This window comes from Nothoprocta perdicaria, unplaced genomic scaffold (genome assembly GCF_003342845.1).
Source record: "Nothoprocta perdicaria isolate Ctin4 unplaced genomic scaffold, notPer1 scaffold_214, whole genome shotgun sequence".
NCBI lineage: Eukaryota > Metazoa > Chordata > Aves > Tinamiformes > Tinamidae > Nothoprocta > Nothoprocta perdicaria.
Genome location: NW_020455360.1, coordinates 549,695 through 621,783, shown reverse-complemented (window position 1 = coordinate 621,783; position 72,089 = coordinate 549,695). Strand labels below are relative to the sequence as shown.

Here is a 72,089-nt window from a genome sequence, read left to right as displayed (position 1 = left end):
TTTTTAGGAACTCATAATGCAGTAAAAAACAATTGTTGAACACAGTTGTTAAGTAGAATCTAATCTAAACAAGCAACAAAGTGTATTTTTGAAATAATCATGTAATTGAAGTGATCTTATTTTGTGGGAAGAGCTTATGTGGACATTAATTAAGACTGTTCAGATAGCAAAGATAGAAACAAATATTTGTTCACTGMATTCTCTTAATCTGTCCATGCTCATTAAGACTTGTAGTTATCTTTTGGAGATGCTGMCGCATTTCGTGGATGCTTGGAATAGGTAGCTGTTAGAGGCACAGAACAATAAGTTTCTTCAGGGGAGGCATGGGGAGTAATGCACAGGGGGTCTTTTAAAGATAAATCTAACAAGTCTTTTGTTCAGATTTTTCTTCCCAGCTTTCAGTCCTGCAATACAGCTCGCGTGTATTTCTTTTAAAGAACTGAACCCATCGCCTACCTTCACTGCAGTTTTGTCTGTCAGGGAGACCTTGATCTGYCCAGAAGTCCACTAGCAGTTCTCACGAACAARTAATAATAATAAAAAAAAATCCCTTAACGCTGCAGTAGCCCAAAGCAGTAAAATGTATGGATTTTCCCGTGCGGCTCACTCTAACCTATGGTTGCCCCAGCACAGAGCAGTAACCTGTTATTTCCATCACAGCGGAGGTATTTGGCATGATACTTACACATACATACATACAGTTCATGTTTCACAGGCCCAACTCAGCAAAGGACCTGAACACACTGTTAACTTAGTGATGTAAGTGGGACTAGGATATGGCTAATCCTAAACATGTGATTTAAATCCTTTCCTGAACTCATGCCCTCCTTAACAGACCCAGAATATGAAGATAAAGAAGCACAGAACTTCAAGCAATTGGAGACTTAGAAATAGTATCCTGCAGTGTACATATATGACAATTTTAATATACATACTGTAATCTTTGAAGCAAGGTATTRTTATTAATCTCAGTTCAGATGACAAAGACCTAGGCCCAGACTGTATTTGTTGAAAATGGGCTATACTTTGGATAGATACCTAAAATTCTTTCAAAGTAACCTAACAGAGCAAAATCGTGACATTTTCAATTCCATATTACTTCCTGTATCAAGTCTGAGAATTTTTTAATCTTTCAAACACCCCCCATGATAAGGCAATATATATTTGAGCAAGTGTAGAATTCTGTGGGCATGTATTACAATGATGTCTTAAAATAAGCCATAGAGTATGGAAAATGTTGGGTAGATGCACAAATGATCCTTGGAGTCGCAAGTGCCAAGTTAGTTTTCAAATGGAAAAAAATTAGCGTAATGTTTAGCAACAATTTGTACTATATATTTTCCTTCTGATTTATCAATATATTTTTCTAATGAGTCAGAGTCCAGTTTATTCTTTTTAGGACTCCAATTTGTTATASATATTTGAACTTTTAATAAGAGAGAAAAACATTTACATACAAATACCTGACTGCCTAACAAGTTACTTACCAATCTTCTTAAAAATGTTGTCAGCAACATTTCTTCTAAATGTTATTTTTAACCCCAAATTGCAACACATTATCAGAATTCAAACACAGAATGGAATCACACATACACACATGCATCCCCTTGGATTGCTTTTAGGAAGTATTTGCCCTTCTCTGCTGGACAACACGCTCCCAGCTTCTCTCCTGCTGCCACTGCTTCACGTACGTTGGGCAACGTACAAGTGTGTGGGAGGGAACCAAACGGACCACACAGCAGCCCCATAGTCTTCCTCAAGTCCTCCTGTCCTCTGCAGTCCGTTTATAGCTTGCGAACTTCCCTTGGAGTTTTCTGCAGGATTAGTGTGTTTAATCATCTAATTAAAAGGCTCAATGTGCCCCAGGGGCAACACCAGAGCTGGAGGGATACATACCTGTCAAGGAGATGAAGGAAAGGAGACATGAAAGCTCCTCTTGGCTTTCATATYCAGTTGTTTAGGCAGTTAGAAGGAACACAACCTAATTCAATCTGGTAAAGACAGAAATTTAGGTTATATATCCTATTTATATACTATTTTATATAAAATCTCCTATAGTATAGTATATTAACTTATTAGTAACTCCTAATCTCTGCTCTAAGAGCTATTATACAGTACACAGTTTCGTGGCACATCATGAAAAAGGCAAGGTAAATGTAAAAGGATTATTTGCTCTAATAAAAAAAGATCTTTTGATCAGTTTCTTGGCTACAGCCTATAATTTTTATGATGCAATTCATATAATTGCATTACATGAATGTTTTGCATTCAACTATAAATTGCAGTGCTGGTAATTCCGGWGAATACGCACGAGATTGTGCGTGATTGTGCCCCAGTCCATAGCTGGCCTCGGTGTGTGTGCTTGTTACAACCTCACCCACACTGCACTATATCATCCTGCAAACTGGAAGCTTTAGCAGTGCACTGGAATCCAGATCTTGGCTGCTGAAAACACGCACTCCCAGGAGGATTTATGTATTGAGGAGAAAACAAACGAACCCTCCAGGACTTGAATTCTGCTTTGAATCACGTTGGTTTGTTCCTTAGTGCCACATGCTATTGTAGCTGTGCGCGGCTGTGTACACAAAGGAAGCCAAGTTGCGTCTCCGTGAGACGGCCGAGAGCAGGACAGCCTTTGGGTGGGGACCTGCTGCTGCAGGCTCAAATCGCAGGAGCTGCCATTTCAGACCTCCTCCTATAGACAGGACGCAAAGAACTGGAGAAGCCCTTTAAGGTCCCATGAAAAACAGAACCGTCTGCTTGTACAGTAAGTAAAGCATTTACATTTTTGAACTGGGCATCTACAGAAAGTTTCTTTTCTACTATTAAAGGCTGGAGTAGACGATTTTTTTCTAGTAAAGCAGATTAATTTTATTTTATCATTTGACGGTTGAAAGCCTTTTAACTGAGAAAGAACTTTCAGAAGGATGGTACAGGGAGAATAAAGACTTCATCCCTTTTTAAAGGTAAAAGAAGCAAAGGCTTCTTTTACTGCTCTGCATTTCTCCATTTCTTCCAATAYAGGACAGTTTGTCTAAGTATTTGAGAGTTCATTTTTAAGAACAGCATGTACATTTTTAAATACAATTAAGAAATAAAAAGACAAATATTGACAAGCAAGAAGCTGCTCAGTGTTCGGTCACTCATTTGCTTCAGTAAGCCTTGGCTACACAACTGAATGCCACACATAAAGAAAAATACAGTGATGGTAGATAGTTATAGAGTTGACCTGCCCACAGAATCAGTTTCTGTTTATCTTTGTCCACTGAGGATTGATTTCTGTCCAGAGGTCCTACTCCGTTTTTCAAAAATAAGCGTCCAAGTCAAGACCTTGCTGAGTTCTGTTCAGCTCCTTGGAAAGGCTAGATTACTAATTTCATCTGATGTCCAGAGATAAGAAACATTGAAGTGAAACACGCACTGTCTCCAAGAAATTCTACACAGGAAACTCTTATTTGCAAAAATGCAACAATTCTGCCATCAAGATCCTACCCAAGTGTATAATTATGGCACTCTGAGGACTGGTTCGTTACATGCACTGATTTTCAAGGCTCAAAAGAGGATTTAATTAGCTAGCCAGAGAGATAATGCAGGTTTCCTAAAGCAAGAGATGCTACAATTCTGAATAGCCATGGCACAGTTTTTCAAGTTTTTCATGGTTCAAATATGTCGCAGTGTGAATATTTTTAATCTGTAGCAATGCTTTTAAAGGTTCATTGAACTTGGCAGTACCCTTGAATGTTTGCTGTTAGCTGTGAATTAATGAAACTTGGATGTAACGAAACAGGATACTGCTGCATAAGTACAACAAGCGCCTTAACAGCAAGGCTGAGAGATACTCRCATACCTCTTTAATCAGAACAGAGGTGGGGGAGGAAATCAATAGGAGTAACAGAGACATACTGAATTTAAATGTTCGTCTTTAGGTGCCGTTTTAGAAGAATAGCCTCTGACACCAAGAAAAAAAGTTGTGGCCAGAATAATATGCGAACAGGTAATTTCTTTCAAGTCTTTTTGCTCAGGGCATGAGCGTGTGTGTGCACAATTCACTAAAATTGCAGTGATTGCCACGGGTGTCACTGGGAACTTCCAAACTAGTTCTCACCAGCCAATGCTGCTGGCTCTCAGCAGAAAGTTTGCTTTGGTCAGTCCTAAAATCTGGGCTTTTGGGACCGATCAGCATACAGTCCAAAGTTGCTTGTAAGTCAGGAAGCACAAAGCAGCCCCTTGATCTTCAGTCAACATTCCCCCTCTCCTCCTTTTGTTTTAGCAGACTTCAAGCCTTCAAGCTTAGGCAGTCTATAGGATTTTAGCCCCTGGACAAGGCTAGACAGTTGAGTCAACACCTGGGGTTGTAACACTGGGGGTTAAGGTTTGCTTGCCGCCCCCCCCCCCCCTTTTTAAAAAAAATAAAATAAAAAGGACATGTGGGTTACAAAAGTTTAACTGGGAACAGACAAGAGAGTATAGGGACAGTGCTCTGTGCATATCCTCAGAAAAAAATACTTGAAAAATCAAGGTATTTAGAAGCTGCTGTTACCTCTGCCAATTCTGACTATTCATAGTGTGAAGTTACTAGGAAAAATCTTATTTAATTCCTCAGGTTCTCCCTGCTGCCAGCAATAAAATAAAATTTCATCTCTCAAATAGAGGGATATATAAAAATATACATGATGTAAAACAGCATTTCTATAGAGGCATTAATTGAAAGGTTTTTTTTAATCACCAATTGTCACTTGACTTGAAACTTTTCTATCTTTACTATACTACTCAGCATAGTATACATGTGACTTTCTAGTCTAAAAATGCAAATGTATGTTTAAAATGATTTGTTAACTCATGAAAAAAAGTAATACATTCTCTCCAAATCAAATACAGATTTCCCTATCAAACAGGCCTAATAGAATCAAAATAAGAACAGAGATAGCAAGTCTGGTTGCGTGAGCTTCTCTCGGCAGCAGATTAGAGCACCTCATAAGCTCATAAGCTTTACTCAGAGGAATCAAGCTTCCCTGATGCTGATACAGTTCAGATTTTCCTTGTCCTGTACCCCTTCTGATATTCTTCAGCATCAAGGATAAATTTAAAAGGATAAACTATTGCTTCCATACACCCCTGCCTATAAACAGAGTTATATCATTCACATTTGGTCTAGGCTACTGTAYTTAAGTAAAGCAGGTATGGATTACATTAATAATGTTGATTTTCAGCAAAACCCACCACTAATTAGTAATTAATAATTTTCTTCTAGTGTTACAACCACTTYAATTTTATTKCATTAAGTCTGTATGTCTACTCTGYACTGGGTCACTCTTGTACTTTCAGCAAGTAGCAGCAAGTACTGCTATTTTGTTCATATTGGAAATATATTGCTGCTTACACAAAATGATTTTAAGAGACTTAATAGYGAACTTGTGGTAAATGATTTGCCAGCAGGCAAGCACATAAAGCTTTAGAGTTAAAATAAATTTTCATTTAACTTTTTACAGGGTAGGGCCAAACAGTTCTTGGTTGGGCCACATCCTGTGCCACTGCATCAAGGTCAAATGTGAGCAGACTTTCCAGGAACAGGATGCACATCTATTGCATGGGGTTAGGAGTAGCCAGTCTTTCCAAGTACCCTTAAATGTCACCCCTATTTCACGCACAGACCTACAGGACTCATCTTACAACCACGCTTCTTCACATTACCTTTAAGAATACAGGGGAATATCAACTTTGTTTCTTGAAGAAGAGATAAAAAACTGAAATTCTTCATTGCTTTTAAACACTATTTTGTGCAGAACACATCTTCTAAAAAATAGCGAGACAGCTGAATTCTTATTTTCAGAACTTCTGGAAGAAATAACAGCAAAAACAACACTTAAGGTGAGAGGTAACAAGTAATTCTCAAACTTGTGATGTCAGAAGACTGTTCTAGTTTTGTTTTGACCGAGGTAGTGATTTAATAGGATTGAACACATATATAAAAAATATATATTTAAAAAGATCTCAGTTACTGACATACTAAACTTATCATGCATATATGCAGCCCAACTTTCAAATCCAAACTGCTTTTTAAGACAGTGAAACTTTGCATTTAGATATGCTATTTAAGCATAAAATGGCCAATGGCTTTATGAATGCCAACATCAGTATTCTAGACTAGATGTTTTATTAGAAAACTTTACTGGATTTAACATTAACAATTCATAGTAGCAGCATATTGGGGAAAAAAATGTTGGAAAWTACACTGTAACAGGCAGTTTTCTGTATCAGTGACACTTAACAGGTAGGGTTCTCAGTTGATTGGGACAAAACTGGTGGTGTCCACTTAGGCAATTACCCCATTCTTGATACAGAATGCTCTGGCCCACAGCTGGGAATATCGTGGGATTATCTCTACTAACCCTGAATCTCTCACAGAAACTAGYTCCGCTAAAGACAGTTTGTGCCACAGGAACAGCACAAACCAGACTTCATAAAGGGAAGCAAGCACGTGAATCTCTGTGCTCAGTATGGTCTGTGGTCAGGAAAGAAATAATAGTGGAGAATTCAAAAGTTCCTCTAACTGCAAAAGGAATTGCTTACATTTATTCATATAATCTTGGTGCTCGACATCTGGTATGGTGATACATTTACAATGGCATTTAAACCAATTTTGTAAGACAGACAACGCTGTATGCTGTTGGCCTGGAAGGCAAGACTGATTCCTTATTTGTTCGTAGCTTCAGATAGCACCCCTTCCTCCTTTCTCCTCTCTCCTCCCAGAAAGTGTAATTTAAGATTTCTGTTTATTGATGAAAGCATGCAAGTCTGTTTTATTCTGTGCTTTGGTTTTATTTTGTAGATCATGAAGAACTCTGTGGCACCAGTTATGGATCTTTTTGTCTAAATGGAGGGATTTGTTATATGATCCCTACTGTATCCAGTCCATTCTGCAGGTCAGCAAAGCTAGAACTTGTGTTCAAATACTCAACATCAGCTGTTTAAAGACTACTTTGCCATTATGCTTAAGAAATTACTGTTAGAATATATGAAAAAATACAGATTATCTGTGGCTGTCCCAAATCCATTAATTCACGCTAAGTTTATTAACCTAGCTYGCATAGAGATGGCAATATTAGAAAAACAAACATGTACATTTGATCAAAAGTAGCTGCTTGACAGAGGTAACCATAGTCTGTTACGTATTCATTCACGATGATATCTATATTTAGACATTATTGCCTCCCTCATTACAGTACAGAAAGGCACAAAATACCCTTCACCTCATGGAGAGCAGACTGTAGCAAAGGATTTCAGGAAGGCAAAGAACATTTTTCTTTCAGATGAATTATACTGCAAATTTTTTTCTAACACAAAAATGCTGTGACCTGAACAAAATGAGGAGGCACCAAAAGGAATATAATCTTTTCTGGTGGCAGCTGAGGAGATGACACACAAATCAAGACTTACTGTGTCCTCTGAATCTCACAAAACACTTGGAGGGCAACTTGAAAGTGACAGTCAAATCTTCTTACTAAAAAGATATGAAGGCAGCCTATGCAGATAGTTCTCATATCATTAGGTCAAGGGACCATTTTCCCTTTTGGAGCTCATGCAGCACACTGTGGATAAAGACATACTTCCTATCTTTTGATAGGCTGAGAGGGGATACAGAGAAGGCTGAGAGGGGATCTGATTAACATGTATAAGTTGATGAAGGGAGAATGCAGGGAAGAAGGGGACAAGCTCTTCTCATTGGTGGCCAGCGATAGGACAAGGGGAAATGGGCATAAGCTGAAACACAGGAAGTTCCATCTCCAGGTGAGGAGGAACTTCTTYACTGTGAGGGTGACMGAGCAGKGGAACAGGCTGCCCAGGGAGGCTGTGGAGTCTCCTTCTCTGGAGGCCTTCCAAACCCGCCTGGATGCCACCCTGTGCCACATGCTSTAGGTGTGCCTGCTTGAGCGGGAAGGTTGGACTAGATGATCTCTGGAGGTCCCTTCCAACCTTGAATATTCTGTGATTCTATGATTTTGCATGTGTGTCCCTTTCATATATAAATACAATCCTATCTTATTATTCTATTATTTACAAAGACAAAAGAAGATTCCTAATTAAGTTCTGATTTTTATTTATTTTTTTCATTCACTGGTTAGGAATTATTGTTCATCAAGAGAAGTTATGGTTAATATAATAAGTGTACTTAGTATASTAAAAGGCATTCAGAGATATATTAGAGAACATTTAAGGATACCACCTTCTATTCTCTTGGAAACTTCTGTTCCCTTTTTTAATTTTCTTATAGTATCTTTCAACCTGGAGCTGTAACTTATGGTAATAGGGTGAAACAATTGAATAAGACAACAAAGTCTCTTAAGAAACTCCCCATTCTATAGATGTTGCTTTTGCTTTTTTTGTGACAGCTCAGTTTAGACATGCAAGGTCAAGCGTGTAAGCCCCTGCAGCTTGTGAGGGCAGTAAAAAACTATTTTGTGATAAATGCCCATTTAAAGACATGCACAGCACATCGCCATCATAAGTGTGTTGTTGGATGTCATACAAAGAACTATATCCAGAGAAGAGGACAAAACTTAAGAGGTCAATCAAATGATTTGTTCTAACTGCTAGACCTCACACTTGTACCACAGGTACAAACACTTACCTCTGAGACCTCAGACATTTCACATGAAGTAAAATAAAGACTACACACATGCGCAGAGTAAAACTGCTAAAAAGCACAGGGTATTTTTAAGCAGGAGTTCCTTCTTCATCTTGAAATGTTTGCTATATTAAAAAAGAATGTTAAAATAGCTTCAGTTTTACCTTCCACATTACTCATGCTAATACTGATTGAGAAAGGGTACTTGATGTATTTGATAAAATAGGTGTAARTATAAAATGAGAAATATTGTGAACAAGGTAATAAGCATAGATGACTTCTCTTTTAAAGGGCTCTGAATGAAGTCACTTCTAATTCAGGTGCTAGAGGATTTTATGATCTGCGGAACCAGAAAAGTAACATTTTAAGAGCATATCTGCTCAAGTAATCTTACAGCATATAAATTACCAAGTATTTTTCCTATGTGCCTAATGTTTGATTATGAAGTTATATGGATTTAAATAGAAGCATTCTATTTAAGAATGTCCTCATTCTAAGCATGTCCCTTAATCAGTCAGAGAAGAAGGCTAATTATAGATGAGAAAGGTTTTGTTTACACACAGATATCTTAGTAATCAGCAGTGATGTGAATAGAAATAACAGAAAAAAAATGCATCATTATTCAGCAGAATTAAGAAAAACATTTGCTGCTTTAAAACTTCCTTAAAACCGGCATCATCACCACATACTTGCTCAAAGTTTTTAATAGGGGTTACTGCTGGATCCCACCAAAAGCCTCTAAGTGTTGCTCAAATGATCACCTTCAGCCAAGAGAAAAATTGGGTCAGAATTTTTAAGAATCAAAGGCTGAATCACTGGAATTACAGCAGTGAAATGGGACAAAAATAGACTGGTAAAGCTGTTAAAATATAAAACATAACATATGCTTAGAAATGTTGTGCTAAACATAGTGCAGAGTAGCCAGTRCATCACTGTTATATGTAATTTAAGAAATAGAGAAATTGCATAATTCTTTAGGAACATATCTTTTTTGTAGCAYGCTACCCTGTTAAGGGCCAGCTGTTTACTTTTGCACATTTCAGTTACATTTAGCCTTCAGAACTGGGTCTATGATACAGATTTAATAGAAACAGAGTATTTGTTGACCATTCCTGCAGATTAGCTTTTTAGCAGATTTTAAATACAGCTGAGGCGTGTTAAAGCATGAAGCTGCTCAGCTGCCACCTTCCCTTATTCCTGTTCTAATACTGAGTTAATGTCCCCAGCAGCGGAAGGTGCACCTGTCACCACATCCAAGGTGGACGCAGGAACCTTCAAACGTACTAGATAAATAAACATGCAGCAGAGCAGAGAAAGATGTAAAATCAGCTGCCTCAGGTGTATCACAAAACATGAGGCTGAAAGACCTTTGCCTCAGCATCTGATGTACAGCTGTCTCCTAATCATTAATTACTGGAGTGCAGAATTAAGTTAAGATTTTGTCGTCTGAGGGGGAAGCTCTCATCTTTCTGTTTTCGTCTTACATAACAGATTTTTGAGAGCTTGCTTTATGTATTTCAGGGAAGATATGGGTGGTTTTTCTGTGAGCACTAAACATTTCAAAGCTGAACACAGATAATGCTTGCTTTAAAATGTGCTGTCAGCACTGATTTTACAAGCCATGAACCTATTTTAAGGTTGCCTGTTAGAGAAACTGATAAAAAGTCTGAGAAATAGATGTTGGGTATAAAACCATATGATTTCTTAAATTTGATACCAGAAATAAAGTTCAAAATTTGAATAAATAGAAAAAATCCAGCAGCATTAGAACAAGCAGCCAGCAAGTAGTAACCCAGTATATCTACGTGCAAATGAAGCCTAAGCATCTCACAGCTCAAGAAAATCAGAAGGGTTATTTCAGTCAGTGGCTCTTTGCATTAGAAAGGATCCAAGCTCTTGCTTTTGCAGTGCAAAAGGGGATCCCTAAGAGAGAGGCTGAAGGGATAATAGGAGAAGGCGGCAATCTGGTACCCTAGCTCCCTGTAGGGCCTTATTGATGGGGAAGTAGTGGCAGACAGAGCCTGGTCTTACTGTTAGGATTCGTTCCTTGATCAACAATGACACTCTTTACTCTGACAGGATTGATAGCCCTTCCCCGTGATAAGGAGCCTGCTTCTCAAGAAGGATGTCCTCCTGTGTTGGGCAAGATTTGGTGAGGGGTATCCTGATACAGCCAGTGCACCCAGAGTGGTTGGAGAGTCCCTTCAGTGAGGGAAGAAAGCTGAACAGACACCTCTGTGCTGTAGAACTTCAGAAGTACTTCATTCTAGCAAGTTTTATACAGCCAGCCTTCTAAAGAGGACCTTTCAACCTGTAGACACCAGCGCTTGGCACGATCGCTAGTTCAGGTAGAGCCACACAAACACACTTGCTGAGGCAGGAACACGCAGAAGTTAATGGAGAAGGCCCTTCCTTTTGAGGAAGGGATGATATTCTGCAACGAGCAGCAGCTTCGGGTTGTATTCTGGTTAAGTATTGCAAGAGAAGATTACCAGACTTAGAAATCTTCTGCACAAAATTCCTATGTAGAGTTAAAGGGAATTTCTACTTCCCTCGACTTTGCTTCTACTTTAATTCAGTAATTCTCCCACCTTTCTTATACTAATCCTATAAATCCTATGCAAATCCCTTCTCTCTCTCCCCCCAGTCCTTGTCTGTCTGTTTCTCTGCAATGAATCCTTCCTTTCTCTTTTTCCAATGGCTTTTCCAGAGATGGATATACACTCGAAGTCTTGCAGATACACACAATGCAAGCAGCTAGTGCAGGACTCTGCCTTCATCTGGGCTGCTCCTCTTTCTCCACCTCAAACTCTGCTTGTCTGGTACCCCAGGCTCTTGGGAAAGTATCTGGTTAGTATTTGTCAGTTCTAGCCTTAGCTTGACAGGCACAAACAGAAGTAAGAATGCATACCTAAAAATACAGCCATAAATATCAACTTTAAGATTTATTTAATAAGGCATAAAGATAGAAAGTACAATGTTATCTATTTATGTGTTTGAGAGGTATTTATGAGCTTTACAAGGACAAATAACAGCACTACCAGATATTATAGCAAGTCATGCCACATAAATACAGAGCTAAGGGAGTTCTAGGGTGAAAGTAACCCATTCCCTCAACTTCACTCTAGCATTACCACAAGTAAGAGTTGCATTTTGCTCACTATGCATGTGAATGCAAATTTCAAGTAACAGTTTTGAAAGTTATTCAGACACAAAACTTCTTAAAAAGCCACTTGAGGCTTCCAATAAGAACTGCCATTGCGTTTTACGAATTTAAAACCTTAGATAATATTTTCCATATTTACAGGATGTCTGGATAGTGACTGGATTCAGCCAGCCAGCCTTTAAGAGCCTTCTACACCCTGCAGATCAGGGCAATTTTTAAGCTCTCAGACATGTGACCTGAGCTGAAGTGGCAATCAGATAACCCTCAGGGTGTTTCTTTTTCTCCCTCGACTAGAGTTCTGTATTTATATGCCATCTTTATCCACCTAGAAGCATCCAGGTTTTTTCCTGACTCAAAATCTAAAAATCTCTTATTATATAACACTAAGACATAAGACTCCATGTGCACATTTGAATCACATCTAGCTCCAATCTTAAAGTCTTATCAGATCATATTTTCTTGTGGCACCACTTCAGTCTGAAAGAAAACGCAATCTTTTCTTCTTACCCAAATCAGATAAGCAGTGGATCATTTGCACTGTCTCAAACTGTGGCTGCATACAGAATGCAGTAATGCCTTGTTTTATTGGTGGGCAGACTAATATGCTTATTTTTCAGTTACTGATCAGATCATAGAGGATCAATACAATTTCAGGCCCACTGGTCATACCCTGGCATCATATCAGATGCAATTTATTTTCTTCCACCTCGTATTGATCCTGACATAGAATATTAAGCAATACAAAACTCCCTATGTTCAATGATTCTGTGAATTTCTTTACATATATTCATTATATCAGTGTTTCCTCTACAGCACAGCTCCTGCCATGACTTTATGGCATGTGTTTTAGGGTCACCTCATGTGAATGTATGTATTTACACAAACAGTTCCTTATATGCCCACACACATATGCGTTTGTGTGTGTGCGGAAGAGCCGAAGCCTGGATGCCATCCAAAATGGGAGCTTGCAGCCCCACAGCTTTACTCGAACATTTGAAGCCTGTTGTCTTCCAGCTCTGATGGAATTAGACATGGGAATTTCTTGGAAGGCGAAAGAGCCCCCTCTCCACCCTTTAAAATCTACTTTACAATGCCACATAGTGAGATTATTTAAAGCCAGCAGACAGCATGTGCTGAAACAGCATATGCAAGAGCAATACCTGGCCTAGCAACCACACAGCTTATTAGAGTAATTCCCTCTTCACAGAGCTTAGAAGACAGGCTTCCCTGTCTTTTGCAGACATCCATTGAAAGCACAGAGGCACATTTGCCTGCCACACTGGAAACCCGGAGCACCTCAATCCTAAACTCCACATTTCACCATCTGTTACAAATAGGGTATGTTACAAGTCTGAGTTGCTATCAGCCTTTAAAGCCTTTAAGAGCAAGCCTAACTACCTGTAGGAGACACTAGACAGACAGTCTGCTCACGTTCCCTTATGGAGGGGATCTTACGTGAGGCTGGTTTTCTGCCGTGCCCCAGTCACTGTGTATTGACTCCACTGAAATTACTAGAGCTCTGCTGATAGACAGGACAAGATCTTTTGGCTGAGGACTCCTGCTTATTCTTAAGGTTTATCTAATTTCTTACCACTTTCAGTAACGCAGTTCAGCAGAAATCTTTCCCTCTATTGACTGCCTGAAGACATTTATTGCCTTTATATAGCCAGTATATCCCTTCTCCTGCTTTAAACATCTGCACTGGTGACTTTGTAAAAACTGGTGCATCATCATCTCTGTTTTCAGAACTGCCCTGGMTGTACAATAGGAGACCCTATCGGTAGAATCACACTGGCCATAACTTTGTTTACAGAAGGCAAATGTAACCACACAGAGACACTGAGACACAGTCTCAGTTTGCCTGTTTCTAGGAAAGTCACTGCACCCTTTTTAACTTTATTGTTGATCATCATCTCAATTTTTTCATGGTCTGTAACAGAACAGAAATATTGCTTCCACAACTGCTCTGCCTACAGTAGTTAGTTATCACAGTAGCTCTCTAACCCTAGCTTTTTAATCTTAATTCTTTCTAACCCTAATGCAACTCTTCTGGTTAGGAAAGCTGTGCCTTCCTTCCCCGCTTCACTTTTCCTTTAGCCCACTGACTTCCTGCTCCTTAGGCTCATTCTTTAGAACTTACCCATAAGTTTTAGTTTGATGCCAAAACCTACTTATTTCTTCCTTCTYCTTTAACTTTATTCTCTCCTTTCATTGGAATTCTCTCCCATTTTCATAGGAATTCAAGAACACTTGTATGAATTTTAAATTCCATTTTCTCTTTCTGCTTTTCTATTCAGCTCTGTAAAGCATTTTTCTCTCACTTGCTTGAGAACAATGCACCACTCAGACTACATTTCTACTCTTAAAAATAGTCTACAGGTATTTCAGACAGAGGCCACTGAAATGCAACTACACTTACAGTTAATATCTGGAATATTATCTCCAGCAATCAGAGCACACTCTGCCTACCCTTCCTTCTCCCAGCAGTCAGATACAACAGCTTTGAGAAGTCTCATGTTGTGCTAAATAAGAAGTGGGTGCTTGATCAGCAACACAGCTTTAATGCATGGTCATTATTATATCTACATTAAAAAAAGAAAGAAAAAGAAAAAAGAAAAATCCAAAGCTAATTTTCAGAGGCAGGGAACTACAAGAAATGGCAATAATTCCCTGTGGTATGGATACAATAATCCACAAGCTACAGAAGGTGGTTCTGGGAGCCACATCATTCATGCATGGCAGGATGCTCCCAGTTGGTCTGGTTTAGCTAAGCAGGAGATCTTTCCTTTGACAGCTCCTTTCCATGTGCTAATTGTCCCCAATCTGAAATAGGGCCTTGCTGCTGTCAATGGCAGTTGAGAACTTTGTATTACAGAGCTCAGCCCAGTGGCCTCAGCTGGAGCTTCAAATTGCCTGTGTCACAGGCTATGAAGGACTCTCGTGCCAGAAATAGCAAGATTAATCCACATAGATGGAAACAAATGTACATACATAAAGACACAAAGGAAATGCACTGGTTGGACGAAACTCTCCCTTTCAACGCAGTGAAACTCTCACTGCAACGCAGTGAATTCCTTAAGAGAATTTATCAGAGCAAGCGAAGAATGTAAAACAAATGAAGATTAGTTTAGCTTCTACCTACATATATTTGATTCTGTGTGAATTACTAAGGTATTCATTTTATTTATTTTTATAGTAAAGGACCACATTTACTGTTATAAATTCAGGTCTAGGTCCACAGAGTACAACATAAGATGCACAGCAAGCTGAGCCTTGGACTAGCATCCAGCAGACATCCTACGTGACTAGGAGAAACCCCAGTCCCCTCCACTTAACAAATAAATCCAGCCCTGAATGTAAACTGACTCTACACTGAAGGATAAAGCAAAGAACAAGTCTCAAGTTTCATTGACATGCTTGCAAAATATATATTGGCATCATTTGAATTACTGGTCTCATTAAAAGCAGCATTTGGCCTTTTTCTCCCTCATACAGTCTGTCATAGTTGAGATTTTACACTAGTTTCTTATGGATGGCCCATTAAAATGGATCATAATTCAAATGAGAGAACAGAAACATGCAGGAGATGATCAGCAAGTRTAAGATGAATTTTAAGTCTTTGACATTTTTACTAGACAAGATTTTTTTTGTAATGTATTACTGAGGAATTACTTGTATAATTCAAATATTCAGTTCTCTCTTCATAAGACTACCTTTGGTTGAAAGCACAGCGATCAAAGGCAAACATACTGGCTGGCTAGTATAGTTTAGCCATACCATGATAAGAGCATCACCACCAGATAGGTATGCTTAAGAAACCAAATTCTATTCCTTTCATGAATATGCTTCAATTGAATATATGCARTGGAAACAAAACACTGAGCACTTACGCAATAGTACAATAATTAACAGAAAATGAGACAAATCTTTCTAAACTTTTTCATTTCCTATAGCCCATACTTTATCCAAGATATTAGTGCCAAAGAGAACATTGATACTTTGATTAGCATCTAAACTGTTTGTTCCTTGACYGAACAATTCAGGGTGTATTTTTAATGTGGAACTATGACTTTTAAATGAATATTGGTATTAAATGGTATTATTGTCTATCACAACAAAATAYGCAACAAATGCTTGCGTACATCGGAAAGAAAATCCATGATCTCTGCCTATCCTCAGACAGCCGGCTCCAAATCCAGACTGCTGTTTTAAATCTACTTAGGAGATGTCAATATAGAGCTTGAAAAAGTGTTTGCAGGGGGAACTTTTGCTTCCTCCACATCTTGCCATACAGCGTGAATCTTCCCGTTAGGAGAAGCTTTCAGAAGGTTGATGGCTAAGATGGACATAGCAGGGAAGCCTTTTAGMTAAGTCTGTCCGGACAAGGCCTTTCACCAGCATATGAGATGCTTTGGAATGAGTTATTTCATTACAGAAACTACCATCATAACTGCCTTTGCAATTTGTAAAGTGTTTTATGTGTACCATGTGTCAGTGAACTACCATTTCCTTGATCTATCATAACTGACAGTACAAGCTCTTTATGAAGAAAGGTAAAAAGCTACAGGCAAGCAGGAAAGGAAAGCGTGACTCCTGTGCCTGAGAGGAGAGCCAGTGAGATGAGGCACCTCACACTAATATCAAAAATCCTGTGGGGGAAATCGATTTAATTGTGAAGTATATCATGTACACTGCTAATCCAGAGACTATGTTAAAGAGAGATAGTTTAACATACAAAAGCATGGCTCAGAATGCGAAATGGGAAGATGTGCCAATAGCCTTTGCTCCAGAAATATGGTCCAAGTGGACAATCCGTAAGAAACTTCATTGTAAATACAAGTTTGAGTTATGTCATCACAAGAAGTTCTGCTCTCCTCAMTTAAAACTAAAACACACCTTATGCTTTTTGTATTAGATGACAAGGTACAGTCTAATCCATATAAACCTTGGTTTCCCAGGTGTATTGAGAATTACACAGGAGCCCGTTGTGAGGAAGTTTTGCTGCCCAGCATCAAATCCCAAACAAAAGGTGACCTGTTTGCAGTTTTCTTGGCTTCAGTTGTTCTCCTAGGAGTTCTTGTAATTGGAACATTCTACTTCCTTTGCAGGTAAAAGTGCTTCAGAGTGCTGAAGCTATTCAATCAAGTAGAAATTTCTTCTGATAATCATGTACTAATTATTTGAATGTAAAACTACGCAATGAATTATCCATAAGGTCTGTGTGGTTATTCAGCATAATTAATGTGGAATTYTCAACTTGTCCATAACATTTTACTTCCTGGGTTGTAGTGTTCAAAATATCTTTTCTAAGATACTATCTACAGTTGCCTTAAAAAAAAAAAATGTAATGCACCCGTTTCTGAGTTTTTTATAGTATACCTGGCTTTAGAGTTTTAAAGCATTTGTCTAAAGATGGATAAGTAGAAGCAATTTTCTAGAGTGATTACAAATCAAGAAGTCTTCCAATAAATTGTACTGGCAACCAAACCAGGTGGGTGTCATTAGCTCCCAATTCCTTTACTGCTCCTGGCTTGAAAGAAAAAAAATTAACTATGGAAACAGTTACTGGCATTAATACAACCAACTAATCTGTTTGTTGCTGCTGCTTTTTTAAAGCATGGAATTGGTACACTTAACTAACCAGCATTTCCTCTAGGAGAATTTGTTTGCATAGCTATACATTGAAATACTGGAAGTTAGAGAGTTGCAGCAGGCTTCGTACAGTGTTACAGGAGAATATTGTTTCCCCTCAAACATTCACTCACCTACAGAAGGATATCGGTAGATGCTTAGATATCCAGATGAAAGCTTGCCAGATGTCAGGAGAGACCAAGCAAAACTCATTCAGACATTGTTAATATTACTGTTTTGACATACTTATATTTATGTCCTGTCCTATTTTTTCGCTTAAGGTACTTTTTGCAAGAGTTTATACTGTCATAATATCGTTAATATGCTCTAAGACTGCTTAGTAGCCCCTCCCATTATTAACTAACCCAAATATACAGCCTCCTATGCTCTCAGGGTACTCTAGGACAGCATTTCTCCTTAGTTTTGCTAACCTGCACTTCTTGCAATTCTCTCTTCTTCTCTCCCTCATACCCACATCGTCAGCTCAACCTTTCCCCATCAGAGTCTTTCAACAAGTGACCTCTGAAATAGCCTGTCTGGTTTTACTTTGGCTGCTGTCATGGAAACCAACTGGATGCCAGTTTTTCCCATAACTCAACACAGTTAGAAGAGAGCAAGAACATCTCATAAAAATAAGATTTTGTTTCAAAAAAGTTGTTGTAGAGAATAAACCAGGATTAACTTAATTACAATGACTTTACAAAGGCTGGGGCGTCAGCAGCGCAGCCCAGAATAGTTGCTAACAACTTACAAATTACTGGGACAGTAATTACAGTACAAATTACAGTACAGTTTTAACTGAACCGAAACAATTCCTACAAAGCTCTTAAAACTGTTTGTATTTCTTTAAAAGTAAAGCTTGTCTCTGAGAAGAAAAACATGGGAAAAGAATGCAGAGAAAGTAATCTATTACAAGATCCCTTTCATATTGCATATAGTAAGATAAGGAAAAGACTGGAAAAAGTCACCTGAGTTTTATTGAGAGAAAGCCTCACACAGGGAGGTCAGCAGCTCAGAATAACTGCAGTTACAGGCCTGTGCAGTTTTTCTACTGCATGGTTGGAAGGTGAACCTCAAACTATTTCCTTATAGGAGGTCAGTTTACTCAGGTTTTATGTAACTGGCAGAACAAGTAGTGAGCCTTTAGACCAGAAAAGAGCAGTAACTTGATCTTAACAGTCACCCCTGAATCTAGCTTACCTACCACACTAGTTTTCCAAAACTCATAAAGCAATAATTAATTGGTCTAGTCATAAAGAAAAGCACAAAACCATCTAAAAGCTATCCTTACCTTTAAGCTTCAGAAGGCTGACATAGCAAGTTCATCTTCTGCTTCAAAGCCTGCAGAAGCACTTTCCCTTGAGAAATCCTCTCTCTCAACTGAGGTGGTCATCAGAATATCTGCAAAGTCAATTCTTAAATTAAGAATTTAATTCTTAAATCTGCTTCCATCTCTTAAGCTATATAAACAAGGATGGTTGTTAGCAGCTGTGATTAATACCGTTATGTTCAGATTTCCCCAGATTTGGCCTATCAGCTCTAACATGCAATTTCAAGGAGGGTCTGGAACAAGGGCTTGTAATGCTTAGTAGAAAGCTTCTGTTATCCTTAACTTGTCCTTTTGACAGGCTATATTAAATTAAAAGTATTAGAGAAATATTGTGCTATCAAATTTCCACTACTACACTTTATTAACAAATATTGTTTATCCAGAATCAAAAAGTACAGGATTTTTTTTCCCGTGTTATTCATCAGAAAGCAATTCTGTGGCTCCTTCAGCAGAGGATTAAGGTGTTTTTAGTATAAACAGCACTGAGTGTTTTTAGTATAAACAGTAATAAAATCCAAAGGGTTGCAGAGGATCAAGGATTATTAGTTGCAATTTAGTACAAAGAAACAGAATGCTTAAAATTGTACACCAGACCTATGTTAGAATTTAGGAAACTGATGCTCCAATTTCTTCTCCTTGTCATCACTTGCATCCCCCTTCCTTTCCAAGTTTTCTGCCTCTCCGGCTGCACGCCGCCGTGGCACATTTCAGGACTRGGCATGTGTGGGTGCAGTTCATCTGTGAAAGACTTTTATGGTCCCAGCAAACACACCCATGCAGCAGACCAGGATGGGCTAAAAGGAGTTCATTGTTCTTCTCYTTCTAAAGCTGTATCTTAAGTAGTGATGAAAACAGCTTATAAAAGAGGAGGATTGGATAGGAAAAGATGTGGGCAAACAGTTGTAAACAGTTCTCAGTTTACATTTAGCCAAGTCATCACATTTTGATCAGCTATACATGAAAATATTTTCTACAAAAATAAACAAGAAGGTGTTTTTGAGCCTGCCAGCAATCTCCTGTTAAGCTGAATCCATTTTGTATTTGGTTGTGTACTAGGATTCATCAGCACAGTGTGTTTTAGGAAGAGGAACCTACAAAGAAATGAAAGAGAATCAAAGACACAGAAGAAGCAGGCAGTATCTGACATGGCTAGGAGACAATGGTAGAAGGGAGAGAGAAACAGAGGAACCYAATGGAAGATCTGAGCAAAAGGAACTGTAGAATGGGAGGGGGGAGAAAGAGTAAATTTAGAAGTGGTTTAAAGACTGGAGATGAGAAAAACAAGCGACTTAGACCTGGAAAGATGAAGCTGTTGAAGACAGCACAGCATGTATCAGGTTCTCATTCCACATGAGAAGGAATTGAGGTCCTTTCTCCCTGTCACAAACCATACAATACTACGGACTTTGCATGGGATATGAGCTGCTATGGAGCTCTACTTTTATACATTTATACTCTTTCCTGCTGAAGGCCTTACAAATTTTGCTTCTTGTTTTAGCAGGTTAAAACAAGAGCTGATGGAAGTTCAAGTAATTCTGTTCTAGACAGAAACAGAGACAGTTCAAAGACAGTGTGGCTGTTTTGGGTGAAGGGCCTTCTGAAGGAATCCTGCCTTGGGGCATTTTAGAGATCCAAGCTGTTTCTTAAAACAGTGAACTGAATCTGACTTTACCAAGGATCTGTTTTGCCCTGTGCATTATAATGTCAAACAGCTGCAACCTTTCTCTCACCTCACACTTAATCTCTGCAAGTCAAGCTGGTCTTGTCTGGGTTAAACCTCCCGCTGCCAGTGCCCAGTGGGTGCTTTGGCTTTGGTTACTTTGTCAGGCTCTCTCCAGGAATTTACTGCTTCATGGGCAATAAAAGTCTCTTCTGTGTCAAAGAGGGATGCACAGCCTTTGGAGAGCAAGCTCAGTTCTGCGTGCTACACTCACCTCATTCAGCTGAGCTCCTTTCTCCCCTTTTCACACCCAAATCCAGACCAAGCTGCTCTCTCGACTGCAGCAAACACACTGCACACACCTCTCCTTTGACCTCCCCCAACAAACGGCACCAATCAAGCTCACTGCAGCGTCCTGGGGAAACCAGGAAASTTTTCTTAACTCCTGCTATTAAATAGTTATTGAGATAACGAATGGCAGATTTTGCTACCAGCAATTCAAGTGCCAGCACAGGCCCATCTGGTTTTCTTCTGTACAAGGGTTACTGCAAGAAGAGCAAAAAGGAAGCTGATTAATCTAGCAGAGATTCCACATGAAATAACTTCTATTAAAAAAAAAAAAAATAGGGAGAGAGGCCTGAATGTGAAATGCACAGCTTGAATGTGAACTGCACAGCTTAGTGGGGTGGAGAAAGCCCTAGGGAGAACCAAAATACATCTGTGATTCATTTCTGTAATTTAGTAGTCCATATTGAAAGGGCAAATTACTTGCTAGATAAGTATATATTCAATGGAGAGGAACTGTGCCAGCCAAAACAACAGGGTCCAGGAATACAGCCGCTTGAGCTATCCAAGCCAACAGACTTTGTGGAGGAGTTACTAGCACCACAGGACACAAACTGGACAAAGAGGGGAATAGCTCATGGCTCTTCTCATAGCAGCAGATGTCTAATTTCTATTAAAAGATGGAAGGAGAAAGGAAGAAATCATCTCTATCTAAAAAAGCTTTATCTCCTGAAGAAAGTGTGGAAAACATGGTAGTATTGATATTTCGTTTCCAAATATAAGAAACTTAATCAAAAATTGTTTTTGCTGCCTCCTAACTACATAATAAAGAGTTGAGAAGTCTGGCTGGAATAGGAACATTAACTCCAAGAGCGAAGCCATTAGTTCTGAGTCCTTTTCACGCCTCTGATCTCTTTTATTATCCCTTCATGCTTCCCAGAAACATGGAATATTCATTCAAATGTAACCACAGGAGATCTGTGTTGCTTTTCCTTCAGTGGAAGCATCACTCGGTTAATGTGTATCTTCTCTGATATGCTCTGAAATCTTTTTTCAGGCTGTGTGTTTTCACTCTCTGTTGTGTCTCTCTTTTGTTTCTTATGACCAGGAGAGCTGCCGTTACGCGGAGGAGCCCATCGGAGTGCGGCGCCAGCCTGGTTGAGACGACACGCAGCAATGGCTGCAACAGTGAGTGCGTTTAATGTTAAATGACTCGACTCTTCAAGGAAGGCAGGAGACAAACTAGTAAATCCTTCCATTTTTTTTTTTTTCAGAAATAATAATAGAATAAAGCAGTAAAGCAGATGAACAATGGGAAACCAACATGCAGAGCAACCCTAATTACATAACCGGTGAAGAAGAGGGTGTAGCAAGCACGATGAAAGAAGAAAGTAAACTCAAGTAGGAGGCTTTCTTGCTGGAGAAGACTGCAACCAAAACATGAACAATTGTATTTATTAGCGTTTCCTTAATTTTTTCAAGGCATAKCAAATTCTACAGAAATTAGTACACACTGTATGTTTGAATTTTGTGAGATTTTCCAGGACAAGTATAACTCATATTATTTGTAAAGTGATCGTATCTGATTTTTGGTTTCTTTTTCAGCCATGCAAAGATAGAAATGTGGAATAATTTGGGGTTTTACTGCATGGTAAATAGTAAATTGTAGGAAATTTGAGATAATCACAGGGTTTTCCCCACAATGTAAGTAGCATGAGATAATGATAAGAATTTCTGGTAGTCTGATAGTCTTTTCACAGTACCACCTCAGAAAAGTTGCGACTGTCTTGATTCAATATTTTCAAAATTTATCCTTGCTACAAATGTCCATGATATGGATTGTTTCAGGTATCTCTATCAAATGTAGAGGAAAAAAAATAGCTTTCTCCAGCTAATACTGCTTTTTTAATAGCAAGACAACATGAGAGTGAGGTGTTGTTATTAGTGTACTGAACAGCTGGCATAAGATTTCAATTGAAATTAAAAGAAACTGTAGAGACGCTTATAATGGTTAAAAGAGATATACTGGGCAGAGTATTTACTCTTTGTTTGGTATATGTTCTTGGTATTCTGCAGAGTACCTTCCATGATGTTTTTTCCTTTTGCCCTGTCAGTATCTCCTGAAAATCTCACTACGCAGAGCGGATTAAACCTTGCCTTAAATTTTACAATTGATAGTTCCTATAATGGAAGTAAGGAAACCTATTTACCAGGTCCATTCCTGAAACAAAATATTATCCAGGCAAATGTCTTGGCTGGACAAGTCATGCCCCCTCTGAAGATGCATTTTTTTTATTTACATAACCATTTGCTGATCACACTATTATATTATATATTACTATCTATTATATATTATAGGGTTGTATTGAAGAGAAAGTTAATTGAAAAAACTCCAGGAATTGAAAGGATGAAAAATGCAAAATGCTTATTTCTTATTTCTGAAAGAATACCAATGGCATTATATACACCTAGAGGTGCAAAGGAAGATTTGAATAAGCTTGCTTCCCTGGGGTGCCTGCTATATGCTCTGGTGCCAGGAAAAATAATGTGTATTTTAAATCAATGTAGACAAGAGCATAGTAAGACAGAGAAGAAAGGGTATTTTGTTACAGCCTATAAGCTAAGAAGTGAAAATCATACAGTAATCAATACAAAACAAAACAAAGAAATTCATTACCTTCTAAGGACTGATGCCAGAGAAGCTGTGGYCCAAGTGAAAGTTGAACATCTGCAGAGAGCCTCTAAAAGCATCACATCAGTCCCAGTCTCAGGAGGTCCTGATCCAGACAAGAGCTCAATTCAGTTTTGCAAAGCTTTGAAAGACCACTTTTGCCCCAAATTAACTGATCTTATATCTTATTTTTTGAACTTCAGACCATTAACAGATACTCTGAAGGAGGCTGCTAATGCTGTTTTAAAGGCTAGGAAATATAAAAGTGATTTTTTCATCACATAGGAACATGCCACTGATAAATATAGAGCTTAGGGGATGTGCAGTGGTATTGACAGCTACATGAGAATCAGTGTTACTTAAAATACTGTGCATAGCCTCAGTGACAAATAGTCAGGGAAGAYTGCTGTTAGATAACATCCATATGTTATTGAGCATGGGCCACCCAGACTTTCTAATGGCAAAGTTCAGAACATTACTTTCACTGAAGAACAAAAAGTAGACACCTTAACTGGAAATTTAGGAAGGAAATCTTAATAGAAGATGCAAGAAATAAATGGACTGAAGTACTCCATAAACTCTTACAACTCTCTCAGCTTTCCAGATAGATATGAAGTAGTAATTCACAGCCACCCAACTTGTTTGCATTATCCAGGAAAGAATTTGTACCAAAATATCAAGCTGATTAAATGAAAGCATGGTCTAAATGCAAACAAGTCCATTTATGAAACAATCCTGTCTTTGAATGGAATCCTATTAATGGTTGTGATTCCTTCAAATCCCTTGCATTTGCAAGCATTTCAGCTTCTCAAATAAGTTATTCCAATTCACAAGCCTAGTGAATTCCTCTTTCAGGTCAAAATGAGAGTAAGCTACAAATTCATTTTAAGTTGGCCAAATGCCACAGAAAGTACAAGGTAGCCAACATTAAAGCTAATGTAATAAAACTGTACGAAGCCACCTAGCAATGCTTGCTTCCAAAATTAAGTGAGCAATCCAGCTAAGGAAGCACAGTTTTCCCACGGATCAGATCTTGTGGCTGGAGTCAGAAGGTGTTACACACATGCAGAGAGCATTAAAAGGGCCTCTCTTTACTTGACTCCCATTTTCATGAAACATACCAGCTCTTGGCATCTTTGAACTATCCTCCCAGCAGTTTAAAGGGTGAGAGGAAGTGGATATCAGATGGAGATACACCATGAGAATGCATACACGTAATTAATTAGCAACCGCATTTAATATAATTGAACAATTTATTAACAGTGTTAAGGCAAAAAAAAATCTTTATACCTGACGGTTATGTTTTCCTTCCAGAATCTCACAGTAAAAATTTCTTCTTAATGTGTTAACAGAAAATTTTAGAACGGTCACAAAATACAGAGGAAGACATTTTATAGACCTAACTCAGAAGCTGCTTATACACTGTCAATATATGTATTTTTTTCCTGAGTGGCACACGTGAACGGCAGGGGCAAAGATCAATGAAAGGTGAAATAACTGTGGAAAGAAAACAAAAGGCTATTTCTGTGCTGCATATTTTTTGACTTTTGTAATTAAAACGTTAAGAGAGAAAATCACAGGGTAGCCTGCTTGGTAGTGCAGGGTTGTGCTGCCCCTTCACCATTTACTGCACAGAAACACATTTTTTTTTTTCCTTCTTATGACTCTTCTTTTGTAAGGAGTAGCAGAGAGGTTTTAATAACACAACTTTTTTTTTTTTTTTTAAACAAATGGAAAGAAGACGAGAAATGGAGGACAGTAATGTTACCCACCCCAGCAACTGCGCCTGTGTCATTCCTTCCTGCTGTTAAGGGTGCTCCTACAGTAGGAGCTGCCAGAACTGCTAAAAGCTGAGAAGAGGGAAAGCAGTGAGTGCATCTAAAGGGATAAAAATGGCTGTGACGTTCCCAGCAAAATCCATAGCAGGAGGTGCATGTCCAGGAGAGGGAGCCGCACAGCAAGAACCTTTGCCAGGGTGGATATGGGTTTAAAGGCAACCCAGTTCTTTTGCACTAAAAAAACCAAACATACAGCCTCAAAACAAAATCACGTTCCAATGGTATTTAGCACCCTTCAGATTCAAATGGCATGAGGCTATTTCAGATAAAGTTCGGAATGACAGTGCATTAATTTAAGTGGTGAGAACGCAGGCTATATTTAATKTAAGTTAGAGCAGTTTCTCAATAGTGAAGTACCAAATACAAATGCAGATACTTAATGTAAGCAGATTGCAGCTCTGTTCCGTAATTGGGACTGAACTGATACCCAAAAAGCCTTTCAGCAGGAATTAGTCTAACAGCTATCTAAGGGTGTATAAATAGAACTTGCAAATGTGGAACTGGAAATTGCATCAAGATATTTTTGGTTTCATTCTCCAAATTAAAACAAAACAAAAAAAGATTTCTGACACTTTTAACCTGACACAGAGGTACGCTTATGTAGCATTTGAACTCTCCTTTCAGGGTACCTACAGGCTCTTTTCAAGTTATCCTCTCCAGACAAGTGTTGGTATTTTGACCACAAGTTTTGTAGATGCAGATGATGAGATTAGAGGCTCAGCTACATTTTCTAGTGGAAGAATATTTAGCAGGGCTCAGTTATGCAAACCTATGTTGTACTCACTGTTCTCTTCTTTCTATGTCACGGCAGTCAAGGCTCTGGCCGCTTTAAATGGTTCTGACATTTTCACCAGTTTTGTAAAGTCTAGCAGAGTTCCCGGTTTTTGAGGGGGAGGARAGAGATTAGTGTTGACTCTCACTGTTGCAATACAGAGAGTTGAGCTAAGACAAGCTTAATTAAAAMACACACACACACACAAAAAAACCTGTTTCTAACTCTTACGGTTGTGAAAAATTACCTTGAAAAGGTGACATGAGTGACACCAATACACTGACAAGAATCACTATGAAACATCTATTTTAAGCTATTTGTGCTACCTGCTATCTTCAGCCAGGATCTAGCTGTGAAATGTAATGATACTGGTATATAATTTTTTTTTTTAAAGTGTTGAAATGAAGCACAAATTTGTACATTTGGGAATGAAATTTGTACATTTGTACAAATTTGTACATTTGTACATTTGTACATTTGTACATTTGGGAATGAAGAAGCACAAAATTGTACATTTGGGAATGAAATTTGTGCCTCCGTCATCAAGGCCACTCTAAACTTCTTTTTCCATCAGCTATTTCTTGACCAAGAATTCAAATACAAGTCTCCAGGTAATACAATTTCCAAAGACTCCAAACCTCCCTGAAACCTTCCTTCGAAACCTAAAGTTTCCAGGTTTTCACCATCATTATGTGCGAATTTAGAAATGCTCCCTACCCTGGTATGAAATGCAGACAAGCACAAAAGGACATAAATCATTACACAGTGTTGCACAAGCGGGTGTTTGCTTGACCAGAACTGGCCGGCACCTGTGGAAGAGGAGCCAGGAGCAGCCAGTTCCTCGGGGCCGCACTGGCACCAGCACCTCGCTCTCGCCCAGACAGGGCTCCCAAACAGGAACTACCCAGAACTTGGGCAAAAAATTTCAAGAACTGTGAGAATCACATCCTCATGCTTATCTGCCCTGCTTTCGTGTGCAAAGAATGCCTCAGCTATACTAAGATGGCAGGTGTTTTAGAGGCTCATGGTGTAAAAGGAATATCCAAACCAAGGTCTCAAAACTGCAGCAAATATCTGCTGCATATAATCATGAAAAATAATCACATTTCGGGGGGAAATAATTATTTTCTTAACATTTGCAGAGTGCTTTGAGATTATAATATAAAAGACCCTATCAAAGAACATTTATATTACATATTTGCTATCCTTGTAACTTCTCAAAATAAAAAACTTCCAGTCATGCTAACTTCCAGTCTCTAACTTCATTTTTCTGTATTGTTCCATGGATTAAAACAAAAGTAGGGTGTGAATGTCAAGTATTGCAGATTTGTTTTCTAGGTGTTCTCATAAATACTAGGTGTTGGGAAAAAAAAAAAAGTAACTATCAAACTTCTTGTCTTATATGAAGATTAATGAAAACAGATTCACTACTGGACAAAAGAGGTTCTAAGTTTTCTTTTTTTTTTCCATAACGACCAAAATAAATTGAGAGCCTAATGACACAGAGTGATTCCTGAGGCAGATTTTTTAGCTAAAATTAATTAATATATTTAAACATATTTTTTCCCAAAAAATCTCAGTTAAAGGTTTGCACTCTTACCAGCCACGTCTTCCGCATCCTGGAAGTCGGAGTTTAGCAGCATCATTTACACATCTTCATTTACTGTTCCCTGCCAAAAGGGCAAGATTCAGGATGACTCACTCATTGGTTAAAATAAGGCTTGTTGCAATATTAACTTGAGCTAAAACAAATCTTCACACACAGAAAGTGATAAAAAGCGTGCTCTCTGTCTTCGCAGTTTTSTTCAGCATTTAAACAAATTTGTTTTCTGACAGTAGTAAAAATTAACAAAAATTGTCTCCTTTTCATCAGCTCATTCTTGTCTTCTTACAAATGCACRCTGTAGAAAACATTTCTTAAGGAGAGGATTTCTAGATTTGTACCTAGATGTTAATAGATCATGTAATTTTGCTTGTTTTTGTACTTTTGACAGCACAGTTCATTTAACCAAAAGAGGCATTAAAAGAAGTATTGCACAAAATCTTGCATTCAACATATGAGAAAAATGTCACTTTTTTTTTTTTTTTTAACATTTTACAAGCTACCCTGCTTTCCCTACACACACACTTTTTCCTGCAGGTGCTGTGCCTTTGAAGGTTTAATTTTATCAACATAACAATATCCAGTTGTGGTCACTTAAGGATTAAATATGCTTACAAGGAACAGCTGACCATCAGCCTTCTTGATGGTGCAGATGATTATTATCAGGGTTCTCTTTGAATGTCGTGTAAATAGCCTTGCTATTCATACTTGCCTCAATTGCTGAATTTAACTTTTTTGCATCTCAAAAATGTATGGTTGTTTTCTTGAGAGGGAGAGGTATAAATCGCTGTACTGTAAAATTTGTAAGTCTATTAAGAACAAGCACTGGCTTTTGGCCTGTTGCATCAAGCAGGAGGTACAAGCTGCCCTTTAAGCAGATGTATTTTAGTTTCACTCAGGAGCTGTTGCAGTTTAAGACCACATGACGGCGTGGAAGCTAAATGGATTTCRATGCCAAAACATTTTAATCATAGCTATATGCAATTTATGTGACCTCTGTCACATGAGAGCGCCCAGAAGAGACACTATGGGGCAAGGCAGCGGTCCCAGCCGTTCCGGTTCCTGGTGTCACTTCTCACACCGTCAGCACAATATTCAGTGTCCTCCTGACCATGGGCAAACTGGGTGTGGAGAACCCTGCTGCTGATGGGCAGGTTACAACAGGCTCTCATGCTTTGTGTTGCTGTCGCTGGTGCTCAGARCCTGCCTGCAGCAGGTGCTTCTGGACACCTTTGTACTGCTGGATGCTCAGGGGGTCCTTTGCACAGTTTACCTATTTTCTGGGGCACTCGGTTGCTTTTCTGCTGTTCAGTTTTTAACTCTACATTGGCAGAACGACACACGCTGTAGTCTTGGCTTTGCATTTAGAATGGTAACATAAAGGTTATTTGGTTGTACAACACAGAGCTGAACACTCTTTTTGTTAAACTGAAAAAAGGACAGCTGACTGATTTGGCTTTTAGAGGAATGTTGAAATAATACAAATCAAATCTTATTTTCTTGTTACTGTTMCTTAAACGAAAAGAAAAAGGAGGAATTCTATTACAAGCATACTGAGACTACAGTGAATTTATTCCTTTGAACTCTGTAATAGCAGATTCCAGCTGCAGAAATCRAAGTAAGTGACTGGTGTAAAAGCTAGAGCTTAGAGAACTCTGGAAAAATCTTTGTCCTTCAGCTGAGATAAACAAAACACAACAGCCAAAGAATTGGCGAAGAAGTGGCATCTAAATGCATCAAAGCCAGATGTTTCATGGTCCACAATTTCTAAACAAAAACTAAAATGYTTCTGAAAGGAACCATCTTCTGTATAGGAACTTAAAGACACTAAGTAGAATCTTCTTATTTAAGCACTCTGGATTTAAAAATGAATAGAGAGTGTGATGCTGCAAGAGAACTGCCAAGAAAAGGTGACCAGTCCATTTTCACTGCATAAGCTCAATATTCTAGGACCAAGACTGGAATTGCTACTACATAAAAAATAACGGACAACTTTTCTGCATCAGGTATTTAAGACTCTTAAAATTCAATKCAGATGGTGATACAGGTGATTTTATAACTGGACATCTCTTCAGAGATTCYTCTTCTCTAAAAACAGAAGACAAAGTACTTTTGCTTATTTTAATTGTTTATTTAGTGAGTGCTTTGTGATTGCTATCTAAAGACTTTCATTCATGTTATCTAGTAAAACAGTTTAGCTTTGTAAACAGGACTCAGTCTAGGCAAGTTGCACATTTCTTGAAATAAAACTCAGGAAAAGGTGGATTTCATGCATCAGTATCTCAGTATGCATCAGCAGATCTTCCAGATTGTTTTACATACATAAATAGATARTATCAAAACACTCTTTATTTCCACATGTTGATATTTGGATTCCAGCTGCTATCTGTGGAAATTTTTTCTCATCTTAGAAGAAAGTGGCCTTCCTCAGCTGCCAGGCTGCATCAATTACAATTTACCTGCATTTTACCTGCTGATGTGCTTACAGGATTATGCAAAATGCAAAGCTTCCCCATAGCTACCATATTAAATGCTATGCAGACTACAAGATTTGATAATGTTAAGAAAACAACGTTTCGGAAGGTGCTTTCACTGCACGATATCCACTCTCCCAGACTTCTCAGTTTTCTGTAATGAAAGCAAACAGTTCACTGGTGCATTAAAAACATTTACACTTGGTTTGCTTTAGTTGAACCAAGATGAATAAGAGTCATAACTGTAGTATAACCATGAAGCAGGTCCTCTTTTATGTCATTACATTCTCTCAGTACGAAATTCCCAGTAACTATTCGATCACATCCTATTTCCCCATGTCCAAAAAAGCCAAAGAGCGGAACATTCGGAAAAAACTTCCTAAAGGCATCTGCTTCCATATTCCTTTTGGTTTTATAATGCCGATATCCTCTGCCAACACAGGCGAACATGAAGCCAACGGTGTTACGCTCAGGGATGTTCGCTGCTTTGAGGCGCTGCATGGCGGCTTCTGCTGTCCTCTCGTCAGCTACGTCCTGGTCTAACAAAACGGTGGCGCTCTGGATCTGGGGACCGCTGAAGGCCAGTCCGACCACCCCRCAGGCATCACTGGGCTGCGCGCTGGTGCTGAAAGGCAATGCACAGCGCATTACAGGGGCTGCCGGGGCACCGCGGTGCTCGCCTAGCTCCTGCTGCAGCCGACGCGGGGCTCCAAACYGACAGCCTCCCGAGGGGATTCTCAGAGCTCCTCACAGTTCAAAACGAAACAGGACACCTCCAACATTGTTTTCTTTAAGCACAAAGCGAATAGTAGCAGAACTTTCCTATCCATTAGCTACTTGCCAACTTGGCAGTTCACTTAAGTCACAGCTCTGTAACTCCAGCTGAACTATGGACAAACGAGGACRCTCAGAATTCAAATATCAAACCTGGGCGGCAATGAGTAATGGCTGCACGTCCATGTTGGCTCAGTCTCCCTGGTTAGCCAGGACACAGTGGTTTTGGTATTTACCTATTTTTGCTTTATTAATCTCAACTGAATTCTTCCTGGATCCCAGTGAAATAGTTGTACTTTATTTGCTTCAAAAGGTACCGTTTTACTTCTGTGAATAGACATCTCCAGTAAGGCAGGCTATTGTGTCTACAGTGGTTTTGTGCATTTTTGTTTTCTTTGTTTGATAGATTGATTTTTTAAGTAATAAGCTCAGTAACAGCACTGACTTGCAGGGATGTTTGGCTCCTGGCTCCTCACTAGTCACAGTGTTTTTGTGCCCAGCACTGTACATGTTTTTCCTGTTTTAAATCTCCTTTAAAATTTAGCTTAAAAAAGCTACTTACTGTTCAGAGATCAGTGATGTAAAACTCTCCACTTGACCCCCAGCAAGGATGATACTTTTTTCATTCAAAGGATTGACTATTTGATGAAGAAACCGAGTAGCTCCAGACTTCCAGGAATTGTAGCCAAACAGAAGAACCACACGGAGATCTGGATTATTTTTCAGACCTAGTATTAAAAAAAAAAAGTCAATCCTTTTATTTTTAAGATACTGACTTCTAAAGTCCAAGCATCCTGTTTAAACTCATCCACTCTTCAGAATAAGGGAAGAGCAGAGGTGCATAATTATCTCAGTTGCTTTTGCAGTCACCAAATGCTCTGTGTGKGGGGATAGGACACAAGCTGTTCATTGCACAGAGTTCCATGCTGAACCCTAAAAAAAGCCTCTTAACAATTCACAAAAGCCCAGGTGAAATGGAGAAGAAATACACACCTGCTTCCGAAAATTTATTTTCATCGAAGACCCTGTTCTTCAAGTCTTTAAAAAAATGGAAGGTTTGGATTTTCACCCCATCAATTTTGGGGAACAAAAGAGCAAAGCCAGCTTCACCTTCTTCGATTTCTTGAGGTCGATTGCTGCTTGAACCCATAGGGGTAACTACAAAGACACACAAAAAAACCCCACAACATCTTGCATACTGTGATCCCAACACTTCTAGTTGCAGGTTTGTTGCCCATTATACAACATGTAATTTGTCCCCCATGACCACAGTTAACAGGAAAATTTCTTACATTGGAGAGAGAGAGAGATAGAGATAGAGAGAGATAGAGAGAGATAGAGAGAGATAGAGAGAGAGAGAGAGAGAGAGAGAGAGAGATATTAAGGTAACAAATTAGAAAAAAAAAAGTTTCTAGCGATAAAAATGAAGTACTAGAAAATGACCACCAAGTGAAGTTATGAATTTCCACTTTTACTGTTAATGCCTCTTGCTAGACCAAAACAAATGGATTCACACTGAAGACATCACAGACCTGGGACCTCCCTGTACAACTCCTCACAATGTAACTTTTAAAAACATACGCATACTCAAGAAATATAAAGTAATTACACTAAGGTATCAACTAATGAAAATTTAGAAGCAGTCAAGACATCTACGTGAAGTAAAAGTTTAGAGCACCCATGTGCTTTAGCAGCAACAGCGTGAATTCCTTCCCATTGAAGCTAGGACTGAACAAGGTGGCAGCAGCATCGGGTAATAATCTGTGTGGACACTCCATTCAGTGTGCATGACTAGGCATGCAAAAATACGTGGAGTTGCAATAAAGGGAAGTCTGAAAAGATCTGTGATACCCTAGACATCTTTAACCTGATCTTGCATCAGATCTCACATCAGATCACACATTTTTGTCCTACCTACAATCCCTGGGGTGACGAGTCCAAGAACCTGACATCGCTTTGGCAACAATTTTTCTAGCTCAATCGCCGTTTCTTTACTGTTTCTTTTTCTTGCTGTTAAAAAAAGGTGGGGGGGTGAGGGAGGCACAGAAATGTCAAAGGCGTTAAAATCTTACAGTTAATCCCACCCTATTTAAATAACACTCCCAATCAACWGCTGCCCAGTAAAAAACTTGGCAAACCCGTATTATCTGTAGGGTACAAAGCAGAACCAGCACCCCGATCAGGATGAGAAAATAAATCACTGCACACTCGTGTGTGAATGTAAAGCCACACAGAGCCACATACATGGGTGGATTGCACTTCATAACATGAACACTGATCTGTGCAATCACATTTTTTTGGTGAAAGATTTACTTTCCTCTGAAAACCAAATACAGAGAATTCTGTTTCAGTTGATGTAAAATAAGTAATTTTAACGGCCACCTTTCTTCTGTTCGTGACACTCCTCGTGTCCACTGAAAGTTTCTGCATCTGCTATGTAGAGCACAGTCTGTGGCAGCACATGCACCTTCTGCAAAAAGACGCAAGGGGCAACATTATGCTAGTTAGCTGCTTCTCAGAACATGCCTTCAACAGAGACATAAGCTAAATAAAGAGGGGGAAAAAAAGTGTGTGTTGGGGGGGGGAATTTCTGAAAGAAAAAGCAGGGAAAGAGTTCACTACATTCACTTTTGCTATTTCCCCAGCTTTGTTTACGCGGCCCCTCTACAAAGTTGTCAGCAGCTAAGCCTCTGCAAAGCCCTCGTTAAGGAGCTGAGGGCACCTCTGCCACAGCAGCGGAGCGGGGCTGGGGAAGGGGCCGCCCCCGATCCCTGCAGACACCGGGGCCCTCACAGCACCCGCCCGCACCGCGCGCGCCGTTTGTGTGTGTGTGTGGGGGGTGTGGGGGGGAAGGAGGGTCCCGGGGGCCGCGGCCGCGCAGCACCTACCTCGAGCTCGTGGGCCAGGGCGCGCACCAGCGCGTGGCTCTCACCGGGACCCGCCTCCAGCGCCGACACCCAGGCGAGGCGCTGCCGCGCGCGCAGCGTGCGCCGGGCGCACTCCCTCCACAGGCGGCACACGCTGCCAACACCGCGCGTCAGCGCCGCCGCCTCGCGCCCGGCCCCCACCGCCACCGGCCGCCGCGCGCACCCCGCTCCCCGGCCCGGCCCTACCAGGCGGCGCGCAGCAGCGCCTTGGTGGGCAGGAAGCCGAGGACGCGCTCCACCACCTCGGCCAGGCCGCCCAGCACGGCCGCGCCGCGCGCGTCCGTCTCCATGGCCGCGGCGGCCTCCTCGCCAACGGCCGCGTCACGCGCGACGCGACGGCTGCCGCCCGCACGCGCCCTTCCCCTTCCGCCAGGCGCGCGCGTGACGCCAACGGTCGCTCGCTAACGGTCGCTCGCCAACGGTCGCGCCGTGCGCGTGCGCCGCCTGGCGGCGGGGGGAGGGGCGCGCCCGGAGGCAGCCGGCGGCGCCATGATGGTTCCCCCCCCCCCNGCAGTAACCACAGGAGCGCTGCCGTTCTTAAAATGGTTTTTATTCATAAACTTGATGCAAGTTTACAAATTACTGTACATTGCCAAGTAATTCTGCAATGAGGGAGGAAAAGAAAAGGAGGGAGGGGGAAGGGAAAGGAAAGTAAACCCAAACCAAAGCATGCCAAGCCCGCGGGGTGCCAGAGGCAGCTCGGCCTCCTCRGACTGTGAGGAGGGCAACGCTGGTGGCTCTGCCTCGCACGGGGGGCTACATCAGCGTCTGGCTACCAGGAATTTATACAAATATAATATGTACAACCAAGTGAGCAGAAAGGCTGGCAGTCACCCCCCACGGCCGAGAGGGGAGCCTCAACAACGTGTGTCAGAAGCAGTGCCCAATCTCGCATTTTTCTTTCAAGCTAAAAATCGGATCGAGAAGCAAACGCACAAGGACCCACGGGTGCCTGATAAGAGAAAACAGCACAATTTTGATGATCAACTAAAAAGAACCTAACAAAAACGTGTTCCTGGGCCTCGAGAAGCATTTCAGCCATGGTGTGCACCCTGCAAGGCAACACCGAGGGCTGCAGGCGAACAGATCCACGCTCCTAAGGCAATGAACAGCGTGGTTGCACAGACCCAGGTTCATTTCCTAGTAAAGAAACAGCAGTTCCCATTAGTCTCTCCATGGCAAAACCACTCTCACGACTATGGCAACATTCCTTAAATCTCTGAAGCAGATGATGCATTTTTGTACTTTATTGTAGCTTTTTATCTAAAAAAACCTTTTCATTCAAGGACTTTCACCTCAATTTGTGCCAATCACTTTAGAAGTTCATTAGTTTACAAATGATTGCAACAACCCGTTAATAAAAATGGAACACCTAAAAAGGCTTTTTAGCATTTTAAATAACTTCAAGCTTCATACTGCGGCTCTCGGCGAGTCAGTTGAGCCGAGCAGCAGCAGGAACAGCCCAGCAAGTTCTGATGCCCCAGTGGAAGTGACTAGTTACAAGGTTTTATTGGCACAGCCTTGCTCTGCTTAAAAACAAAACAAAAAAAAACCCCATAATCTAAACAAAGAGCATCTTCTCCAAGAAACAGTTCATATTCTCATACAGCCATGAAAAAATGTTTAATGACTTAACATACACGTGTTTTTCCTATATCATTAATTTGGAAATACTACAAATGCTGTCATTTTAGACCAGAAAAACTACCGTGATTTGCAAGACCTGACATTTCCTAAAATAGTATTAAACAATGTATTAAACTTCTTGGCTTTAAATGAAACGATACAATGCAAGTCTTTGCAGTCTGCATCCTGCAAAAGGTAAGAAATACACAAAAGTGTGTGAACAACTCCTATTTAATGAACTTTAGTAAGTCAATAGCCTGCTTTAGGGAGTTTACACTTTTAAATAAAAAGGAGGGAAGGGAAGGGTTGGCCCAAATATGCTTAATCCATAAGAACAAATACAGTAAAGGCCAAAACTGCTCAGTCCAAGATATCTAAGAAGAGCGGAATGGTAAGGCTGTAACTTATACTTTAAGTGTCAGTTGACAGATTATCCACTAACTTATCTAAGAGCTAAAGTCTTCAGTACGGCTGTTATAGGGGCACTCATAGCTTGAGTCTGTGTGTTGGAAAACATAAAAAATAGCTCGCGTTGTTGGTGTTGGTCCAGGTGTGCGGCAGTCCTCAGCATTAACCATCTTCCTTTGGAGGAGTGTACCAGCCTGCGGAGCACAGAGAAACGCGTTAGGCACTGATATCGCCACGGCCGGATGATGTTTCCTTGAATCTGCACGAGATGAGACCTCAACTGGCTGCCTTCCTCTCACAAGAAAACCAGTTCAGTGAGAGCCAGCAGCTTAAATGCTAGTGGCAGATAAAGCACTAGGCACATTCCAGGACCAGACCCAGTATTTCTGTATGAAAATAAAATACTTTTGTGGCTTTTGTTGGTAGTGGTGGTGCATTTTTTCTTTCCTTATACCACAGCATCTATCTTGCTGCTGCCATGTAACAAGATGGACACCAGAAGTAGGAGCTGTTAAAGGAGAAACACTGCTGTAAGAAAAGCAGGTGGCATAAGGGTAAAAACTAGGTTATTCCAGCTAYTTGACACATACAGACATACAAATATGACTGCACAGGGATAGTAATATACAAATCCCATCTTGCATGTTGAAGACCTGGGCACACGCAAGCATGTGAAAGGTTTACCCTACTTTTGCAAATCTTTGTGTAGGAAAGGGCTCCACCATGTCAGGGCCTAGCAGATGGGTCATATAAGGACACAAGCTATTCATGCCAAATCCTATCTGACCAAGTAGTCATCTCTACACCTCTAGTCATCTCCACACCTCCAATCTTGATTTTCCCAGCCACCATAATAAAAAATTCTCTCCATTTGGTACAGGCCTATTTATGTKGTCCCAAAGAATAAGGAGCAGCCATAAGTTAGAGACACCTTTTGCAGCAGCAATAAATGCTGTGAATGCTTTATGTAGAACTTCTGATGCGGCAGTTAGCATGTAGTCAAGGCTAGCATATAGCTAGACGTAAAGACAGCCATGCTGGCTTTGGTAGCAAACTAAAAAAAGGCAAAAAACTCAGTTAATGGCAAAATCAAGATATCACAAAACTGGAAAACATCTTAAACATCTTATCTGTGGCTGCCTTCCCAACAGTGCATTGATCTCCCAGTAGTATATTCATAGTGAATAGCATATTCACTGTGCTCATTTTCAGAGGTGAGGAACTTGAGGCATTCATTATCGTCATCCCAAGATGAGCTCTTGTTCCCAGCAACCTGAATTCCCAGAGGATGCCGTGTCCAGTCTGGATCAAAGAACATCACTGAAGTGGGAACTAATTCCCTTGCCACGAGACCTGGGCACTGGCTCTGCTGGTTACTTTTATAAGACATCAAGTCACTGAAACTGTCCAGAGCCTCAGATCAATCGTTGCCTTCCCATCCTGCCATAAATGCAATTATACCTGAAGCCCTTTAATAACCATCTAGCCCATCTTAGGTCAGCTGAGATACCATTATCTGGCTTTAAATGGGGGAAAAGAGTGGGGTTCCCATTTCCATTACAGTTTTGCAGACAGTGTACTGTACTCAGACTTTGACTTCTTAGTCTTTGACCCTTTCTTTACACTTCATCTCTTCCCAAATTACTGTCACTTTGCTCTTGCATTATTTGGATAGCACCTTTTTGGACAGGGGCAGGCAAGCTCCCAGGAGGTACTATATCTTGAAGTACTTATTTGTTAGCTAAAYAACACTAAATTTATTAGGACAACTGAGTCAAAATTAAAATTCAACTACCTTTCAAGAGACAGTATGAACACAGCCTACACTCTTATAAACTGGAAAAAAAAAAAAAAAATATCACAGGTTGCCGGTCCTATTGCTTTAGGTAGTTTTGTTTTCCTAGTACGATATGAAAATAAAAATGTTTTTTTCCGAGCCAACATGAGGACATTCTAGCACTTTAAGTTTTACTGCTATCAAATATCAAATTCCAGGCTGTTCTACACTCAAAAAGCAAAAGTTGCGAGAACATACTTACCATTTTTCTCATGTATTTGTACTAGTGACTTATAGGACTGCTGTGCTCTTGCTAGATTATATTGATTCTGAAAGGAAAAAAAAGACAATAGCTTTATCTGCTCATTTCTCCTCCATCATAATGATAATAAATCATATACCCCTGCTGTKGGAAAGGCCCCTCTTTCAGAGGGTTCAGAACCAGAGATAAGCCCAAAGTGTGTTGCTCAGCTGATCATTTACCAGGCTAGAGGAAAATGTGATTATAAAATACTTAAACCAAGTGTACAGTGATAATTTCAATAGCAAAGTCAGAATTATGCATCACACTCGTATTCCATCTTCTCTACCTAGAATCACTATCTAGAAATTAGCACCTGAGTCACAGTTTCTTGGGCTTAAAAATATTTAAACCTCATCTGAGAACAGCATCTAACACTTTAAAGTTGTCCTTTAAGTACATTAAGTACATTACCAGTATGCACATTTGGAAGCCAGTTATGTTTAAGACTAATGCTGAGTAGCTGACCCAGAAGTATTTGCATGGTGTTATTTTTCCATCTTTTTGTAAGATATTAAGTGTACAGTCTGGCAAAATGAGAACTTCTTAATATCAGTGTATGCAATCACAGCAGTGAGGCTCTTATCTGCAGCTCTGCTCAGAGATCCAGAATTCCTAAACTCTCTTTAAAAACCACAGCATGATTTGGAATTGTGTCAGGTCAGACTGAAGAGCCTTAATTCCTTAAGGGAATCAGAAAGACAAAGATCCTGAAGCCTGACACAGAGAACAAGATTACAGGGAAAAGGCGACATGACGAACAGGGGGATGGTACAAATCTACTCACAAGACTCTGCCTAGCCTAAGAGCTTCTGTTCCTCACCTGTTCATCATTTAGCAAACTCATAACTGCAAATTATCTATTCTAAGGCAAGCAAAATTCTTATATATATATATATATATTTTATACACACACACACACACGCATTTACACTTCTGTCCTTAAGACTACTCCACCCAAGTCAAAGAAATGGAAACCCAACAGAAATTCATTTAAGTGACGTACACAGCATATTTACCTTGTTGGCTCCAAACTGTACTCTGGCTTTTCCTTTGACTAAAGTGGCATTGATCTGCATGATGACCGACTCTATTGAATAGGCACTGCTCCAGCCCTGCAGGAAGAAGGRAATACTTCTATCTAATATGTATTTGCATCTTGCACATTGTTTAGGGTGTATGTTTGGGAGATTTTTTTTGCCACCAGAGAAAACATTATTATATTTTTGCTATGCTTTTAGCTACTTTTTTTCAGTTAGTAACYGCTATTTCCAAGAGAAAAGTGTGAGTGTACACACTAGGAATTTGTAGGAAGAAATAGGCCAAGTCGTACACACACTCAGCATACAGCAAGAAAGAAACAAGAACAACCACATTATAGCATCTAGATATCTTCAATTAATCTCACAACAGAAACGACAACTTTAGAAAGCAGCTTTCTAGTGAAGCACCAGAAATGAAGTGAACCAAGATGGTTTTGCTTTAGGATACTACTTCTCTCTGACATTATTCCACCTTGCAGGGTCACAGAAGTTTCTGCCAAGCTTGCAACAAGTTTGATCATTCAAAAGATTAAAGAGGCAACAATCACTGGCTATTCAAAAGTTACATAGACCTACAGTCTCCTACATTTCACACTTCTCCAGAACTGACAGTGCAGTAGCAGCAGCTTCTGGAAAAGAAAAGAGAATGTCTTGCTCCTCAAGACTCAAAGGATGTCTCTTCTACATTGGCTTCATTTAAGAAGCTCTGAAAAAAAAAATGATAACTGAGGTACTCTTATGTCTAGCCTCTTCCTCAAATTATTGTAACCCATTCAAGGCAGACAAGATGAAAATCTTGTTAAATTCAACAAGGCAAATTTTGTGGGACTAAGGTGTATTACACCATGCTTTCATTGAAGTACGTGATTTAATCCATGCAGAGATTCCTAAATTCAAGGGGAGGGGGAAGGAGCTTATTGTCATTATTTTAGAGCATGATTTGTTATTATTCTGATAAAAACTGTCAAGTATCTTTTTACTAAAACAGTGCACCTTTCATGATCACTCTTGGCACTCCAGTAACAAGAGGAAGAGAGTCTGCATTCACCTGTTTGGTAAGAAGTTCCATACATAACGCACCTCCACCTAGCACGTACCTAGAAATAAATGCACAAAGTTAATTACAGTTGTTTAACATGGACATGCACAGGCTTTCATAGCTTAGTTTTTCTGCTCACAAAGGTGAATCGCTCTTTGAAGAGCAACATATTGTAACTTATTAGACATACACATTTCTGCGAAGTAGGTTAGTTTCTCTTGTATCACAAAGCTAATTTGCTTTGCTAGCTGCAAGAAAAACTTAGTGGAAAAAAAAACAGTGACTTGCTAGTCTGCACAGCTGTTTATACAACTGTGCAGACTGTGGACAGGACCACTGTTTTTAGTGGCTTCTCTACAGATGCAGTACTGATATGTTGTTGCAAGATAACCCCACTTTTGGAAAATGATTTAACACAATTCCAATGAGTTTGGGTGTCTATATATCAAAAATATGGAGAAATGAAGTAAAGCAGATGGTTTATATGAACAGATCAAGTGAAGACAGTTTTCTAATTTCTGTAATGCTTTGTGTATTGTGCTTTCCAAGGATTTCATCAGCATGAGTAGGTATCAAGACCTGAACTTCAAGGAGAAAATATACCACTCTGGAAATGTTGTCTTCGTGCAGGGTAGAACTGCACACATCATTCACAGGCAAACCAGCACTAATGCCTAAAGCTCCTACACCATTCATTTTCCCCAGCAGAATTGTACAAAAAAGTCAAATCAGAATAAAACCAGAAATAAAAATATGGTCTTCCCAGTATCTGGCACTGCTTGTTTACTTTTTTTTGGTAGCAACAGGTATCATGAATACAATTTAACTGCACTTTTTCTTGAATGAAAAAAATGAACAAAAATTAATTGGAATCAGCACCAGCTATCGCAGCCTGCATTTTCAGACACAAAAGGTTGATAATTCCTGATCAGCAAGAGGTAAACAAAAGCCTTGGAAAGTGAATTTAATCTCAGTTGTAACATTTTCCCCACAAAGCAAAGTTTCTGTAAAACCCAAACTTACCCTCCTGTGAGCACAGGAGATACCACTCGCACAAAGGGAGGATCAAAAGGGAAGTTATCCTGGAAAGGATAACAAACATAGGTTAAGAACTATATTGTAACACTGTTTTCCTATGCAGGGGATATTTCAAAGGGCTTATTTGGCAGGTAAGACTTAAAGCAATAACACTTTTCAGCTCTGCAAAAATCACTTTTCYATAGTACTGCCTCCAATGCCACACAAAGCTGCTTGTTTTGTTTTATGTTTTCAAAGTCCACCTTCATCTTTCTCAATGAACAGCTGAGGGTCACTTCAATCATGTTCTACAGTAAACTAGGAATGTTTTATCCCTGTATTTCCTCTAACAGCCACATACCTTAAAAGAGAAGTTGAGTAAGATGTATTCTACACCTTCTTTTTCTTTTAAGACCTGAAGATCACTATGCAATGGGCTGTCAGGATCAACTCTAGAAAAGAAGCAGGGAAAGATAATGAATGACATTAACTGCAGTTTTTGTAGAGCAGTAATTAAAGAGCTTCTGTAGGTATCTGCACTTTCAGAAARTTAATGCTCACATTACAAAGTAAACACTCTGCTGTGAAATCAMCATTAAAGTTTGCTGCAAAACACTGCATTCCCACCACTACCAAATGGCTTTTGAAYGTTCTTAGGGAAAAAAGACATACTTAATTGAAAACAATAATTGTATTCTCTTCAGTTCACCAGAAATGCATTCCAAGAAGGGAGGGATAAAAATAAGATTATTAACAGGACGACTGAAGTGTTCTGATTTTCACTATACAGGTAGTAAATCCATTATAGGGCATGTGATCGCASCTCTATACTAGCTGTATAAAAGAATCTGCCTCTGCAGCAGTACTGCAGCCACAGCTCCTGCACTCAGCAGAATTCCAACAATTGCTTGTTACAAAAGGTTGATGGCAAACAGCCCGGCTCTCGGCTGAGAGCTCCTGCCTTGATCCCACCCAGCACCGACACGCAGCAGCTTTGCAAGAGCAGCAGCCAAACAACAGCTGTAGCAAGCTCAAAGCAGATCTTAAAAGGGGCTGACGCCTCTTAAATTCAGTCCTATACTACAGAGAGAGCCACAGATTTGCTGGATCCCATTTCAGAACAACTTGGGCAGTTTGATCCTATCTGGCAAATGGAAAACTACTCCAGCAAAATAACTTCCTGACACTTGCATGCCCACTCCTTCCAAGCAAAGCTTAGACCAGGCCAGCTCAGAGTTACTTGCTCTAGTAACAATACTGTCCCTAAGGCAAAAAGGCTCTGTGTCTTCTAGACATTTACCCCCTTGTCTGCATACAGTTCATTCACTTCAGACATTTTTTGCTGGGATAAAAGCAACCTTTTCTTCTCTCAGTTGTTCTGGAAGCCACCAAGAAAACTTGGCTTTCTCTTTCTTTAGGGTAGATGCTCAGAGCTGTCCGCAGTGTTTCAGGGAGGTTTCAAAGCACTGCACAAGTTTAAACACTGCTACAGAAGTGTGGCCTAAGCAGGGAATCTCATCATTAGAGTTCTGTATTTTGCAGCAGTTTTGGAAGCAGACTTGTACAGTAATCAGAGGTAGGGATACACACCAACTTGGCTGTGCATAGAGGTTATTTTTTCCCCTCCCTATTACTAGAAGTCAATCACTCAAGCCTTGTATGCATCTGATACCAGAAATGCAGGACTTGTAGCCACACAYTCCATTTTAAATGCTCTGGTTAGAGATTTCACTAACAATAAAATCTCTGCAGCAACAGTAACATGTATTCTTCAGCACATCAGAGGAGTTTAAAAACTTACTTTAAAAGCTTAACGTGCCACTCATACAAGCTGTCATTCACCAGTTCTACTGAATAAATCCCTGTGGAAAACAAAGAATTAGTTACACACTAACTTTTAAGAGAAGTAGAATTTAGCACAAACTTTAGCACAGAAAACATACAGAATTTAACTCCTGTAAAAAAAAAAAAAAAAAAACCACGCGAGTCAGTGGATGTTGCTCCTCAGTTCCTGTCACTTTCCATATTTTTAACTCCATCTTGCTCAGTTTAGCTGATATCCGATGCGTGACCCACATACTTAAAAAAACACTTAACACACAGTGCAAGTAAGCAGTGTTGGATTTCACAGGTTGCATTCGGCGGCTGCAGACCCACACAGGACAGCACACAGGGTAAGGAGTGGAAACAGAAGAGAGATTGTAGTGGATGAAGAACATTCCCAAGGGGAAGGGTGAACAATTCTCTGCCATTTTCCTTGGACATGCAAGTTTGTCCTCTGCAGGAGTTCACAAAGCAGCCCAGGATAAAGCAGATCTTTTACCATAAGAAAATATTTAGAAAGAGCAATAGGCAGAAATTTGGCCTCTCTCTCACACTATTCATGCACATACACACTCAATGGCCTTGATTACATTTGTTACCTGGGCTAGTTTTTAATAGCATATTTGTTGCTGAATTGATTATAAGCAAGTTGGAAGAGACTAGGTTTTCTGAAGGCCACAAACCGAAAAGACAGCTCAGGCACAGAGATCTCCAAGGAGTCAYGGGTATTGTAAAAGGTATTCATCTTACGCTTCTAACTTTAGCGCTGATACTTTTAATACAATTTCAAGATGTCCAGATGCTTTTAATTCTAGAAAAGTATAAAAATCAGTAATCAAGGTAAAGAAAACATGTTTGTGTCTCTACCAGAGACACAGACAAGCGGGTCCTGCAGCCAAGACGACGATTTCAAATGTCTCCCTCTAACCCCAGGACAATCAAGGAGAACCCCAAATCTACTCACTGTGCTCTCAATGTCCCATTTTAATCAGTAGCTAGTTCAGAGGCACCACACATTTGCCTGAGGATAAGCAGAAGGCACTATTGAGGCCTCATTTCAATTCCCTATATCTAAGGATGTTGCCCTTAGTGTAAGTGGAAATCAAGTATAAAATTTCAATTTTCACTGCTCTGGTGTAACCAAAGAGCTGGCACTCAGAACTCTTGCTCACGGTCAACAAAATTAATGAGGAATCTGGTCCCCTATTGTACTCAGAGTATTTTCTTCCATCTACATCCCAAAAGGATGGAAAAGTGGTCTATTAGAACTATGTCTTTGGTACCTATAACCAAAGGTACACAAAGGTAAAGGTATAAATGATACACACAACTCTGTCCTTTTAAACACAAATGAAAATACCATAGCCCACAAACACGATTTAAGACCTCTAGAAACAAACTAGAGGAGCAGTTCAGAAAAGCACAGGATACAACACTGAAGTTTAACCTGATTTTCTAACCAGTCTCCCAGCTCCCACCCTGACCTGCGTGAGGAAGTTCTCACCTCTGGGTACAGCGATGGGTTAGGCKATGGGGCTGACCTACAGGAACACGACTGCATGAAATCTATGCAAACTTCTACATGTTATACAGTAATTCTCAAACAAATCAATATGCCAAATATTTTAAGAAGGTTTAGACTGAGCCACTGTACACAGCAAATAAGCCAGCCAGCCGACTGAGAAAACCTCATTAAACTAACCAACAAAAAGCCATGAGTGCTTGCTATTCAAACAAAACCAAGCTTAACAGACAAGCTTAAGCTCTCACCGCTGCTTACTTTCTCCTGTGTTTGTATCCAAAGAATATATGGAGCTTGGGGCCAGACCAGCACGATCACAAAAGAATAAAGTGAGGGCAGTATACTTGAGGCTTTTTYTTCATGATAACAAAACCTCCTACTGTTGAACACAAACCCTTCTGCAGCTAACGTGTTCTTTGCAAGCAGTACTGCCCTCTGGGACCGTCTCAAAGATTGTGCCCTAGACACCTGGAGAAGCGAATTCGAGCAGTTCCCAGGGCTCAGGAACTCCCACAGCAGTCACGTAGTGCTGCTAGGAGTCATCTACACCAAAAGCGTTCTYGTCGTCACTCCAATCTTGCTAATTTGGGCATGAAGCTTCATATAACAAGAGATAAGAACATGCTAGAAGAAATGCCTCCTGCCTTGCTTTTTTCCTCTGCAAATACATTGCTTCATTTAGTGAAACATGCATACACACATATACACATTATGTGCATACACTTACAGAACACAGAAGGATTAGCAGAAAATACTTACCAAGATAACTTTTAAACTATATTAAGAAGGAATATTTCAAGAACTTTACCTGTTTTATAACTCTGTGATCTATATATATCCCTGAGTTCTTTCATAAGTCGATCTGAAGCCTGAACGGACCCAGAGACTGCACCCTGAAACAAACAATATTCTGAATAAGTGGAAATATTCATATCATGCAGCTTTATTTGCATTGCAAGATATCAGTATCTTGAAGGCACTGTTCCACATCTTTGAAGCCATCTCCATTATGACAAAACTTTAGTATTTTATAGTTAAAGAGCTGTGTAGAAGAAAAGTTCTATATGGATCACGCGCCACAGTATGACACAGTAGAGCAGGGACCTTAGTTTTGTCTAACAGTACCAAAATTAAAAACATTAACTTCCAAGAACCTTCTAAATACAAGTTATAATCTCGAAGATTTACGACCACAGTTGCCTCAGAAACAAAACGGGCCAATGCTGAGATATGAGAGCTATCTGCTACGTGTGGCCGATGCCAAGAGGCAAGAACAGCAAACTGTGGTCGCTCAGTCTGCAAGCTGCCGGGTTTCAAGGAGCTGCCACCCAAGATCCCAGAGCTCTCCCGTACAGCGACCAAGTGAGTGCGGACGTCCTGTGACTGGGGTGCTCGCTCCTAACAACGTGGCCCTCAGCAGGGACGTCCTTGCTGCAGGAGCTGGYGCCTGTGTGGACAGCACTCCAGCCAGGGGCTGCACATAAACACGCAACTCGGGAAGTCCCAGAGCTCTACACACCGTCGGCCTTGAGATATACTTAGGAGATGCATCATTACAAGCTTGTCCTGTTCCCAAGTCTTCCTCTTTTGGATCTGCTCTTAGCACTGACAGAAGCAGGAAACAACTTTTGGTTCAAGTTAGTATRAGCATTACATTCTTCAGAAGTATTTTTTATCCTTACATCTGTATTTTAGTGCAAACATTAGAATGTRTATGAATACTTCATTGCACAGTTCAATCATAGTTTTGTACAGTTAAATCATAGTTTTCTTAGAAGTTGTTTACAATTCGAGCTTCTACATTCATAAGACAGTAAGAAAACTAACCATGCAGCAATGACCACAGCATGTGTCACTGCACAAGCTACTGCACTAAGTCTCCAGAGACCTGAAAATGGCTCAACGTTTTCTAGTTCCTGTTTCTATTCTTTCTGTGCACAACAAAACCTAAAGTAACCCAAAGAGAACCAGAAGTAAGACAAGTTAAGTGATAATAGAGTTAACATTTTCAGTATTTGTGCAGAAGTGCATTCATTCCTGAAGGTTAAAGTAGTGTCAGAAAAACCCAAGGGGCACCTTAAACTTCATAAAAAAATCTAAAAGASTAGAACAGAGACATTTGAGACTCCTGAAGAAAAGCGTATAAACTCCTCAGGTGGAAGTACGAGAGCTAACAGCATTACCTAAATAAGAAAATCATTAATCTCTAAAATGACTAAGTGAGGAGAAACCTCAGAGAAGCAAGCAGCAGCAAGTTGTTAAATATTTGAAGTTAATGATTCAAGTTCAAAGACCTTTCTCCACAGTAAGCAAATGGCTCCATAAACTTATTACAATGTCAAGAGGACGATTAATTCCCGCTCCAAGTTATATATCACACTGCATGCCAAATTTAAGGCTATTTCCTAATGCTAGTAAGGAGAAAAAGATTAGGGATACTGCTAATGAAGAAAACTTAATTACAAAGTTAGCAGATACATTCTCTTCCTGTAAGAGAAAAAACTAAAAATGTATATGAACAAAAACTCAAACAGCAGAAAAACATCTGCTGCAGAAAAATACTGATAGAATATGCAAAAAAAAAAAAAAAAAAAGGATTTTATGCACTCCTCTTCTGTGCTAAGATCTGCAACATGAGCAACATCTTCAAGCTACGTTTTTGCCAAGGAGAGAAAGGATGACCCACAGACAAGGGCTAGGGAACACTGGAAAGTTTCCTGGTTTCATGAGGCATCAGTTGAAGCCCTGTGTTAGACCTCACGTTCCCTCCTGCAGCACACACGTGGCCTGGTTTTGCTTTACATTCCCTGCTGAGGAAACAAAGTGCACCAAAGACTGGCAAGGTGTGAAACCGAGAGGCTGCTTCCACAGCACGCTGCAGTTTGTCAGACTCACAGTCCTTTCAGGAAACCCACTGCCAAGGAACAAATTTAGACACTGTTTTATCTTAAGATATGGAGCAGCCGAAACAGAGCCAGGTTTCTGTGCAGGATCCCATGCTCTGGCAGCAGAAGGGTGCRTTTAAGTGTTACTAGGTTTGTTCTTTACTGGGTCAGTAGTGCAACTATAGCTTTCAGCACTCAAGTACTAAAAGAGGAATTTCTCAAAGGACTTGTGAGGATTTATATAACCAAAGCAGCTATTTCTGGTGACCAACAAAAATACCATGGTTCCTCAGCAGCAGCTGAATACCCTGTTCCCTGCACTCAGCTGACCTTGTTTATGCATCAGCATCAACAAGAGTGTCTTGGCATGAGGAACAGCTATTATGTAAGTTGGATCTGCTGCTGTCAAACAAAACCCAACAGTGTTCATTTCAGCTCTGCTAGACGCGGAGCAAAAAAGCAAGAGAAAGGCCAGTTTGCCAAGTACGAAAGAACAGCRAAGGGGAGAAAATCTGCAGCTTTAAGAGGCTTTCAACACCACAGAATGCTGTTGACATCACAAAACGCTTTTCCAGTTCCACTGAATTTTTAGATGACGGTAAGCAGGCCATGGTTTTCAGGCTGCAAGAGGTTTTATTTTGTTTAGTTATTAAGAAGTTTTAGCCATTAGGTCTGGGTTGTAAATACAGAAATATATACAATCTCAACARGCTTCTCTGAACAAACATTTAAGTTTAAAGCAGTACCTTCTACRTATGGCAAATCTTAAAACAATGTTACGCAACAAAAACAATTTACTTATGCTTTCCTGTTTTTAAATATTGGATKGCTGATGACAGATTATATGCTTTTTCACACAACCTAATAAATCATCAAGCATACAAAGTGGAACTAACAAAGCTAGAGGACAAACAGAAGTCACGGGGCCCAGTGTTTATAGCTGTATATTAATACAAAAATGAAAACAAATGTCTCCAGGACACAGCCATATAGAAATTTCTTATTTCCACTGGCAGAAATACTCTAACACTGGTAGCAAAGCTGCAGAAGGATGAAAGTCTCTCGCTATGTTTGGCAAAACAATTTCTGTAGTTTCATAGATATTCTGGAAAAAAGTCATACACAAGAACAGTTTTAAAGTGCAAATTCCTGGATTTACCAAACATGCTAGGTCACCTGTGACTTCTGATGCTAATGCTTCTCATGCCATGGTCACTATATATGTGTGTGTCACTATATATACACATATTTGCTAATTTAGTAGCAGCTGAGCCAAAGTCATGCTTAGGACCTAGCTGCCAATTCTGCAGAGAGGACTACTGTCCAACACAGGTACCAAGCAASGGAAGACCAGGTAGCCTGCCCCAAGTGAAATGAAGGAGTGCTTAGCTATTGTGCCTCTGTGGGATGTGGCCTGGCACCTAGCTTCCTTTGCGAAGGCTTTTTGAAAAGTTACTCCACKTGCTGATGCAACTTTCTGTTCTTGCTGGCCTAACAAGATTTCTCCAGAGCAAACTATGTCCCATAACTTGGTGCTTTTGTCCTATATATGCTGGAAGGCAGCATACATACAAACATGCCTGTGAACAGGTTTATTTGCTGGAACCCGTTCCTACTTTAAGATGAGAAGAATTGCAAAGAAAAGAAGAAAACAACTCACATTTAAGTGATCTTGCCGTTGATTTTTTCTGATTTTTTCTAAGATTTCAAGGTTCTCCTTTTCAATGCCTTCATCCTCAGATTTCTTCCCATCGACTGGTTCTTCTTCCTTCATATCATAGTGATCCAGATCTTCAATGTCCTGCAGGAGAGAATTCACCGTAAGCAATTTAASCATGTTCTTTGCTCAGAAAGCTCTCTGCAAAGGCATTGAGGGACACAGTCACCTCAGTGCAAAGCACTAGCTATTAGTGATTGTTGGACATTTCAGTTTTGTTCAAAATTTACTCTTTCAGACAGCAGCATTCACTGAAAACATAGGGAGCCTTACAGATGAGACCCACATTCATGGCATCAATTTTGAGGTCTAGGCTAAGAGAAAAATCTTCTGTTCTTGGTGAGTTCTGCCACAAGGACAATCCTATTGCGGGGGAGTGCTGTGAGGTTAAGACAACAGCTTTAAGGTGAGACAAATGCTATTTATGGAGAGGAGGGAAAGCTGAAAAAGGTGGCCCTGCAGCAGCCAGGCCAGCAGCCCATACACACACAGCTACCAGACACACTGCAGCRTGCTCTAACACACCAGGTGCTCTGGTGCACTGCACCATCTGCTTGCATGGCAGGAAAACCTGGCCATAAACACAAATTCCAGCATGTCTTGCACAGAATCAAGCACACTTAGAGCATTTGGCAGCCACTTTTCCCTAACCYTAGCATGTTTTAGATAGTGTTTTATTTTTTGTTGGTGGTAGTAGTTTGTTTGGTTTTGCTTGTTTGTTTTTCAAACATGCCTGTTTCTCAAAGCAGTGACCTAGTCTTAGGAATAAATTACTTTTTTATTTAGAAATTGGACTAGATTAAAAGCTGAAGGGAACAGTACCACAAAGGGCTTCTTGACATAAGCAAAGACAATTTTCCTTCTGAAGTTACCCAAACAGAGTGCAAAGGGATGCTTAAAAGTCAGCAGCAAAAATGGTCTTGTGGCAACAGTGCGGAGAAGTGTTCACGCTACCTTTACAGAAACTATGACTCTAATAAATGCTGTCCAGCTTAGGCTAAATATAGTCTGAGGGAAGCTGCTTTACAGTCATTCCACTGCACAGGTAACATTTAGATATTTCCTGAAGGAAGATCTGTACTCTTCCTATTCACAAGAGAAGTTGTTTTTCATTCTTTCTACATATTTATTTATTTATTACAAATGTAAACCTGAGGTAGCGAGAACAGTTCTTACACAATAAAGTTGTTTACTGTGGTTTAAAAAGCCAGCATTTCTTGTACCTATTCTAGAATGCTGTAGAAGTAATTAAAGGGGGTGGTTCCCAGGCAGCAAAGAGCTCATTAAAAGGAGCATCATGTTGCCAGACACTGACATAAGCCCTGTAGCTTAGCATGTCAGCTGCAGATAACCTCTCATTTCCTTCAATATATTATAGATAAACTTCAGCTGTTTAATAAATCAGCAATCTAATTTACTCTCAACCAGACTGGTTCACCTGGGAGGCACTTTCAACTGCAAAGTCAGTTCATATGCTGCTTGAAATAGAAGTTTGCAGGCCTACTGATTTGGCATAGAATGTTATATGTTGTTCAACTTAAACTGTGAACAGWTGTCCCAGTCTCTACATGGAGGTTCTTTACATGCTGAGACCTAGGTTTCAGAAAAATATGTCACAGGTTTGTGTGGTTGAAATAAAAGGTGATATGCCAATATCACCTTCACAAATATGATACAGAAATTTTGAATTTTCTTTTCCATTGAAGTTTGGGGTGACTGCATTTTATACGTTGGCTGAATAATCAGACAACAACCACAAAACAAAAGGACAGCATGATGAAAATTCTGATTATGTATACATACTTCACCCATATCTTCTTCTTCCTCCTCTTCTGAGGTAACTTCTTCTGTTGTTCCATTCTGGAATATAACAATTGAAGTTTCAGCATAAATTGCCTCTGCATTCCCGTCCTTCAAAAACAGGGAGTCTGCTATCAAAGAATAAGCACTACACAGGAAAGTTGTATTTAATCAAAGTCTACAAAGGACTGCAAAAAATGGCCCAAAAGTTTTTGGTGAAGGATCATGCAYAAAGGTGCTTTCCTGAAGCATGTCAGTGACGAGACATCAGCATGAAAATAAGACGAATAAAATGCCTCAATTCATTTCACAGTAAGATCCAAACGAAAACTTAAAGAATTGGCTAAGGGTATCCTATTTTGAGACAGCAGTGACAAATGTAATGAATAAGTCAAGTGGGTTGTAGCTCATGATAACTTATTCACRAAATCAGATCAAAGCTCTGAATAGAATCCAGAATAGATTCTGGATAGAAACCCTATTCACATTATTTGGACCTCTGGAAATTAACAGATCCTTGGATCAACTACGTAGAACTTCTGGGGAACAACTCACTTCTATAGCCATTTCAATTAGATTATTTAATGAAAAATTAAAATACATGGAGTGCACTTTTCATAATTTTCCATTTCAGAACATAACTTCAAGCTCAAAGTCTGAGCTGCAGAATTACTCAAAATTATTATGATAATGCTTGTCCTCTGCTAAAATTTCTCCTTCGGGAAGCCTGACATGGCAGAGGGATTAGATGGATCTTTGGCTCAAAGAAGTAAGGTCACTGTTGTTTAACCCACCAACTATSTGAGGTTTTTGGCTAAGATAACCTTCCATGAGTCTTCGAGCACAGGCAGGACTCCTRGCAAAGCTACCTCCTAGTGTTACAGGCCTATGGCCTCATGGTTGCACTGCCACGTGGGTGGGTGGCTGAGAAAGAAAAGCTATAGGATTACAGTTTGGCATGTGACCAAAATTAAGTTATTTGTCATTGCTATATTGCTGTCACCACAGGAAAACCATCTGCTACGCTACAGGAGTTTTTAGAAATGTCATCTTAACACGTGCAAGTAAAAAAGGTTCCATAATCCTATTACAAATAAAAACATGCTGACTATTAGCTAACAGTTTGGTTTGCAGCACAACACAAAACACTCATTAACAAGAATATTTAGCAGCCCATCACAACATTTAATTTATCACGTGCATGAAAAGTACAAGGCACCTCAGACAACTCTTATSAAAAAAAAAAGTGCAGCATATGGTTGTGATATCCCACATCTTTACAAGGGAGTGAAAGAAAATATAAAAGGGTCATTCAAGTGCACACTGTAAAATGTAAACTCTTCAAGAAGAAGCAAGGAATATTTAAGCAAAAAAGGCATTTTGAAAAGCACCAAGAATGCAAAGCAGGCATCTTGAGCAGATTTTAGGTGAGGGTTAAAATGATCAATGGTGTGTCACTTCATATATTTTTATACATACACACACACACACACACACACCCCTTCAATCATAAAAAACAAACTTTAAAGGAAATTGTGCAATATCCTCTCATTAAAGTGGACTCTACAGCAGACAAAGGACCTACTGCAAAGTAACAGTGCTTCATATCTCAGCACTAGCTTACACAGATTTTCATCTTTATCACCATCTAGTTAGTCAGAGTTGAGCAGGATTTTGTTTCCATAAGCAGGTGCCCACAGCTTTTTAAATTTACCTGTCCAGCTGGCAATGGCTGATCTAACATTTCAACATCTGGATGCTGAGGAAGATTATATAATCTGCAGAGGTCACATATTAATCGCTTCAGCTGTTGAAGAAGCTATAAAAGAAAGAGGAAAATGCCTACATAAACGAAAGCACGGAGTCAGCAATGTATTTTGATGTTTCTCTACGTGTTAATACTGAACTTGCATTTCCAGATATCCCTTGATTCCTCCATGCTCACTGTTAAAAACCTCCTTGCTAAAATCCCCATACTGGCCAGCCCAGAAGGTGASAGGTCCTACAATTGCTTCCATTTACTTGTCGGTATCAATTGAGGAAGGTCAGGAGCTAAAGAGGAGTTTCCTGGGGCTGCACCATCCGTTGCAGTCACAGGACTCAGAGCCACAGAACACTAACAARTGCCCATGATGTTGTCTCTGGGCTCAAGTCTGCCCATCCAACTCCCCATCTCAAAGCACGAGGACTTCCAAAACCTGGGAGGAACACCCATGTCCCACATTCCTCCCYAGGAAACACCAGGGGAATCACCAGAAGCAATGCTGACACTGCACAAGACAGAGCTAGGCAGTTTCTGAGCTAGAGCCCAGGTCATCTGCTTGTGCTGTCTGGGTGAGATTTATGTACAGTTACCATCACCGCTTCCTCTTTCCACTGTTGACTGAGTTCTGTTAAATGCAAGTTAGGGCACAGCTTTTACTCACTCTCCTGCTATCCAGACAGTAAGCTTAGTGCTGCAGAAGCAAGTGTTGAGCTTGCTTCCTGGTCCCACACTAACTGTGCCGATTTYCATAGCTGCTAACATCCCAAAGCTCCAGGCAGCCTTCCCATTCCTGGTTAAAGCCAAGGCCACGGAAGACCACACGAGCATTTCCTAACTTCTCACAGCTTTCACATCAGCGTGTCAGGAGAGCAGAGACAGGACTGCAGGTTACATTTGCGAAGCGATCAGCACTAACTCTTGCCCAAGAGGCCGCCAGGAGCCTTGCGAAAGACGCCGCTCACTCAGCTGCGGACTTCGCTTCCCGCCCCGCGGCTTCCCGAGGCGGCGCCGCTCGCGGAGCCGTCGTCGGCTCGCRGAGCCACCTCTCCTCTCCGTGAAGGAGGGAGACGCCGGCAACGTCGACTCAGCCGGGGTACAGCACGGAGCGCGTCCCCTTGGAAGAGTAATGCCTCTGCACTACTCTGTGATCTGTGTGTGTGTATATTTGAATATTTCTGTGCTTTTCTATTCTCCTGCGGATTTCAGCATTCCTATTTAATAGGAATCTCGTTTATTCATCAGATGCCATGAACTGACATAGCAGCCTGCAAAAGTAAAAACAGCTACGAATTTTTTGTGTCTTGTCACATTTTCCGGTTTTGCATCACTCATAAAAGTCATCCTTAACTCACAAATTCAGCAGATGTCACCCAAAGAACTGATGCATCAGCATCACATTTCTTGTGAGTAGCTACACGAGAGGCGATAGCTGATGTTGCCATAAGCCTCCTGTAACCATCACATCCCTCATTGGTGTTAGGAATCTAAAGCTGTTTGAAACTTCTGAATTGCCAGGAAACCTTTTAGTGGGAAGAGAGCCGGTAAAAGAACTAATCAAAAAACACTTCCCAGTTAGGTCCACAGGGTTTAATGCTATTATTCTCAATACGTTTGAAATACCTAAGGTTACTACTATGTATTTTGTTGAGAAACTTTTATTCCCTAGCCAGACATCACTTCCTCAAAGACAGCTTGAGGAGAGGAGGGGAAAAAAAAATCCTCATTTCTTTTTCCACACAGTTGTATTAAGCTAGATGAGCTATGACAGTTTCCTTTTATTGCAAGGCACACATGGGGGGAGGAAGCTAAGTGAGAAAAATACTACCTCTGGCTGGTAATATTCTTTGGTTCAAAACTTGGGAAAACAGATATTAGACCTCTCCAACACAAGAGTAAGGGCTAGGAGGAGAATTCTTAACCCTCTTTGTTGGTGCTGGTACCGACAAGCCCAGAGCCATGTGAGAAGCGGGGTGGCATGAAGAACCCGCTGAGAACTAAAGCAGCAACGCGCAGGTTTCTGGACAGGTTGTTCATTCGCTCATGGGGCTGAACACCCRAGCACCAAAACCACCACGAAGGAGACCAAACAAGAGGGGCCTATCAGCCCATAACTGCTTCTCTGGAACACAGACTGTCTAGGGCAGAAGCTAAACTGAAAATACTGTGTGCAGTCCACAGGATATTACAGCAAGACTAGAAACACTCTGGGTGATTAATAATAATGCTCAAGCAACCAAATACAATTAAAATAACATAATTACATTGTTTTGTTGTTATTTTTAATAGTTATTAACTCTCCTCAGTTGTTCTGAAAAGGTGGTTGTTTTTAGGGATACCAAATGCCATTTTAGAACATCAAAGTGTCTCTTGGCTCTTTTTCGGTTTCTGTATTAGCGTCTTACAAATCAGCAGACACTTGTTCTGAAACCTGTCCCACGTCAGGCTGCCTTTTTATGTGCTGAGAGCTCTTTCTAAAGCAGTATGAAAGCATTAATAGTTTTTGAATACCTTTAATATTATTGCAGGGCTCACTATGAAGAAGCTTGTCCTCAAATTACTAAGAAATATGGTCTTAAAGTATAATGCCATAATACAGACACATTCCTGTCTGTATTGACATATGATTCAGGAAATCACAGCCTATCACTGAGGCTGAAGAGGGAGACAAGAGGAAGCAGAAGGAAGGARTGAGTGTTATTTGCAGCGTGGCCCTCCCGTTATCAGTTATTCCATGACAGTAACTAGTCCCAAGCACATTCAGAGCCCTGTGCAGCTTCAGAGGAAAGCTAAGCTGCTTCTGGCATTTTGTCTCTAGGGTCCTAGGCACACAACCAGCTGCTCCTGTTCTGGTAGTCTGCAACACTCCTCACTGAAAGGCCACCACACAGAACTCATCTAAGTTCTTAAACCAGAAGCAGGGTGCGACAGCAGCACCCCAGGCTGCAGACACAGCTGCACCAAGAATCCTACACTTCTGATGAAGTCTGTGATGCAGATTTAAGCCCTCAAGATTTCAGGAGTGGGAGAACTAAACTTCCAATCTAGATCTCATTCAATTTGGTCTTTAATTACAAAAATCACCAACTATTTTGAATTTAAAAAGTACAACCTCAAATCATGCACAGTTACATTCAATGTTAGTTTTAGGATCATGATGTAAGCTTTGAGATTTTGGACTTGCAACTATAACTTTTTTTTTTTTTTTTTTTTTCCCCTCTCAACAGAGCAACACAGAGCAGAAGTAGGATACATCTTCTACGGGGCACAACCACTAGAAGGCAGCTGTCAGTATCAGCTATCTACCAAGACTAAAGCAATGCTAATTTTCAGACTTCATAAATGAATTTAGGAGCACCACAGATGGGAGTCTTCCTTGTTCCTGCATCTACTGTTTACGTCATGGTCAATAGGAACAGTTAGTTAAACCAACAGAAATCAGTGCTAGCTATACTGACAACACTCAATGACCTTTTCAACATTTTCAGTGTTTTGAAGAGGTTTTTATTTGAAGGGTGTAGGATTTTAGCCAAGATTAAACAGCTCTCCTCTCACCTTGTCAAGTCACAAAGCTTCCTTACATGCAGCTCTGTCAAACACTTACACCTAAGCAGCATGGCTCTTTGGCTTCCCAAACTACTTGTCAGAAGCCGCAAAACAAGCAAAAAATACACAGAAATACCAGACAACTTCAACTTGGACCAAATGAGGTAGCAAGGTCTATAGCCAAATACACGAGTGCAGTCATAACTCTGCTGTTCCACAGTAACTTTACAAAGTAACTTCAGAACAGCATGGGAAGCGACTGCTTAAATGAAGTCAAATGAAAAACAGTCTGAAACCTTCTAAAAATCTAAGTTGACTTAAGGCAGCATTTAAGAGTTAGTGATCTATCAGGAATTGCTGCAAAACATTTCCACTCATCCATTCACTCCTCTACCACACTGTAAAATTGTGAGTTGCTCCAGCAACTCACGGGGGGGTGGGGGGGCAAATCCAGGCCTTGTGAGAAAAACAAAGTCATCAGATTTCATAGTGCAACTATCTGTCTCTTCAACCACTCCCATCTGTCTTCATCTTGGCCTAACATGTTGCGGGGTGGTTTCCTGAGACACCAGTGGGCCATGCTCAGGTGTCTATTACATCAACCCATCAGCCTTTACAAGGGCAAGTACTATCTTGATACCAGAAGCTATTTTCTTACCAGATACATAAGCGCTCCATGTGAGCAGGCAAATCTGCCTAGCAAGTCCTACGCATGTTTGCAGAAAGGCTTTCTCTCAGCTCAAACTTGCAGGTAGCTAAACACGGGGGAAACACCTTGTTTCACCAAACCTGTTAACCCCACACAGCTAATGCACTCATCTAAAGTGAGAGAAGGGGACAGATGCTACTAGCCACACACTGTTGGTGCTGAGAAAAAGAAAAGAAAAAAAGATTTTGGAAGAAAGTTTAGGTGGCCACATGTTCAGTCATTCTATTCTCCTATGACTTCTCTCTGAGTCACAAGAATATCAAGAGACAAGCTTACGATTCTTCTTAATATGTTTTAGTTTAAATTCAGATTGCAAGAATATAAAACTAAGGTGCACGGCTCCTGTAATCACATCCAACAGAAGACATCAAATCCTTAATGCTCTTTTGCAATGCTCGTTTGTGCATAGTTATGGCGTATGAAAGTTTCCCAGTTGCTTATTAGCTTTCTCATCATTTCTCCAAAAGGTCAAATGTCTCCTGGATATTATTTGCAGGTTTAATTTTATGCATACTTATTTAAGGTTCAGTATGCTTAACTAACGTTCCCTTAAACATTGCCAGTAAGTGATTTCATCAAAGAGAACATTCCCCATTTTTCTAAAAACAAGCAAATACGAAGGCCAGCATCCTGCAGGCTGATGTTTGTTTCGTACACATCTCATGCGCCCACGTTCTTGCACCCTTAACAGTTTTTAAGGGCCATAAAGCTGAATTTAGAGGGAATCGTTGTGAATTTGTCCTTTCCACTGTGAATTTGTCCTTTCTAGAAATAAAAGTATTTACAGTCTATTAACATTAAGTACATTTGTACTGAAATCTTCCTGTAAGCAATATTCAAGGACACTCTTTTCCTTTTCTGCACAGAATGGAAAGTCGAGACATTTTTCTACAACTCCTATCATCACATCAAAAAGATTTTCAGGTAAGAAATAAAGCCTGAAGCTTTTCTGGAATACTAAACTACTGTTAGAACCTGTGCAAAGATTTTCCTCAAAGAGCCACCCTCCAAAGTCACAACAACTGTTTCAGGAACTATTTCAACTTACAGCTATTTCAGGAACATCCAGAAGAACCAGATGCTATCAGGTCAAGTCATTTCCTGAAACCCTGAATTCTTGTTTTGGATTAGCTACCATTATAGTCAGGTTTTGGAGAATACACATTCTCAAAAAACACTGAGCTCTTACCTCAGTAGTTAGTCTCTGTGCAAAGAAAACACTGAACACTTAGCTGCATTCCAGAAGAGCTATTTCATTTAGTTTTATATTCTTATACATATCATTGTTCAGCTGTTTTCAAAAGGCATTAAGCAATTGTAGTCTTTGGGTTGAAACTTAACATCAATGAGAACCAGGTCACATTCTTCTCTTTGACCAAAACCTCTTGGATTAGTTTTGATCCACAGAATTTTCAAAAGAGAAACTTATGTTCACAAAACTCTAGAAATAATACCAAATCTGAACACACTTAATTGTTAATTTGAGAAAGCTAAAACAAAAAACAAACAAAAAATACCACCCCAAACAACCCCCCGGAATTTCTCACCAGAGTATTGCTCTTCTTAATATCTTCTAAACGCTCCAAGACCGAAGTCAGGTTGGGGTCATCTGATTCTACAAACCATATTGGTGATGAAGAGGGGTAAGACTCCTATAAACAAACAAAAAAAGCACCAAATAAACAGAAACCCACAAAGCTTTAGGGTTCAGTCACAGGAAAAAAAAAAAAGATACTTTTTGCCCAAAGTATCAACGTTACCTTTTTTCTTTCTCTAAGGTCAGGTAATATGAAAGCTTTTAACAAAATATTTTTAGGCAACTAACTTGAGAAATTGAAAGAAATTCAGCCAACTGGCTCCTGTACTTGACATCCTATTTTCACCTTGGCTAGCCAAGGGAAATACCCAAGAAGCAATGCTGAAAGGTTTTAAGGAACTGGAGGACGGAGCAGGAAGAATAAAATGTAGAAGTGTAGCACAGATAGTTATTGTCAAAATGGAATAACACACAGCACGTGCCAGAGTAAAGCCATAACCCTGCCTTTTTTTTTTTCCCCTTTCACAAAATACAGACTCTTCCAAACAGCAAAATCCTCAAGACAAAAAACAGTCTGTAAGTTACCTCTTCAGAGAAGGTTCTTCTAACTGTTCTACACTGATGTTCAGACTTAAGTGCCCTGCCTTGGAGAACTGATTGGGCAGATGGAGAAACCAGAAAGCTGCTATTTTATATCTTTGCTGTCTCAAGGCTCTTTCCCTCACTGAAAGGTTTCTCAAGCAACACATCCATCAAGCACAGCTCCACCCTGCCACTTCACCCACGTCACCGGACAGAACACAGCCCAGGCGCAGGGAGACCAGGTGGCTTTGCATGCACTCCTCTCGTACAAGCCACAAAATGCTATGTTTAGGCTTCYAGACTGCCACAAGACAGATCTCACTAAGTTGTTAGCAAGGTCCTCATGCTAACAGATGAACAGGAATTCTTTGCTTTTCTCTCTCTTTTTTTTTTTTTTTGAATAAAGGCTAGAAAATGTCTTCTCATCCATTCAGCGAAATTCTCATGGCTGAAGACAGATTGCTGAGCTTCATTATTATCACTCATACTATCTTCCTATCTAATAAAACACTATCGAGGAGTTCAATCTCATCCACTGCAGTTCAAGAGGAAAATCTCAGAATCTGGTCTCATTCAGAGAGGTACATTATCAACAATTAGTGCTTCATTCTTCAAAACCAAAATGGAATCAAGGTCCCCACTGCTATTCTAATAGAAGGCTCCAAAACATGTTACCGTGCTCATGTATTTATATCACTTCTTCACCAGCACGTTATTTTTTGCTTTATACCCCCAAGGCCACCATAGGACGTTTCACAGAAGGCAGATGTGATACCCATTAACGCCTGCCCAGTCTCTGGTGSTTCCCAAAACACTCTTAGAGCAGGCCAAACCAAAAGAAACAGAACCAAAACACCAACCCAACAGAGAACAAAACCCCAGATCTTCCCAACCTCAACCAGCTTCAATCACTTCCAAGACGCTGTGCTCAGCAGCATGCACAAGCTCAACTCTGGAGAGAAATAAAGCGTGTTGAAGTCACTTGTATGGGCAGGAGGCTTCCTTGGGGCTTCCTTCCGCACTGACCCCTGGGCTGCAGGGCAGATGCTGCACGGAGCAGCCGTGGCCAAGGGCTTGGGCAACGYGGCCCGGCTCCCAGCTGGCCCCGGACCACAGAAGCTCTAGCCCCGACAGTTTCACATTCTCACCTGCAAACTTGAACCTATCTAAAAACTTAAACAAGCTCCATCTCCCCCACGAAAGGGGATGCATATGTCTTTAAAATTATAACAAAGAAAGCACATCCCAGAAAACAACACGGTATTCCTAGAAGCTTTAGGAAAAAGCAAGACTTCTTGCTTTTCCGGTGCATACCACATGCAAATTCAAAGTCTTTTGAATTCTTAAGGCCTAATATCTCAAATGCTCGTCAAGAAAGTATAACATTCATCCCACAAAGCTTTTAAGATTAAGGAAAATCAGCATGTGGGTCAATGGRTTTGAGCACTTTTCCTTTACTAATTACAGGCTCTTCAGCTCCAGCTCCAGTTCAGGTACAGCTGGAAGAATGACCAGTTCTTGCTACTGCAGAAGCATGGCTGCGTGCCCAGCTGCTGTTTCCCCAATCCTACTATTGCTTTAATGAGGTGCTGCTATACCTCATTAAAGGTATTTCAGGTTTTAGACCGATAACATCTCACTGATTTTTTATTAGCGTGCAAGCCACTTGCCAAGTCTTCTGCAACAGCATAATACTCTTAGCCCAAGATTTTCCTAGCACACATGGGCTCAGTGGGGCACACGAGATGTGCCAACCACGGCCCTCCTGCATCAAGACTTGTTTCAACCAGCTCCCRTTGAGGCGTCTTCGTCTCTGGCTTGCTCACTAAGTCAGGAGCAAGGGAACAGGGAAGTCTCTGCAGCCATGGCTTTCGATTACACCAGCACTCCCACCCAAAGATACAAGAACACACAAAACCYAAAGATTTGTTGAACCATCTGTTTTTAAAATCCTCAGCCTCATCAGAGAAGAGAATGTTCTTCAGAAATATTCAATATTTGGACTCTACATACACATTCCCATTGGCTTCTACAAGAGTCRAACAGTCATTAGTTAGGTCTATTAATTTCAAGGATTTATAACCGGCCAGGTCACTCTATCACGCTGCATCAGGAACCTAGAAAGGCTGCTTACTGAGTGCAGCTCCACTCTGGCCTGTTCTCACTCTTCCCTGACRATGCTGTGGCTTTTCTCATCTCTCCACCAAAATGGGACCACAAACACGCACAGACCAGGACACGTGTGGCTCGCAACGAGGACCTAGYCCAGCCTGCAGGACCCATCCAACCCCCTCGGACAGGATTTGGCAGCAAATCCTTTGTCACACAGGGGCACGAGCGGCAGCCCAGGTTTGATGATCGCGCAGTCCCTCTGTGTTCAAGCACATGACAGYGGCCGCCTGAACGTGCTGATGCCTTCTGCGCTGACGGACAGTGCTCTCCTCATTCTCTGCTCTCATTCCCACTCATTCGGCTTTCTGCAACAAAAGCAAACGCTGCCATGTGCGAGAAAGCACATTAGGATGCAATGCTGCTGCTGCCTTTTTTGGCACGAGCAAACTGCATCCCACTCACCCAACACAAAATAAAAGAGAATTCCATGTTTTATTTCAAATGTTAATAAGCAATTTAAGTGGGAACCATGCATTTATCAGCAAGGCTTTTCTTAAGTACCGCGTGAGTGCACTAAAATCATCTTCATCAGAAAAAGATTTTAYTTTTTTAGACTGTGGGATTATGGAAATTTAATTGCATATTTGACTTTTTAAGCAACAGATGCTTAGTGTTAATAACATGCAAAATAGTCTAACCTCAAATTTGTTTTGATGCTTTTTAATTCTTAAGCAGACTTACCAGTGAACATGTTTGCGATATTTTAAAAAAGTAACTAGCACTTGAAATCTCCCTCCATTAGCAAGTAAACCATATTTTTGGAACAGCCAAGTTTCAGCCAGATATGAGTCACTGTTTTGAAACATGGAATTCACAAAAGAAACTCAAACATTCTAATCTGGAGATGAAACAAGCTCCTGAGGTTGTAGCACCATTGYGTATAAATGAAAAATAAAAGCTGGTGGCTTGAGAGGTCAACCAACTACACTTACAAACCTCGATTCCGTTGAGGGAATTATGGATTTATGCCAGGCTTTTCTTCCATATCTACAACCTATAGGTGCAGTTGAGGGACTAGGCTGCTGTATCATATAAGAAACAGAAGCTCCTCAGGCATAGGAGACATTAAGAGGGAACCCCACAATAACAACTCTCTTGCTGTACTAATTGCTGCTAGAAATACTARTTATTGTTATTTCTCAGGGGCCTAAGCACATTTGAAACCTCCTTTTCCATAGCTGACCTGCAGGGACGGTGTGCATCTTATCTGCACAGATACCCATTGCTCATATTAAACGGTAGAGCCCTTCAATGGAACAACRGGGACGTTTTCCTGCTCTCGGAGCCCCATCCCAGGATGCGCCGGCGCCGAGCGGAGCTTTGGCCACCACAACCACCTGCAGCCGCTGCCCCAGAGCACAGGGAGAGAGATCAGCCTACTCACAAACACGCAAAATACACGCAGAACAAACCCTATGCTCACGTCTCGGGAACCATTTCAAACCCTATCAAGGCACTTTGGAAAGTCACAATATATTAAAAGAAGCTACAGCTTCGCTGTGCAGACACCGTGACGCATCCTCTCCAAGACAGTCTGCTTACAGTTCGCTAATATTCTTGCTTTAAAAAGACTGACAGAAGCAGCCAGGCATGTATAGGTTTAAGAAAGCTTTTCCTAGGCAGAGAATTGTCATCTGTCTAAGTATATCCTACCTAAGCGTCCTCRTCCTCACCAAGAAGGTTGCTTTACTTGCAGTGTTACATAATCTTTACCCTGTTTTTGTAAATTCATGGCCATGTGACTCTGATGGGAGGAAAAGGAAACAARCTTTTTCTAAATGACTACAGCATCATATAGGTGTGAAGCAGCTAAATTACAAAGAAAAAAATATATATTTTTGCTCTCATTTTTGATTAAAACTAACAAACTGTACCAAGTACATTTAAGATATGACACAATATGATACATTATAGGATTTTAAGCTGCAGTTGCATATTGCCTGTTCTTTTTATCATTTTTCAGATAATCTTAAAACAAGAAAGTATTTAATTTCATTTGTTTAGTCAAGCCAAGCTCAGCCAATCTGCTCTCTCCCATTTCTAAGSTTTTGCAAAATCCCCATCACGGACAAAAACACGTCCTGCTTCTCACGTGAGCTCAACRGCGATGGCTGCGCAGAACTGGTTCRCAGGGCAGCACCACTCACAGCTCTCTCATTCCTGAGACTTCCTCCTCTCCCTGTTACTTCTAAATAATGTCAAACCCCTAACCCCTCTAAATACTGGAATTGCTCCTAGAAAAAATAGCAAAAGTCTGTTCTAGCTCACTCAGTCTTCATAATGGAGTAAATCTTAATGTAACAAGACATTTCAAGCAACTAATATAATCTCTCGAGATGAGCACAGTTGTGGCTATAAACACATCAAGTAAATTAAACACCTTGATGTTACCAAAATAAAAACAATTTCTAGGTTGTTCATTTGAATTAAGCAGAAGACTTAAAAACAAACACAAACAAATAAAACAAGTCCCACTGGCTGATTATATACATATCTTCTGCTAGCAACTAGAAAAGTATTAAAGAGTAACTACATAATTAGTGAAAATATAGTAGGTATTATTTGAAGTTGTTAACCATTCAGCATTTTTACAACTTCCAAGGGTAGGTATCAACCTACCCTTAGAGAAGGAGAAAAAAAACACATCAGAACTACCATTAACAAAATAACAGGATTTTAAAAGATTTTCTTAATACCATAACACTGCTTGCTCAAGGTTTATTATTAGCTTGACATCTTCTAGTCGCAGAGATCTCTAAGCAGAGATCTTCAACTACTCCTCTAGTAGAGGCAGCAGCCCTGTATCGGCTTTACCTCACTTACACTGTGCCAGAAGTCAAAGGCTGATGCACTCAGCGCAGCAAGAAAGCYTGCAGCCACCCATGCATTTTACAAGGCCCTCTGTCCAGTTGAATAAAATATTTATTCCTTTTTTAAATATAGAAAATGTGGGCAAATGCTCTCCCACGTTTAATGGTTATCTTGACTGTAGCCAAGGCAAGACAACCCCTGATGAAGCTGGCTGTTTCCACAGGTCCCCGGGGACAGCAAGAGCAAAACCACCTTGCTTGGATACAGGGGGTGGCTTAAAGAGGGAACCCCCTAATGCAGCCAGGGCAACATTTTCACTCCCACAACATTGAGGCCTTCAGCAGCTCACTGAACCACCAGCTTCCATGGCTGTTACGTGGTCACCACTGTCCTCGCTCAGGAATTGTGCGAGTGCAACAGGAGAATCTTGGTTTAGACTTGTTTGCTAATAGGGATAGTGGTACYAGCAGTGCCTCCCAGAAGAGAGGCCACAGCACGCCCCATTCTCCAGGTTCCTCTATAGAGCTCACTGTACAAATGAAATAGCTCCAAACAGAAACACRTGTCAGGTGTTGGCACAAACCAGTTCTCCTCATTGCAGCAGGCTGGCACACAAGGATGCTCCTGCTGAGAGTGCCCAGGAGAGCAGTGGGCACTGCTGCCTTCACAATGCACATCCCCTCAGGCAGGGCACAGAAATTCCCCTCGCTTCCTCTCACCACTTCAGCCTTTTACAGGATGATGTGCAACAAGCAGCCGCTTTGCACCATATACAGCCACCTTCCGGGCAAGTGTACATGGACCACGCATGGTCTAAGGGAGCTGAAAGATTAGGTTGTGAAACGTATTCTGTAACACATGGATTCAGTGGCAATTGCCAATGCCAGTATAACGCAGAGACCACAGCACAGCAGAGTATGAACAGGGCTGGTACCAGGATGAAAATTCCCTTGTGCAAAAGTTGTTCCAAAAGTTGAGGAGCTCGTAATGGCAAATTCACCTGCACAGGTTTGTCCAACTCGGCACTAGAGAGTTCCCTTGAAATCGTTACGGAGCCCTGAACTTTGTTGCTTTGGATGCAGCTAAGGCAGAACATAACACTTGTGGAGGACAGAAGAAGATAAAAAAAAGATTCCTGGAGAAGATCTGATCAAAGGGTACCTTCAATTAGGCACCTGCCAGAGGCCAATAATCCCAGAGCTCATAAAACACAAAAGCAGCCTAGATGATTTCAAATCCCTGTCTCTACCCAGGGGCACACATTCAACACTCCCACAGCTCAAACGTCAACATTACCTTACAGGAGAGCAGAACATCCACAAATGAAGTGGCAAAGACACAAACCCTCACTGCAGGGTGTCCCATACGTCCAACACGTGGCTACAGCCTCCACACTGCAGCTCCTAGGCTCTTCTGGGAGGTCAAGTCCTACAGACATACAGCTCAGGAGAGTCATTCCTCAAGCTATTTAGTCTAGACAAAACACAATTCTGCTACACGAAATTGCACATTACCTTAGCAAAACTAGGTTTATCAGACTTCTCTATTACTTGCCATAGCCTCCTCCACGCTCCTTACCAAACACAGAAAGCTTTATGCTGCCCAGGGTGCCATAACCATTGAGAATTCAAATAGAAACTTTATCATTAAGTATAGAAGCAGAAAAAGTCACCTTTCCTAATAAAAACTGTTACAGATCTTCACTGAAAGCAACACTTTATTCTCCCAGACATCATCCTTCAACATGTCAGCTACCAACTCAGAGTATTTCTCATCTGTGAATTTCTAACACTTCTACAGGGAACTAAGTCCCACACCAAGCGTTAATATAGTGATGCTCAAGAGCAACTCTTCAGTTCACACTAAACACGATTTAGCTACAAGCCTGGCAAGCGACAGCTGCTCAAGAACACGGCGTATTCTGTAAGTTTAAACTATTGCTGAAGGTCAGCCCAGTTAAGCAGGCTAAAGAAACTCTTTTGCCAATACCATTAAAGAGCAACAAATAAAAGCTACAGATGAGCCACATTGAATACGAATTAAAGGCGACAGTATCACCAAAGTTAAGMGCATTGCTCATCAGGAAGGCAGCAGAATTGGGACTGGACCCCAGATTTTGAATGCAGCACCTCATACAAGTCAGATCAACTTATCTTGCTCCTCACACACTCAAAACTCCACCGTGCCTGTAACSCTCACCCTGACGTTTGTCAGCAGTGCTGTGTCAGAGCCTAGAGCCACATGGGGTGCATCTACTGCACCCAGGACTAGATGATCTCTAGAGGGCTAGAGAAGACTCGAGATCCTCTGTCATCTCTGCACTAGATGATCTCTAGAGGTCCCTTCCAAACTTAACCACTCTGTGATTCTCTAACCAATACACASGCACTCAGGTCAGCACAGGGTTATCTAAAACGCAGCTAGAGTCTTGAGCTGAGGAGAAGGGAGTTGTGGAAATCTGATCCCGCGATGCTCTTTCTTTACCAGTAGCACTGCAGCTTATGCATCCCAATTCCTGCATGGCTGGAGGAAAAATCTGACGACTTGAAATAGACCATTAACTTGATATAAATCATCAGGMGTTATTAATCATTTCTGCAACCATGCAGACAAGTATATTCAAAAAGGGATTGTCAACAGCAACCTCAAAGCTGGTGTGGCCAAAACTGGCTTTCAACATAGCTAAAGCTGACTGAAGTGATTGTAACAGAGCTCAGAAACTTCACTCTCTTCCTGCTCCAGTGCCAAGCTGAAAAGCAGCAGTTTCCTGGCAGACCGGCTCTTACCTCTATCGCTCAGACACAGACCCATCCACGGGGGCCACTACTTGATGTCACGTTTGTTCTTACTCACGAACACGGACTTTCTTACCCCACTTCACTTTATCTTCAGGAATCTGAGGAGAAGGGGRTTAATTATGCTTTATTTTAAAAGGTGTTCAGTTAGCTCAAGCTATGCTCTACTCACCGTTCTATCAGTGGCATAGCACCTGTTCCCATCTCCCAGCTAAGGAARTTTTCCATGTTTTTCCCCCCCGCCTGTCCCCTTGCAAGCTTTTCAGCCCTCCAGCCCCATCTCCAAAGGGAACATTCCCATTCTTCCTGGCAGGCAGGTCCTGCCGCCCCGCTGCACCCGAGCGCCTGGCAGYCACCGCCAGCGCTGCCACCCTTCAGAGCACAGCCCTTCAAAGGGGACTTTGCCCTCCCCAGGGGAAATTTTAGTACCACAGAGTTCAATTGGTGTTTACCATTAGGTTAAACGCCACACTCGAAATACAGTTATTTCCTGCTTCGAAAGTCAGAAAACCTCTGGTATCTTGAGCACTACTACACAGAAATGCCAGGCAACTTTTTTTCCTTGTTTTCTTTTTTCCACTCCACAAGTTGCAGCAGGGCTCGTGTTCCTGCTTTCTCAAACACACACAGAGGCAGTGACTAGAAGACCTGTTACCTTATTGAATCCTTTCTACAAGGGCTAAAGAAGTTGGACACCTGAAGGAAAGAAGATCATAGTCCAAAGAGCCTCTAAATCCCACGTACTGACCGCTCTGAATGCCAAGACGACTTGCAGACAATTAACATATATATAAACAAATGATGCAAAAACACATAATAAAAAACAAGGCCATGACTTTAATAGCATAGACTAACTGGTTCATTTGTTTCTAACACAGATTTAAGAAGTTATCAAATTCACCCGCAGCGAACACAGACAGGTTGATGCAACATTCAAACACCAGGTAGTACCTCTTCACTATCCCTCATTTAATTAATTCTCCAGATGGCTCATATGAACTGGCCACAGGTCATTTTCACTTCTCCTACAGTGCTTACAGCTGAAGATAGGCTGGGCAATGCCTATTATATTGTAAACTATCACGTCACCCAAATGATTAACATTTGCATTCTGTAAAACAAACAAGTCCAATTTCAGTGAGGAATTTAGGGTGTCATAACCTTTAAGTACTACAGGGAGGTAAATAACTGAGTAGTGCCGAGCATAGTCCAAGCTGAAGCTAACCACAGAGTGGTCATTTCTGTTGATCAGCTCCTAAAACCCTTTGCTCCTACCCAGAAGTAGCCTTTATAAATCCAAGCACTATCCAGAGGGTGCTTCTGTCCTGCTATCTTGAGAGGAATTCAATTTTAGAAGCAAACCTTTATTTCAGTTGAACTGGACTAGTTCTCCTTGCTACTCAGCCACCAGCATGTGCGCCCAGGCACCTGTGGGGACCCACTGGCCTGGGTAACCCCACAAAGGGGCAGCCCAAGTCCCAGCCAGGCCAGGGCAGAGCTCAGCATGTGGCTCCCTGTCAGCAGCGCTGCCTCCTGCCGCCTTCCCAAGCCAGGAAGGGATCCACATAAACAATAACCCGGGAAGAGTTGGTATATGCCAACCAGGTCCTTAATCCAAGGGCTCGGTGTTGGCCGCCTAGCAAGGCACACTGCCTCTGCAGGTCTGGGAGCAGGACGAGGGGATATGCAGGACACAGTCAGGACACAACCCATCTCTTCCCATCAACTGGAATTCTGAAATCCTTCTCACAGTATCAGCGTGTTGTCAGTAAGCTGCATCCCCAGCCGTAATACAGAGCAGACTCAYAGCTCCACTGTGCCTGAATGAGTCTGAAGATGCCCTTCTTTTACGAGCACATTGATCAATCCCATCCAGAAGTCCTGATTTYGCAGCATTTCAACATGGACAGATTAATTGCCACCAAGCATGTGGAAAGCCTATGTTACTTTCCAGAACAAAATGCACTTTCAATTCTCCTCCCTACTTTTTCTCACYGCAAACAAACCAACCAACAACTTCAAGAGCTGCAATCAGCACCCTTGCTTCTCCCAGCCCAAGAAAGGTCTCTGTCAGGGCCAGTTACTCTAGCTCTGGGTCCGTCGCAAGGCGACTGTTTCTGGCAGGCAACTGAAAGGCATCAGTACAGAGCTGCATTCTGCTCCTTCAGAAGAGGGGCAGTAAGAAGCACATAAAAATTATCAGCTATCTTGCAGGCTTTTACAAAGATTTCCTCATCAGTTAAATACAAAAGTGTACTGAGTAAAAAGTATGTATTAATTGAATGAGTTTCTTCTGATAGGAAAACGGAGAGCTCTTCTGAGGACTGCAGTGGTCCCCCTSCTGAAATTATGACACACTTCCAATTCACATGAGCAAGCCACCTGGTTTCTCCTGTACACACACGTGCTGGCTTAGGTGGAAGTGTGTGTGAAGCCCATCATTGTGGCCTTGTGAGATATTTCAAGAGCATTTTATACATTAGAGGAAGAGAGCAGCTGGCCTGCAGAGACCATAAGCACTGGCTGCAGCTTTTTACACCTGCAGCACAACCAACCTGTCATGCCAAAAAGATGCTACATCTTCTGGGAACAGAAGACTCAGCCTCTATCTTTCCACAATATTCCTTTCTCAATTACAGTCTTAACATAGAAACATAATCTAAAATCCTCAGAACTGTGTGTTTTATTTGCTTAGTTTTGTCTTATTAAATAAAAGGAGACCAAACTTCAATTTCCATTATGTAAGTGATATTATGATTGATAACAGTTACTTGGATATTCCTTTTTTAAGGGTCCTGAACAAAGTACATTTTATTCCATTACTGAGACAAAGCTGAATATRTTTTTGAATTTAGTACTTGCATCCATACGATGTCTACTAAGCAAAGAAAAAAAAATGTGGTTTGAACTGGGAGCCTCATTCACTATGTGGTTAGTTCTTTGTACAAATAACCTTTTAAAAAGGTTATCAGCTGTCTAAGCACTAGCTAGGAGTCTGTTTAATATTAAAATCTTATGCCTCTGAAGAATTATCATATGTTTTAATATTTTCTGTACATATGCAACTCATCAAAACCTTTCCAGGCAATATCTTTTCATACCTTCTGGTTTAAAGTGAAAATAAGGTCATTTCCCACTAAAAAAGTTACCTATAGACAACAAGCTTTAAGCCTTTCGTGGTGGTGAAATTCCAGCCCCTTTTAGCAGCAGGTTCTTGAGTGAAAACATCAGGTACACGTTCCCAGCAGAGAGGCAGGCACATTGYGGAGTCGGCCACCTCACATGGACTGATTTGTTCATGTGGGAAGGCTCTCACCTCACCTCAGAGCCCAGCATCTATCCAGGATATAACCAGCTCCCACGGAGTCTGGTGTAAACCCTGCTCTGCCTGTGAGCGCTACCTAAGGACACGGAACTCGTACTGAGGCCGTGTATGGGTGCAGGGATACTAGTATTTATGTAAAAGCAAACTACACAGGCTTCACAGGGCAGAAAAACATACTTCTATCTAGCTTTTTAGTAGTCCAGATCAGACCTTTCCCTTGCACTAAAAACGGAAATCMAACTGCAGAATGGAGACACTGCTGCTGGCATAACACAATGGGAATGTGAAGGTACACAGCCTGGACAAGTTCAATAATTAGGCCGTTCTCAGGAATAAGAAGCAATGCTTCTGACAGGGATGGCTCCACCCTACAGTGCTTTTCAAATAAACAGATTAACCATTTGAGATCCAATACAGGCCACTCCCAACAAAGCTAAAGGACACACAGAGCCAGACAACATTTGTCTGTCACTTCGTGGAACAGGAATCAGCTGCACTGTGAAGTACATCTAACTTGAACACCAAGCATCTGTAAGTATCTCATGCAGACTAGACTGTTCCTAGGCTGCTGACAGCAAATGTTCATCTTCAAGAGCTCTACAAACTTATATTGCAGGGAATCAAAACAGCATCTCCATGAGAAATTCCAGGGCAGACTTCTAATCAAACCCTGGAATTTAGTCTAAGCAACTTGTGGAAATCCATGCAGCCCCTAAGCAGATATCCTACCTCACCTCTGCAGGAAAGTGTTTCCTTTTTCCTTTGTCTTCTGTCTCTAGGCCAGAGAAAATAAAGAGATCTGTTGTGGAGATCAGAGCAACTTAGTGAACAGCTCTTTCCAAACTAATAGCAGAAGCTACTGAGAGTTTCCTTCCTACCAAGTCCTCTCCATCCAAAAACTCCCATACCTGCACACACAACTAGGCAGATTTCACTTTAAATGTCAAGGTACCCAAATAAGAGCAAAAAGAGGAAAAACGATCATTTCACACTGTGCCCACTCTCCCGTTAGCAGAATCCTTGGGTGTCCTGAAAAATAATCTAATATAAGGTTTTGTTGAATAAGGACACTATCTTTGAGGGCTTTACCAGGACTGTAAGTGTTAAACTGATTAGAAGCAGCAAACAGCTAAAGTTACATATTTGCACTGCAAATCCAGAACACTAASATAGCAGCTTCTGATGCAGAGGGCGAGTTTCTCCAGAGAAAACACGTACCAACAACTTTACAACCTCACCAGCTGCTGCTGCTAGCACCATGGTGTGCAGTTCTAGCTCCCACAGATTCTGCTCTCCAGGAGATCTGCAGGTTCATGGCAGCACAGTAAACAAGACTTACTCCTTACTAGCTCRCAGGACCTACAGAAAGAAACTGAAGGCAATGAGGGGTCAAGAGACTCAATCCAGGGAGAAAGAGAGCCACTTCTCGTGACCTCAAGCTCTAGCATTTGTGTCGAAGGCCCAGGACAGCAGCCCTGAGCAGAGCTTTCTCTTCTAGGCTCTGTCATCAGCTTCCCACTTGTTTCCAAGAAAGTCATCCACTGCATTTCAAGCTGCCCTCTCTCATTTATTTTTAACAGATGAGGAAATGAGCCACCTACCTGAGAGCCAAAAATTAATCAACAYTGGAAAGCATCAAGCTGCTCAGACAACCGCGAGACGGGAGTTCCAAGAAGCCTGGACTCAGCCTCGTTCAAAGCAGAAGACTCGGCTATGAGAAACAGCTTTTCTCCCCTGTCTTTTTGCAAGCAACATGCCCCTGTTGTATGGGCGCACACAGGAGCTGCTGACTGTAGTGCCACAGCCTGCAACTGCTGCTGCAGAGGGTTTCCTCAATAACACCACCTGCAAAGAGAGGCCGAGCCGCTCTGCTCTTCCTCACTTGCTCAGAAACACCTCAACTAAAGGCCTACAAAAAAAAAGTGGAGATATTTCAGTGCAAGCTAAGAAAGAAGCACTATCAAAAGGAGTTATGACAAAAGTAACCTAAAAAGCACACTTATACCACAGTGCCGATCTAAGGCGCCAAGAACTTCAGGCCTTCCTGTGGGCAACTCTGTCATTTGACAAGGAAATAACCCACCAAATCCAACCAGCAACCGAGGGTACGAAACCCTTAGTGCTTTGGTTGCTG

The 72,089-nt window shown here is 40.8% G+C and overlaps 3 protein-coding genes and 1 long non-coding RNA gene across 4 annotated transcripts; 1 reads left to right on the top strand and 3 right to left on the bottom strand.

The window, feature by feature from the left end:
- The first annotated feature begins 3,966 nt into the window (after positions 1–3,966).
- On the top strand, positions 3,967–21,900 carry NRG4 (neuregulin 4). Its single transcript, XM_026038653.1, has 4 exons — positions 3,967–3,994; positions 6,830–6,923; positions 16,751–16,900; positions 21,807–21,900. Exons 1-4 carry the CDS (start codon positions 3,985–3,987, stop codon positions 21,898–21,900), a joined length of 348 nt encoding a protein of 115 aa, XP_025894438.1. The 5' UTR covers positions 3,967–3,984.
- A 3,281-nt stretch (positions 21,901–25,181) lies between these two features.
- Positions 25,182–28,031, bottom strand: LOC112946701. Its single transcript, XR_003249281.1, has 3 exons — positions 27,743–28,031; positions 27,580–27,649; positions 25,182–25,219 (listed from the first exon to the last, which is right to left on the bottom strand). It is a non-coding gene; the product is annotated as an uncharacterized LOC112946701 (long non-coding RNA).
- A 1,801-nt stretch (positions 28,032–29,832) lies between these two features.
- On the bottom strand, positions 29,833–34,047 carry FBXO22 (F-box protein 22). The gene is made up of 7 exons (XM_026038652.1): positions 33,944–34,047; positions 33,719–33,851; positions 33,213–33,300; positions 32,745–32,840; positions 31,824–31,988; positions 31,393–31,558; positions 29,833–30,681 (listed from the first exon to the last, which is right to left on the bottom strand). The coding sequence occupies exons 1-7, from the start codon at positions 34,045–34,047 to the stop codon at positions 30,252–30,254; spliced, it is 1,182 nt and encodes a 393-aa protein (XP_025894437.1). The 3' UTR covers positions 29,833–30,251.
- A 663-nt stretch (positions 34,048–34,710) lies between these two features.
- Positions 34,711–61,715, bottom strand: UBE2Q2 (ubiquitin conjugating enzyme E2 Q2). Its single transcript, XM_026038650.1, has 14 exons — positions 61,706–61,715; positions 59,341–59,387; positions 58,281–58,385; positions 52,431–52,535; positions 50,720–50,776; positions 48,860–49,000; positions 45,123–45,207; positions 42,770–42,830; positions 41,330–41,420; positions 40,975–41,033; positions 39,961–40,009; positions 38,889–38,984; positions 37,831–37,897; positions 34,711–35,985 (listed from the first exon to the last, which is right to left on the bottom strand). The coding sequence occupies exons 1-14, from the start codon at positions 61,713–61,715 to the stop codon at positions 35,954–35,956; spliced, it is 1,005 nt and encodes a 334-aa protein (XP_025894435.1). The 3' UTR covers positions 34,711–35,953.
- Between the last annotated feature and the right edge of the window lie 10,374 nt (positions 61,716–72,089).

What these genes read in the sequence shown, in the direction of transcription:
- NRG4 (XM_026038653.1), top strand. An exon ending in GTATCCAGTCCATTCTGCAG is followed by an intron (nt 6,924 to 16,750) that starts GTCAGCAAAGCT and finishes TTGGTTTCCCAG; the next exon opens with GTGTATTGAGAATTACACAG. An exon ending in ACATTCTACTTCCTTTGCAG is followed by an intron (nt 16,901 to 21,806) that starts GTAAAAGTGCTT and finishes TCTTATGACCAG; the next exon opens with GAGAGCTGCCGTTACGCGGA.
- UBE2Q2 (XM_026038650.1), bottom strand. An exon ending in TGGAACTTCTTACCAAACAG is followed by an intron (nt 38,985 to 39,960) that starts GTGAATGCAGAC and finishes TTCTTCCTGCAG; the next exon opens with GGCTGGAGCAGTGCCTATTC. An exon ending in TACAGTTTGGAGCCAACAAG is followed by an intron (nt 37,898 to 38,888) that starts GTAAATATGCTG and finishes TTTTCCTTTCAG; the next exon opens with AATCAATATAATCTAGCAAG.